At 46.4% G+C, this 72089-nt stretch overlaps 1 protein-coding gene across 1 annotated transcript; it reads right to left on the bottom strand.

Moving 5' to 3' along the window:
• Window positions 1-38749: 38749 nt before the first annotated feature.
• On the bottom strand, window positions 38750-55055 carry LOC136501410 (thioredoxin domain-containing protein 9 homolog). Its single transcript, XM_066496930.1, has 4 exons — window positions 54891-55055; window positions 54528-54800; window positions 39221-39379; window positions 38750-39137 (listed from the first exon to the last, which is right to left on the bottom strand). Exons 1-4 carry the CDS (start codon window positions 54909-54911, stop codon window positions 38955-38957), a joined length of 636 nt encoding a protein of 211 aa, XP_066353027.1. The 5' UTR covers window positions 54912-55055; the 3' UTR covers window positions 38750-38954.
• Window positions 55056-72089: the final 17034 nt, after the last annotated feature.

A 72089-nucleotide genomic window follows, 5' to 3' on the forward strand; every position in this document is an offset into this window, starting at 1 on the left:
CTCCATCGCGTGGAGGAACTAGGACCGGTGGCTTAGTTAAAAATTGTTTAACCATGTCAAGTGCCTCCTGAGCCTCGGCTGTCCACTCGAAGTGGTCAGTTTTCTTCAGAAGTCGATAAAGGGGGAGTCCTCATTCGCCGAGGCGTGAAATGAATCGGCTGAGGGCGGCAAGGCACCCTGTGATTCGCTGAACCCCCTTTATGTTTTGGATCGGGCCCATCCTTGTGATGGCCGATATCTTCTCTGGGTTGGCTTCGATGCCACGCTCGGAGACGATGAAGCCGAGCAGCATGCCCCTCGGGACTCCGAAAACACATTTTTCAGGATTGAGCTTGATGCCGTTCGCCCGGAGTTTCGCAAAGGTGCGTTCAAGGTCGGCGACAAGGTGGTCAGCCCGCTTGGATTTGACTACGATGTCGTCGACATAGGCCTCAACGGTTCGCCCGATGAGGTCTCCGAAGCAACTAAGCATACAGCGCTGGTAGGTCGCCCCAGCGTTCTTCAAACCAAATGGCATTGAAACGTAGCAAAATGATCCGAAGGGCGTGAGAAAAGATGTCGCGAGCTGGTCGGACTCTTTCATCGCGATCTGATGGTAGCCTGAGTATGCGTCAAGGAAACAGAGGGTTTCGCACCCCGAGGTGGAATCGACTATTTGGTCTATTCGGGGCAAAGGAAATGGATCCTTTGGACACGCTTTGTTGAGACCAGTATAATCAACACACATTCTCCATTTCCCACTCTTTTTTCGGACAAGAACAGGATTTGCTAACCACTCTGGGTGGTATACTTCCTTAATGAATCCTGCGGTCAGTAGTTTGGCTATCTCCTCGCCGATGGCCCTGCGTTTCTCCTCATCGAAGCGGCGCAGGCGTTGTTTCACCGGCTTGGAGCCCGGGAGGATCTAGAGGGTATGCTCGGCGACCTCCCTTGGGATGCCCAGCATATCCGAGGGTTTCCACGCAAAGATGTCCTTGTTGGCGCAGAGGAAGTCGACGAGCGTGCTTTCCTATGCGGAGGAGAGCGCGGTCCCGATTTAGACTTTTTTGCCCTCGGAACTACTGGGATCCAAGAGGACGTCCCTGGAACCCTCTGCTGATTCGAACGATCCGGACGACTTCTTTGCGTCGGGTGTCCCTTCAATGACCTCCTCCCTGAGGGTGGCGAGCTCTTCGGACGCGATGACCGCGGATGCATGTCCGCAGCATTCGACCTCGCACTCGTAAGCGCGCTAGAAGGAGGTGCCGATGGTGATGATCCCATGGGGACCTGGCATCTTCAGCTTCAGGTATGTGTAATTGGGCATGGCCATGAACTTCGCGTAACATGGTCGCCCCAGAATGGCGTGGAAAGTCCCCGGGAATCCCACCACATCGAAGGTGAGGGTCTCAGTCCAGTAATTGGATCGATCCCCAAAAGTGACGGGCAGGTCAATCTGCCCTAGTGGCATAGCTTGCCTTCCAGGCACGACGCCATGGAAAGGTGCTCGGACGGGACGGAGGTGCGTTCGGTCGACGCCCATCTCGTCGAGCGTCTTGGCGTACATGATGTTGAGGCCGCTGCCCCCATCCATCAGTACCTTGGTGAGCCGCTTTGGACCGACGATCGGGTCGACGACAAGCGGATACCTCCCCGGGTGTGGGATGGCATCTGGATGGTCGGACCGGTCGAAGGTTATGGCGGATTCCGACCACCGGAGATAAGCTGGCATAGCCGGTCCAGCGGTATAGACCTCTCGACGTGCGACCTTCTGGCGGCGCCTGGAGTCGTAGGCCGCTGATCCTCCGAAGATCATGAGGGCACCGGTCGGTGTTGGGAAGGCGTCGTCCTTCTCCTCCGTGTCGTCAATGGTGGGAACAGGCTCCTTCCCCTGCTCCTCCTTGTTCAGGCCCCCGGCCAAGTATTTGCGCATAAGGCCGCATTCCTTGTATAGGTGCTTGGCCGGGAAGGCGTGGTTTGGGCATGGCCCCTCGAGCATTTTCTCGAAGTGGTTCAGAGTGCCCTCCATGGGCTTCCGGCCACCTTTGCGGTCGGTTGCGGCCACGAGCGAGTTGTCGCGCCGTTGCTTCTTACTTTTCCCTTTGGCGGGACGGTTGGAGGCGCCTTCGCTGGCGCCCTCGTCCTGCCTTGTCTTTCCGTCGGAGCGATCAAAGATGGCTCCGACCGCCTCCTCTCCAGAGGCGTGACTGGTGGCGATGTCCAGAAGTTCCTTGGTAGTTCGTGGGCCCCTGCGTCCTAGCTTGTGGACCAGGGACTCGCAGGTCGTTCCAGACAGAAAGGCTCCTATCACGTCGGCGTCGGCGATGTTTGGGAGCTCGTTGCACTGTCGGGAGAAGCGCCGGATGTACCCGCGGAGGGTTTCATCGGCCTTCTGACGGCAGTTCTTGAGGTCCCATGGGTTTCCAGGGCGTTTGTACGTGCCCTGGAAATTACCCACGAAGATCTCAGTTAGATCCGCCCAACTCTGAATAGCATTGGACGGTAGGTGCTCCAGCCATGCTCGTGCCGAGTCGGCCAAGAACAGCGGGAGATTGCGAATAATAAAATTATCATCACTCGCACCACCGACCTGACATGCAAGCCGATAGTCTTCGAGCCAAAGCCCGGGATTTGTTTCGCCAGAATATTTAGGAATGTTCGTAGGCGGTCGATACCTTAGGGGGAACGCGGCGTTGAGGATGTGCCGGCCAAAGGCCTGAGGGCCGGGCAGAACGGGGCTCGGGCTTCGGTCTTCGTTGCTGTCGTAGCGCCCTCCACGTCGGGGATGATAGCCGCGGCGCGCTGCTTCTCCCTCGTCGCCGTGGGCACGTCTCCGGGCGTCGATGATGCTGCGTACGTCGCGGCCACGGCCGAGGCGTTGTTGTACAGGGACGACGGAGGGCTGCCCGCCGGCTGGCGGTGTTTGGTGTACGGATGCGTCCTTGGTGGGACGCACTGAGGGCGCGTGCTTGCTGGTGTCGGGTTCGCGTCGTCGAGACAACGAACTTTCCGCTTGCTGCGCTGCCGCACGCTCGAGCAACATGCAAATCTCCCGATAAGCGTGTCGATCCTCGGACGTCGCGGCCTCTGGAAGGCCATGCAGCAAAGCGGTCGCTGCGGCGATGTTCTGGCTGGCTCGGGCGAAGTGAGGAAAGGCCCCATCGTCGGTGAGGATCCTTTGATGTACGGTGCGGGCTGTGGCGTGCGCGCGCCCCCCGTCTTTGCGGCGTTCAATCTCGCGATTGATGTCCGCGTATTCCCGTACGAGCCCTTAGCTGCTCCATCCTCAGGTGAGATGGGGCTGTCCCCTCTTCCCCGGATCTGCCGTCAGGATTGTTTGTAGGGGTGGCCTCTTCCCTGGAGGCGCTTTCGACGTGACCCTCGGGGGTCTGCGTCATGTAGCACTCTCGGGAAGGATGGTGGCTCCCCCTACTGGAATCTGAGCTGGAGAGCGATATAGGCTTCTCGTTGAGGAGCTCGTAGAGGGTCTCCGTATCGCGCTCAATCACCCCCACGAACTCGATGTCCGTGGGTGATTGAACCACACGTAGCGCCCAAGGGCGGCCGGCGGTCGCCGCAGCATTGCGGAGACCGAATGGAAACGCTGTCGGGGCGCTCCATACGGACCTTTCCGGATACATGGTGGCGTCGTGGGAAGCCCCCTTGGGTGACGGGACTCCTCGGGAGTTGTCTGGTGGGCCCTCAAGCCTGAGACGGCTGAGGTTGATGGAAGGGGGAGAGGGGGCGGCTGAATGAGTCAGCGCCAGCTCTCCTCCTAGCGTGATGATGAAATCCAGGTCGCTGAAACGCACGTGTGCGCCCGGGGCCCAGGTGATTGCGTGGGTGGCCATCCGAGACCTGATTTGGAACGCGCAAAGCCCCTACCTGGCGCGCCAACTGTCGGTGTTTCGTACAAGCACCGGCAAGTAAATTTATAGTAATGCGCGTTAGGTTCGGATGGTGCGCTAAAGGACACAGGAATTATACTGGTTCGGGCGGAACGTCCCTACGTCCAGTTTGTTGCTGCTTGTGTTATTAGCACCGTAAAGGATCTGTAGTAAGGGATACAAACTGCCGAGAGAGGGACTGGTCCCAAGTCTCTGATCGAAGGATTGAAAGGTGGTCAAGAGCTTCGTAGCTGCTTGAATGTGTGTGAGTGCGTTCTATTGTTCGGTCCTATTTTTCCCGTCCGTTTGATGGAGGACATGCCTCCCCTTTTATAGATGAAGGGGCTGGCTTTACAAGGGTGAGAGCTTCAGTGTTTCGTACACTACCTAGTCTTGTGGCTCCTGTTTACCTGGTCAGGTCCCCCATTCTGATGAGTGCGCAGGAAGATAAGTGCTTACGATGTTGTCGATATCTCTATAGGATGTTAGATTAGTCACAGCATGCTGCCCCCAGGGTATGGGTTGTGGTACAGTGGTTTTGACTTAGGGGCCTCCCCCCAGCCTTGCTCCTCACGCCTTCTGGTTCCCATGATGAGAATTCGGGGTCGGGGTCCGGTGTAGCGCCGTGGCCAAGGCTCTCTGACTTGGAGGACCTGAGGGGTCAGGAAGAGGGGCCCCCGCTCCCTTCGGTCCATAGCGTGGTGACGGAGTATCCGTCGTTCGTGGAGATAGCAAATCCGTTCTTGGAGCGTAGCGGTTGTCGTATATCTTCGTTGGGTTCCGTGTCCCAGAGCTGAAGGCGGTGCCTACAACTCTACAGAGTGAGGTGCACGCACCTATAATACCTTTTGGGCTCTGCGGCGCCCGGAAGGGTCTAAGCATCAGTCCTGTCGTTCCCTGACAGTTCTCTTCCTGTCAGGGCACAGGGTATGGTCGTTGGAGTCATGGTTGACCCGAACGTCTTGTCTCGTCCTGTACCCATCGTTACCAAGGATAGATATCGATCAGGGCGAGGCTCGTTCTGGGCCGTCGGGTGAGGCGGAGGCCAATCCCTATCTCCTGGGCGAGACTAACCTTATCCCTCTGGGATCGGGCGAGGCAGAATCTATCCCTTAGCCTTCGGGCGAGACCGAGCCCGCCCTATAGGCGTCGGGCGAGACGGAGATTAGCCTTGAGCCTTTGGGGCGAGGCAGGGTTATCCCATAAAGGCGTCGGGTGAGGCTGACCCCACCCCTCCGGGATCGGGCGAGACAGAACTCATCCCTCAGCCCTCGAGCGAGACCGAGCCCGTCCTCAAGGCGTCGGGCGAGACGGAGTTTATCCCTCGGCCCTCGGGCGAGACCGAGCCCGTCCCAAAGGTGTCGGGCGAGGCGGAACCGAACTCCTGTCACTCGAACAAGGGATGACATGGCGCCCTTATGCGTCTAGAAGTTTTCTACATTCGGTGGTTATCGGTTCCACCCCCTAGGGTACCCTGGTATTAGGTCCCCGATAGTGTACATCCGGTGCTTCTCCCTACAGTGCAACGAGCTGCCTAACGTCGCTGATGTCAATGTTATAGGAGCTTTCTTGTCTGGGACCACTTGCGAGTCCCTAGTTCACAAGCTGGGACATAAGGGCCCACGAGCCATTAAGATGCTCCTAGACATTGCCACCAGCCATGCCTTGGGCAAGGAGGTGGTCGAAGTGATCTTTGACCGCCTCAAAGGCAAGGCAAAGCAGGATGAGGATGTCGGCGAAGGCACCTCCAACCGTCCCATCAAGAAGAACAAGTAGAGGCATGAGGGCTCACTCATGGCCACTGCTGACCACAAAGGGGGTCAGAAGCCCACTGAGGGTACCTCGATCCACTTTGAGGAGCTGCTCGAAGAGCCATGCCTGAACCATTCTTTCCCCATCGAGCACCTATACAAGGACTGCGACCTCTTGAAGCTTTTTTGGCTAGAGACCCCAACAAGGGGGAGCATAGGAAGAAGCCTAGCTAGATGAAGTGTGCAACATCACCCTCCTCTGCTCAGCCAAGTACCAGCAAGCACTGGATTGGTACCACAGTCATCGTGTGTAGGGTCAAGCCTTCAACATCGGGGACCTAGCCTCGTCTAGAGCAACAAGAACTGCCACAAGCTCTCTCCACTGTGGGAGGGACCATACATCGTCATGGAGGCGCTCTGATGAGGCGCCTACAAGCTCAAGGCCATCAATGGTGAAGTTTTTGTCAATGCCTAGAACATCGAGGAGCTACGTCGCTTTTACCCTTAATATACGCACATTTTGTCTTATTAGTTTTGCTATCAACTCCCTGATCTTTAGGTGACGCCCGACCCCAGCAACAGCAAAGGGTCAGGCCTCACTCGGGGGGCCAATAAGAGCATATCTATCCAGTAGATAGTCTCTATGTCCGACCCTTTCTCATGATTAAGGCCCAATAGCGAAGTTTGAGGAAACAAATGCTGAGTAAAACTAGTTGGACTACGAGAAACCTACACCTTAGTGGCTATGACGTCTTTGCTCACTAGTGTAATCATAGTTTTTTTTCTGCACCCCAGGCTTTTTGGCCTTAACCATGGAAAGAGTCAGTATGCGTTTAAGAGTCTATCCACCTAGCAAACATTCTCTGTGCCCGACCCTCTCTCACATTGAGGCCTAGAAGCTAGGGTTGTAGAAACGAACACTGAGTAAAACTAGTTGGACTGCAAGAAACCTATGCCTCGATGGCTATGGCATTTTTGCTCACCAGCGTGATCAGAGTTTGTTCACCCGCGCCCCGAGCTTTATGACCTTAATGATGGAAAGGGTTAGAATGCACTAACCTTTTTATATAAAAAGGGGAGAAGGGCTAAATAGCTATTTGGCTATAATGAAATTTAAGAGCTTGTCCATTTATTATAAGTTCGCCACCGGGCATATCCGCCTAACTAAATTCTTGCGCGGGATGTTCTCATCCTCTATCTCCGTAGGTAAGTGCTATCCAAGCAGGGCAATGCAAGTCGACCGGATGGCTTAGCCGCTGTTGAGGGACGGGTAGGGAGCAGCAGGATGCCCCACATGGGTTATGCTGACCCTGTTATGAACGATGGGACCGGATTCTGCTCAAACATGTCCGGTAAGAGCTCCCCAAACCAATCACTCGTGCCATCAAGGTAGGTCCTGCGCCAGCAGGTCACCCTTACTTTACGTGCATTAATTTTGTTATCGAGCCCCCGACCCTAGCAATGGCAAGGGGTCGAGTCTTGCTGGGGGGCTGGCAAGAGTGTCTATTTGGTAAACATTCTCGATGTCTGACCCCTTTCTCGCGCTAAAACCTAGAGGCAAGGTGTGCGCAAACAAACTCTGAGTAAAATTGGTCAAACGACTAGAAACCTATGCCCCAATGGCTATGGCATTTTTGCTCACCAGCGTGATCAGAGTTTTTGTCCCCGCACCCCAAGCTTTAGCCTCTGCCTTCCCTAGAAGGATTTGGAGGGACCCACCGGTGGAATCTCCATCGAGGAGAGGCTGACAGGTCGCCCAAGTCAGTGGGACTGCTCAGGCCATTGTCGAGAGATGGGTACAGAGTAGTAGGATGCCCCATGTAGGTTACACCGTCTCTATCATGAACCATGGATTTAGACCCCACACTGACATATCCGGTAAGAGCTCCTTGTACCCGTCACTCGAGCCATCAAGGTAACTTTGCCGACCCCCTTTTCTTTTTCCATTGCATGATCATTCATTCATCCATTCTCATGCATGCATGCATCCATTCATTCATTCATACATTCATCCCATACATCCGAGCATTGCATATGCAATTGCTGCATCACAACGCTTCGCGTCACGTCACAAAGCGGTAGTCATCTCATTCGACATGAGCAGCGACCGACTGAGGTTCGAAGGCTAGCCCACGAAGGGCTCGAGGCCGCCTCATGTCAACCAAAGCTAGGGGAGAAAAACATAGATGAGCCCGAGCAGCCTTGCTCGACCCCGCTAAAAAGCGAACAGCGACATCTTGACATTTATCGTTCGATCCTAACCTCGAGCCAAGCCCATAGAATCACCATCGAGGAGAGACTAGCAGGCCACCTGAGCTGCTCTCTAGAGTGACACAAGCATCTGTCAGGAGGTGGGTTAAGGAGCAGTGGAATGCCACATGAGGGCTATGCTGACCCCATCAATGAATGACGAACCTAGATTCCACTCGGACATGCCTGTTAGCGAGCTCATCAAGCACGACACTCGAGCTATCGAGGCAAGTGTCATTAGCTTAGCCCCTCTAGTTTCAAAAACCATGGATGGGGTGATGCATGAAACAAGGCCAACCCCCATTGAGCCCCATGGGGCTCGGGGGCTCGAGCCGCCCGACCTGAGCTCAGGAATCCACCTGATTGGGGTTTGAAGGTCGGCCCACGAAGGGCTCGAGGCCGCCTCGCATTGAACAGAGTCAGGGGAGAAAATGCAAATGAGCCCTAGTGGCCTTTGCCTAACCCACTCAGAAGTGGATAGGGTCATCTCGACCTTCTCGTTCGATCCTAACCACGAGACGAGCTCGTAGAATCTCCATCGAGGAGAGGTCAGTGGGCCACCTGAGTTGCTCTTTGGAGCAACATGGGTATCTGAGGAGAGGTGAGTTAAGGAGCAGTGGAATGCCACATGAGGGCTATGCCAATCCCATCATGAACGACGGACCTGGATTCCACTCGAACATGCCCGATAGCGAGCTCACTGAGCGCGTCACTTGAGCCATCGAGGCAAGTGATGTTAGCTCAACCCCTCTAGTTGTGAAAAACCACGGATGGGGCGATGATCACAAAGATGAGCCATCCCTCAACCGAACCTTGCTACGTGCGGAGGCTTGAGGAAAGTTGGACTCATAAGGAGACCAAACGTGCGGTCACAGAACGATGGCTCAGATCCTAGGGAGGGGGTACGCATGAAAACAAGAGATGCTTCCTCCTACTAGTTTTGCTGTCCTCTCCTTGATCTTTAGTGACACCCGACCCTAGCAATGGTAAGGGGTCGGGTCTCACTAGGGGGCTGATAAGGGTATACATACACCCTTTCTAAAATAGTCGCCGCACCCGACACCCTTCCTCACATTAAACCCTGTAGCAAGGTCTGTGGAAACGAATGACTGAGCAAGGCTGGTCAGACTATGAGAAATCTATGCCCCAGCGGCAATGGCACTCTTGCTTACCAGCATGATCAGAACTATGCCTTTGATCCTATCCGCCAGGTCCTGTGAAAGGGGAGCCACCGCCGCTTCCATCTCCTCTAGCTCATGGACTTCATAGCTAGGTGTGAAGCCAAGGCTCATCATCTCTAGGTGGATGCTTTCCCCATAGTGAGAATGAGCAATCATGAAGGATTGATTGACCTCAGCGCAAAGGGCATTACTCTCGAGCTGGCATACCCACGCTGTGATGTCGACGGCACAGGCCATGAATGAATTGGTCCCCTCCAGCCATACCACCTCAAGGTTGTCGTAGACCACTCTAAGGGCAACGCTCAGGATACCAAGCTTGTTGCTCTTAGCTTGAAGATTCCTCCTCACCTTGGTGAGGTCCATGGCCAGTCAGATAGAAATGCTTTCGGCCTCTAGCTTCTAGGTCATCGTGTTTCCAAGCTCATCTTGGAGGGAGCTGACCTTCTACTGTGCATCGTCGCACTCTTGGTTGGCCTGGTCATGCTCTCGGATGGCCTGGTCATGCTCCTCGTGAGCCACGCCATGCTCCAAGCACAACCTCTCTGTAGTTTGGAGCAGCTCATCCCGCTCCTTGTGTAGCCAGGCGATCGCTGTGGCATCCATGCTCACCCTCTTCTCTAGGGCCATGAGGTTCTCCTTGGCCCCCAGCTTTAGCTCCCTTTATTTCTCAACCTTGGGTAGAAGCTTGAGGATCTGCTAGTGGGTCTCGATGCCTTTCTAGAGTAGCTCATCCTTCTCCTTCCTAACCCGGGCGGCCTCCTCGTCGTCCCTCCACGACCTCACCGATAGGGCCTCGAACGCCTTCTCGACCTCATCAGCGTCCTAACAGGCCTTAGCCACCCACGACCAAAGACTATCTACTTCCTCGGTGAGGGGAGTCAGCTCGGCCACCCTCTGCTTGGCGGCAACAAGCCAAGCAGTCACCTCCCCACATAGCCATGCCTCCTCAATGAGGCGGTCCCTGGTTTCCTTCTGTTCATGAAGGAACTAAGACTTCCCCCGATAGTGAGCGATGAGGGACTGAGGGAGACGATGGTCAGGTTACAAAAAAATATAGAGAAAGAAAAGGGCGAGAGGCAGGATCAAGCAAATACCCGGCCGGAGGGAATGACAACTTTGTGCAAGGCACCCCTGGCATGGTCTAGGGCTTCCAGCATGGACATGATCCCCATGTCAAGGCTCTCCCACTCCATGCTCTCGGTGGCATCATCGAGGGTGAAGAGCGTCGATGCCGAATCCTATGGATTCATCCACCGGAGTAGGGGCTCGCCCCGTGCAGGCGAGTCGCTACCTACCAACGTCATCGCTAGGGATGACTCCTGCATCCGCCCGTCCCATCGAGGGCACAGGCGCCACCATGGGCGGCATCTGACTGGCCGATGATGTGGTCACACTGGTGCCATTCCTACCTGAAATGGGCGTGACACCAGCCAATGGTTGCCACCACAATTGGAGGGCGACGCTCTTCTTCGGCGCCCGCACCAAAGGATTGCGCTGCCTACCGACGCTGCAAGGGACAAAAAGCATAAGTCACAATGAAGTCTGACTAAAATAGGAAAGAAATAAAGGAACTGACAACTCACCTTAGTGCCGTTGGGTGGCAGATGCGTTTGGGGGGCGAACCCCCTGACCTTTGCTCTGCCTCGTCAGAATGAGGCCACTTGGAGCCCAACCCCTGCTCTTGGGTAGAGGGGCTCGCTCCCCTTGGCTCTTGGGGCATGATGGTAGAGCTACCTACCCCCATTGACTCCTGAGGGAGGCCGACGGCACATCCCGCCTCCGCTGGCTCCCCGGATGTACCCTCCCCTCCATAGAATGGGAAGGGTCCTAACTCCTATAAAGACGAACCAATACCTGTCAGCACATCCTTGTTGTCCAAGATGTCCCACTCGACATCATCGGCTACCTCATCGTCGTCACCATCGTCATCATCGTACTTACACTGCCTCTTCCTCTTCTTGTCCTCCTTTGCCTTCCTTAGCCGCTCGCCCTTAGCACAATTTGACGCGCTCATGGTTGAATCCCTCAGCAATAATGCTGGGTGATCCATGAAGATGAGGTTCCTCGGCTGGTCCCTCCCCTCTCAAAGTTAGTATCAAGAGGTCAGAAAATCTATTGAAGAGAAGGCATAAGAAGGGTAAACTTATAAAGACAACGTGGCCTGGTTCCGGCCGCATCGGAGGATGTCCTAGCACCGGGTAGACCAAATCAAGGGGGGCACTCGCGTCATCCCACAAGAGCTCCATTGCCTCCTTGATGTGTTGCGTGATCTTAGAGTTGGGGAACGCCCCCTCAGCGAGCGCCGTTCCATCGAACGATGCCTCGGGCGCCATTGCGTACAACGGGAGCTCATGCGTCATCAATGGCGCCACCCTCCTTGTGTTGTAGGCCCTAATGACGCTTGACCCCTTCAAGCTGTTCTCCTTGAGGATGTGGATGGCGGTGATGTGGTCCCAGATCTTCTTCTTGTCCTTCTTTGGGACGCCCACTTCCTCCATGACTCCAGGGCCTCTTCGATCAGGCACCCGGTGAACTCCGACAGAGGGGCGGTGATGACATTCTTGAGGTAGAACCACTATGAGTGCCACCCCTTGTTGGACATTGATAGCCGCTTCGATGGGTACTCGCCGTCTCGATTGTTCTGAAGCTAGATGCCAGTGCACCCCATCGACAAGTGCAGCTCCTGTCGGCCGCTCTTCTCCCTCTTCTTCTGGAGGGTGATGGCGAAGAAGTATCTCCAAAAATCAAAGTGGGGGCTGATCCCTAGGAACCCCTTGCACAGGGCGATGAACGCCGCCATGTGCTGGATCCCGTTGGGATTGAGATGCTGCACTTCGATTTTGTAATAGTGCAATAGCCCCTAAAGAAATCTATGGGCGGGGGTCGCAAACCCATGCTCGTGGAAGTGGGCGAATGACACCACATAGCCATCAGGTGGTGACGGCATGTCCTCCTCATCGGGCAGTAGCCACTCCTCGGCCGTGGTCCACATGCGGAGAAGACCGCGATGGACGAGGCCCTCCATGCACTAGAAGGTAATGTCAGAGCGGCACCATGGATCCATTGGAGGTGAGGGCGGGTGGATGCGAGCTCGACGACAGTAGGGCTGTAGAGACAAAAAACCTGAGCAATTAGTGGCGATGGTCATGGCTGTGGAGGCAAGGACGCAAGGTATGGAATCCAGGGGACGAACCCTTTGGTTTTATAGGGGAGATGGATGCGAAGCAACCATCACTGACCTAGATATCTGCGCCTACCATGATCTGCCACAATGTCCCGTCGTGGGACATGCGCACGCAATCTTTGTCCGTTCCCTTAGAAAACTCGCCAAACATTTTGCCTCTTCGAACAGGCCATGACTCGTCACGACTAAGAGGAAAACAGATCTAAAAGCACCCCTACGGCCTGACTGGGCCTAGGAGTTCACAGGTCGACCCATCGATGGGTTCAACAATCGCTCCAGACACCTTTACGGTGAGAGGTGGAAAGGGATGGGCCCGCTAGCGGCCAGTACCCGGGCGCACGAGCACCACGGGCATCTTGGCCCATGTTTGAGTCTTGGACGGTTACGATCCATGATTTCTTTTTTGAAGAAAGGTACTTAGCCCTCGGGACCGATCGAACGGACCTGAGAACTATATGGATTGACATCTAAGAATATGGAATTAGTCACCAAGCTAACCCAAGCTAGATCCCTATGAATGGGATGTCAGGGGCCCCACTTAGACTAGCCCATTAATAGCTCACCGGGTGCCATGATTCGTCCTTAGAGGAAAATCGTGGCATGGCTTGGCCCCTCCATTTTTATCGAAAAAAATTCTTGGGGAAAGACAATCGCAAAGATGAACCGATCATCGACCGAGCCCCTGCTATGGGAGGGGGCTCGATGAAAGGGAATCACCACACCCTGGTCATGCTGTGGGCAACAAAAGAAGGCCAAGGCCTTTAGAGTCCTCCTATTCAGAAAAGCCTTTGAAGGAGTATTCTACTCCGTAGGCTTAGGGGCTACTATCGGGGACCAATACTAGTGTATCCGAAGAGGAGGAGCTAATAACCTTCAACATTGATTCATCCGAATAGTCAAGAGCGTGACTACAACTCCAACCGACCCCTAGGTATGCGAGCTCCACCTCGCCCATCACCAAGGTCCTAGGCTCTGTCTCGCCTGACCTCTAAGGGCTGGCTCTACCTCATCCAGCCTCTAAGGGTGGGCTACATCTTGCTTGATCTCTAGGGATAGGCTTCGCCTCGCCCGACACCAAGGTCGTGGGCTCCACCTCGCCTAGGCTCTGAGGGCGGGCTAGGCCTCACCCGACCTCTAGGGAGGGTCTCCGCCTCGCCTGACACCGAGGCCACGGGCTCCACCTTGCTTGACATCTGAGGGTTGGCTTTGCCTCGCATGACCTCTGAGGGCTGGCTCTGCCTTGCCTAGCCTTTGAGGACAGGCTCTACCTCGCTCGACCTCTAGGGGCGGGTTAGTCTCGCTTGACCCTTGGGGGCGGGCTTCACCTCGACTAACCTTTGAGGGCAGCTCCACCTCGCTTGACACCAAGGTTGTGGGCTCCACCTCATCCGACCCTTGGGGACATGTTTTGCCTCACCCAACACTGAGGCCACGGGCTCTGCCTCATCAGACCTCTGAGGGTTGGCTCCATCTCGCCCAACCTCTAAAGGCTAGCTTCATCTCGCTCGACCTCTAGGGATAGGCTCCACCTCGCTTGACCCTTGGGTTTGCACTCTGCCTTGCCCAGCCTCTAGGGGGGACTCCGCCTCGATTGACCCTAAGGCTAGGGGATCCATCTCTCTCGACGGAGACCCATACCGCCGCCAACCACTCTAGGTCCAAGCGAATGGGCCTGGGTCAAAGCTCTGACACCAGGAAGGTGACCGAGATGCCCTGATATAGCCCATGGCCATGACGGGCCATACCTGGGGATTCACATCAGGAACAGTGTCGGGCGTACCAGTGCTATTCTGCCTAACCCTCGTATGAGTACTGATAGGTGCGTCAGTCCACCATGACATCCGCCAAGACAGAGTGGAGTGCCACGACCGGGAGACGACGCCTACACATGGCGCCAGTGATGAATAGGGCCATGATGTGGAGCTTTCCTTGTTGACGTCTATAGGGTCAGCAGGACCTACATGAAAAAGAAGGACTCAACGATCTTGTAGGACTTCTTCTCCTTCTCATTCTCCCCTTTTCCCTCCACTATAATCCATGCTTTCCCTTGGCCTATAAAAGGGAAAGTAGGGCGTCCCATAAGGGGCATCGCAACACATCGCATCAATTTAGACTCGAATCCATCGAACCCCGAACTGATCAGAACACACAAGCACATAGCCGGGAAGCGACCGAGCTCTCGGCATCCATTCGCTCCTCTCACTAGAGACTTGGGACCTATCCCTCTCTTGACCGTTTGTAACCCCTACTATGAACTTTCAGTGCTAGTAACACGAGCAGCAGCAATGAACTGGACGTAGAGACATTCTGCCCGAACCAGTATAAACCTCGTGTCCTCTTAGCACACCATCCGAGCCAGACGCGTAATATTAGAAATTTACTAGTCGGTGACAACTCGAAACACCGACATTATGTTTAAAGCAAACTCACAAAAGATAGAAAATCAGTTCGCAATCCTAGACATAATGGGCCATCCATAAGAGGAAAAAATGCTAAAGCTGATGTCTCCAGGGTTTGACAAGCCTTGTAGATACATTCTTTCTTTTCTTCACTTAGCTGCAACTGACCTCAAAACCAGAACCAATGCATTCCCCTGAATAAGACCTACAAAAATGTTTTAGGACTACATTTGTCAAAAACACTATCATTTCTTGTGAGCCATAAGGTCCAACAGAAGGCAGCCGCCCCTGCTAGTAGTAACAAGCTCGAATCTTTTCCACATTGCTTATACCAATTCCAAAAAAGGTTTGCTACAGTACATAGTGGGGTAATACCAAACATCATATGCAATGCATGCCAAAGAAATTTAGCATATTTACACTAAAAAACAGATGTTGAATAGTCTCAAAATTACTGCAGAAGCAGCAATATTTGCTTCCTTGCCAATTTCTTTTAGCTAGGTTGTCTTTAGTTAGTATTACATCCTTTTTGAGGAACCAAAGAAATATCTTAGTTTTAGGTGGCAGCTTTACATGCCAAATTTCCTGTGTTACCTTGATGTGATTAGTGATTAGGTATCTGCACATCGATCTAACGGTAAAATTACCACTTGTACTTAGGGTCCATGTGATAGTATCCTTCCCTGCTTGTAGGTTTACATTCGCAATAGTTGTAATCAGATTATTCCATTCCAACAATTTATTTCCTATTAGTGCCCTCCTAAAAGAGACATTAAGAGGAATAGTGTTGAATACTTCGGCTACCGTTGCATGTTTTTTGTGTACTATGTTGAACAAGTTTGGGAATCTGTAACTGAAGGGTTGGTTCCTTAACCAGGTATATTCCTAGAACCTATTTTGAGAGCCGTCCCTTAGGTTGAACTTCACCAAATTAAAAAATTGATCTTTCACTGCCATTAAGCCCATCCAAAAATGAGAATCACCGGCTTTCTTATTAACTTGGAAAAGTGTTTTATTTTTTAGGTACTTATTCCGTAATAACTCCTACCACATTCCATCTTCATTACAAAGTTTGTATAACCATTTACTTAGAAGGCACTTATTTTGTAAATCTAGATTTTGAATGCCCAACCCTCCTTGTTCCCTGGGTTGGCACGCTAAACCCTATTTTATAAGCCTGTAGTTTTTCTTGTGCTGATCATTTTGCCAGAAAAACCTTGATCTATAATATTCTATTTTCTTGAGAACCCCTCGAGGTACCTCGAAGAAAGAGAACATATACATCGGTAATCTGGACAACACTGAATTGATTAGCACGAGCCTGCCACCGATCGATAGAAACTTACTCTTTTGGCTACAAAGTTTTTTTTTCAATTCTTTCTTCAATAATCCTCCAGTCTTTGTTATTTAATTTTCTAAAATGCATAGGTATTCCCAGATATCGAAAGGGATATGATCCTACTTTACAGCCAAAGAGTTGTGAATATTGATATTCACATTCTTTTGCTTGCTCAAAGCAGAAGATCTCACTCTTATGGAAGTTTATTTTTAAACCCGGTAATTGTTCAAAAGTACAAAGGAGCAACTTCATATTTTTTGCTTGTTCAATATCATGGTCCATAAAAATAATTGTATCATCTGCATATTGCAAGATTGATAGACCATCTTCTAAGAGGTGAGGCACTATCCCTTTTATCTGATCATCCTCTTTGGCTCTCTCAATAATGATCGCTAACATGTTCGCGACTATATTAAATAGTATGGGGGATAATGGATCACCTTGTCTAAGCCCTTTCCTAGTTTGAAAGTATGGTCCTAGCTAGTCGTTAACTTTATACCAACATTCCCTCCTTGTACAAAAGCTCGTACCCAGTTGCACCAAATTGGGGAAAACCCTTTTATTCTAAGATCTTGTTGCAAAAAGTCCCATTTCACGTTATCATATGCCTTTTCCAAGTCAATTTTAAATAATACCCCATTAAATTTCTTTCTATGCAACTCATGGATCGTTTCATGCAGAACTATATCTCCCTCCATGATATTCCTGCCAGGGAGGAAAGCCGTTTGTGTAGGTCAAACCACTTTTTGTGCGACTTTCACAATTCTGTTGGTGGCTACCTTGGTGAAGATTTTGAAACTTACATTTAACAGACAGATTGGCCTATACTGTTGTATTTATTTTGCTTCACTAGATTTTGGGAGAAGAATAACTGTGCCGAAATTCAGACTATGTAGAGGTAAAATGCCCCTATGGAAGTCCTCAAACAGAGCCATCAAGTCTCTTTTAATTACATTCCCGAAGGCTTGATAAAACTCTGGCGGGAACCCATCAGGTATTGGGGCAGTATTGTTTTTCATTTGAAAAACCGCCTCTTTTACTTCTGTTTTGGAAAAGCTTTGTGTCAGTGTCTCAATTTCCAGTTCTTAAACTTGAGGAATATCTTCTCTTCGCGATTCGTCCATCGACAACGAAGAGATGTCCGGTGGACCAAAGAGGCTTTTATAGTATTTGGTGATATACTTTTTAGTTCCACGTCACCACACACTATCCCTTCCTCTTGTTCTAGCTGGAAAATACGAGTTTTCCTATGTTTCCCATTTGCCACTAAATGAAAATATTTTGTATTTGCATCCCCCTCTAGCAGGTTCTTTACTTTTGCTCATTGGTACCATTTAATCTCCTCCTCTCTGAGAAGATTGGCTAATCTCTCATTGAGGACATGTTTCAAATTCAGCTCATCCATTGTTAGTTAAACGTGTTCCGCTTTCTTATCAAGTTCATCTAACTGCTCAACAAATTTTTCTTCTCCTTTTTGCACGCTCAACTGACATTTTTGGCCCAACCCCTTAGATATTGGCGAAGTCGTCTTATTTTTGCTTGCCATATCTCTAATGGAGTATGACCTTCATTAAAATTTGACCAGATTTCACTCACCATCTCGTGGAACACATTCCTTAATAACCAGCCAAGCTCAAAGGGAATTGCAATTCCCAATCTGTGCTGACTAAATTCTATTAAGCTTCTCAAAAGATGGGATTTGTAGGTTATTAGCCCAAGTAAACTGTCTACCTGACAGATCCAATTCCCTAAGGTTGAATCCATCGATAATTGCATTAAAAAGAAAAGGCCATCTATTGTTGTATCTTGAGTTATTTTTTCTCAGATGGCCCTCTTATGATATTGAAATCACCACCTATAACAATAGGTAAGGTTTCTTTCGCACATAAGCGAGACAACTCCGATAAGAAAGCCTCTTTTAATTCTTGTTGTGCAGCACCGTAAACTGAAACTAATAACCATTTGAAATCTGTGTCTCTATTGCGGATCTTGAATTTATATAGAACTCCCCTTCCTCTATCTCACCAATGTCAAAAGTTTGTAGGTTAATGCCTAGAAGCATGCCACTAGATCGTGGTGTGAGCCAAGGCTCATCATCTCTAGGTGGATGCTTTCCCCATAGTGAGAATGAGCAATCATGAAGGATTGATTGACCTCAGCGCAAAGGGCATTACTCTCGAGCTGGCATACCCACGCTGTGATGTCGACGGCACAGGCCATGAATGAATTGGTCCCCTCCAGCCATACCACCTCAAGGTTGTCGTAGACCACTCTAAGGGCAACGCTCAGGATACCAAGCTTGTTGCTCTTAGCTTGAAGATTCCTCCTCACCTTGGTGAGGTCCATGGCCAGTCAGATAGAAATGCTTTCGGCCTCTAGCTTCTAGGTCATCGTGTTTCCAAGCTCATCTTGGAGGGAGCTGACCTTCTACTGTGCATCGTCGCACTCTTGGTTGGCCTGGTCATGCTCTCGGATGGCCTGGTCATGCTCCTCGTGAGCCACGCCATGCTCCAAGCACAACCTCTCTGTAGTTTGGAGCAGCTCATCCCGCTCCTTGTGTAGCCAGGCGATCGCTGTGGCATCCATGCTCACCCTCTTCTCTAGGGCCATGAGGTTCTCCTTGGCCCCCAGCTTTAGCTCCCTTTATTTCTCAACCTTGGGTAGAAGCTTGAGGATCTGCTAGTGGGTCTCGATGCCTTTCTAGAGTAGCTCATCCTTCTCCTTCCTAACCCGGGCGGCCTCCTCGTCGTCCCTCCACGACCTCACCGATAGGGCCTCGAACGCCTTCTCGACCTCATCAGCGTCCTAACAGGCCTTAGCCACCCACGACCAAAGACTATCTACTTCCTCGGTGAGGGGAGTCAGCTCGGCCACCCTCTGCTTGGCGGCAACAAGCCAAGCAGTCACCTCCCCACATAGCCATGCCTCCTCAATGAGGCGGTCCCTGGTTTCCTTCTGTTCATGAAGGAACTAAGACTTCCCCCGATAGTGAGCGATGAGGGACTGAGGGAGACGATGGTCAGGTTACAAAAAAATATAGAGAAAGAAAAGGGCGAGAGGCAGGATCAAGCAAATACCCGGCCGGAGGGAATGACAACTTTGTGCAAGGCACCCCTGGCATGGTCTAGGGCTTCCAGCATGGACATGATCCCCATGTCAAGGCTCTCCCACTCCATGCTCTCGGTGGCATCATCGAGGGTGAAGAGCGTCGATGCCGAATCCTATGGATTCATCCACCGGAGTAGGGGCTCGCCCCGTGCAGGCGAGTCGCTACCTACCAACGTCATCGCTAGGGATGACTCCTGCATCCGCCCGTCCCATCGAGGGCACAGGCGCCACCATGGGCGGCATCTGACTGGCCGATGATGTGGTCACACTGGTGCCATTCCTACCTGAAATGGGCGTGACACCAGCCAATGGTTGCCACCACAATTGGAGGGCGACGCTCTTCTTCGGCGCCCGCACCAAAGGATTGCGCTGCCTACCGACGCTGCAAGGGACAAAAAGCATAAGTCACAATGAAGTCTGACTAAAATAGGAAAGAAATAAAGGAACTGACAACTCACCTTAGTGCCGTTGGGTGGCAGATGCGTTTGGGGGGCGAACCCCCTGACCTTTGCTCTGCCTCGTCAGAATGAGGCCACTTGGAGCCCAACCCCTGCTCTTGGGTAGAGGGGCTCGCTCCCCTTGGCTCTTGGGGCATGATGGTAGAGCTACCTACCCCCATTGACTCCTGAGGGAGGCCGACGGCACATCCCGCCTCCGCTGGCTCCCCGGATGTACCCTCCCCTCCATAGAATGGGAAGGGTCCTAACTCCTATAAAGACGAACCAATACCTGTCAGCACATCCTTGTTGTCCAAGATGTCCCACTCGACATCATCGGCTACCTCATCGTCGTCACCATCGTCATCATCGTACTTACACTGCCTCTTCCTCTTCTTGTCCTCCTTTGCCTTCCTTAGCCGCTCGCCCTTAGCACAATTTGACGCGCTCATGGTTGAATCCCTCAGCAATAATGCTGGGTGATCCATGAAGATGAGGTTCCTCGGCTGGTCCCTCCCCTCTCAAAGTTAGTATCAAGAGGTCAGAAAATCTATTGAAGAGAAGGCATAAGAAGGGTAAACTTATAAAGACAACGTGGCCTGGTTCCGGCCGCATCGGAGGATGTCCTAGCACCGGGTAGACCAAATCAAGGGGGGCACTCGCGTCATCCCACAAGAGCTCCATTGCCTCCTTGATGTGTTGCGTGATCTTAGAGTTGGGGAACGCCCCCTCAGCGAGCGCCGTTCCATCGAACGATGCCTCGGGCGCCATTGCGTACAACGGGAGCTCATGCGTCATCAATGGCGCCACCCTCCTTGTGTTGTAGGCCCTAATGACGCTTGACCCCTTCAAGCTGTTCTCCTTGAGGATGTGGATGGCGGTGATGTGGTCCCAGATCTTCTTCTTGTCCTTCTTTGGGACGCCCACTTCCTCCATGACTCCAGGGCCTCTTCGATCAGGCACCCGGTGAACTCCGACAGAGGGGCGGTGATGACATTCTTGAGGTAGAACCACTATGAGTGCCACCCCTTGTTGGACATTGATAGCCGCTTCGATGGGTACTCGCCGTCTCGATTGTTCTGAAGCTAGATGCCAGTGCACCCCATCGACAAGTGCAGCTCCTGTCGGCCGCTCTTCTCCCTCTTCTTCTGGAGGGTGATGGCGAAGAAGTATCTCCAAAAATCAAAGTGGGGGCTGATCCCTAGGAACCCCTTGCACAGGGCGATGAACGCCGCCATGTGCTGGATCCCGTTGGGATTGAGATGCTGCACTTCGATTTTGTAATAGTGCAATAGCCCCTAAAGAAATCTATGGGCGGGGGTCGCAAACCCATGCTCGTGGAAGTGGGCGAATGACACCACATAGCCATCAGGTGGTGACGGCATGTCCTCCTCATCGGGCAGTAGCCACTCCTCGGCCGTGGTCCACATGCGGAGAAGACCGCGATGGACGAGGCCCTCCATGCACTAGAAGGTAATGTCAGAGCGGCACCATGGATCCATTGGAGGTGAGGGCGGGTGGATGCGAGCTCGACGACAGTAGGGCTGTAGAGACAAAAAACCTGAGCAATTAGTGGCGATGGTCATGGCTGTGGAGGCAAGGACGCAAGGTATGGAATCCAGGGGACGAACCCTTTGGTTTTATAGGGGAGATGGATGCGAAGCAACCATCACTGACCTAGATATCTGCGCCTACCATGATCTGCCACAATGTCCCGTCGTGGGACATGCGCACGCAATCTTTGTCCGTTCCCTTAGAAAACTCGCCAAACATTTTGCCTCTTCGAACAGGCCATGACTCGTCACGACTAAGAGGAAAACAGATCTAAAAGCACCCCTACGGCCTGACTGGGCCTAGGAGTTCACAGGTCGACCCATCGATGGGTTCAACAATCGCTCCAGACACCTTTACGGTGAGAGGTGGAAAGGGATGGGCCCGCTAGCGGCCAGTACCCGGGCGCACGAGCACCACGGGCATCTTGGCCCATGTTTGAGTCTTGGACGGTTACGATCCATGATTTCTTTTTTGAAGAAAGGTACTTAGCCCTCGGGACCGATCGAACGGACCTGAGAACTATATGGATTGACATCTAAGAATATGGAATTAGTCACCAAGCTAACCCAAGCTAGATCCCTATGAATGGGATGTCAGGGGCCCCACTTAGACTAGCCCATTAATAGCTCACCGGGTGCCATGATTCGTCCTTAGAGGAAAATCGTGGCATGGCTTGGCCCCTCCATTTTTATCGAAAAAAATTCTTGGGGAAAGACAATCGCAAAGATGAACCGATCATCGACCGAGCCCCTGCTATGGGAGGGGGCTCGATGAAAGGGAATCACCACACCCTGGTCATGCTGTGGGCAACAAAAGAAGGCCAAGGCCTTTAGAGTCCTCCTATTCAGAAAAGCCTTTGAAGGAGTATTCTACTCCGTAGGCTTAGGGGCTACTATCGGGGACCAATACTAGTGTATCCGAAGAGGAGGAGCTAATAACCTTCAACATTGATTCATCCGAATAGTCAAGAGCGTGACTACAACTCCAACCGACCCCTAGGTATGCGAGCTCCACCTCGCCCATCACCAAGGTCCTAGGCTCTGTCTCGCCTGACCTCTAAGGGCTGGCTCTACCTCATCCAGCCTCTAAGGGTGGGCTACATCTTGCTTGATCTCTAGGGATAGGCTTCGCCTCGCCCGACACCAAGGTCGTGGGCTCCACCTCGCCTAGGCTCTGAGGGCGGGCTAGGCCTCACCCGACCTCTAGGGAGGGTCTCCGCCTCGCCTGACACCGAGGCCACGGGCTCCACCTTGCTTGACATCTGAGGGTTGGCTTTGCCTCGCATGACCTCTGAGGGCTGGCTCTGCCTTGCCTAGCCTTTGAGGACAGGCTCTACCTCGCTCGACCTCTAGGGGCGGGTTAGTCTCGCTTGACCCTTGGGGGCGGGCTTCGCCTCGACTAACCTTTGAGGGCAGCTCCACCTCGCTTGACACCAAGGTTGTGGGCTCCACCTCATCCGACCCTTGGGGACATGTTTTGCCTCACCCAACACTGAGGCCACGGGCTCTGCCTCATCAGACCTCTGAGGGTTGGCTCCATCTCGCCCAACCTCTAAAGGCTAGCTTCATCTCGCTCGACCTCTAGGGATAGGCTCCACCTCGCTTGACCCTTGGGTTTGCACTCTGCCTTGCCCAGCCTCTAGGGGGGACTCCGCCTCGATTGACCCTAAGGCTAGGGGATCCATCTCTCTCGACGGAGACCCATACCGCCGCCAACCACTCTAGGTCCAAGCGAATGGGCCTGGGTCAAAGCTCTGACACCAGGAAGGTGACCGAGATGCCCTGATATAGCCCATGGCCATGACGGGCCATACCTGGGGATTCACATCAGGAACAGTGTCGGGCGTACCAGTGCTATTCTGCCTAACCCTCGTATGAGTACTGATAGGTGCGTCAGTCCACCATGACATCCGCCAAGACAGAGTGGAGTGCCACGACCGGGAGACGACGCCTACACATGGCGCCAGTGATGAATAGGGCCATGATGTGGAGCTTTCCTTGTTGACGTCTATAGGGTCAGCAGGACCTACATGAAAAAGAAGGACTCAACGATCTTGTAGGACTTCTTCTCCTTCTCATTCTCCCCTTTTCCCTCCACTATAATCCATGCTTTCCCTTGGCCTATAAAAGGGAAAGTAGGGCGTCCCATAAGGGGCATCGCAACACATCGCATCAATTTAGACTCGAATCCATCGAACCCCGAACTGATCAGAACACACAAGCACATAGCCGGGAAGCGACCGAGCTCTCGGCATCCATTCGCTCCTCTCACTAGAGACTTGGGACCTATCCCTCTCTTGACCGTTTGTAACCCCTACTATGAACTTTCAGTGCTAGTAACACGAGCAGCAGCAATGAACTGGACGTAGAGACATTCTGCCCGAACCAGTATAAACCTCGTGTCCTCTTAGCACACCATCCGAGCCAGACGCGTAATATTAGAAATTTACTAGTCGGTGACAACTCGAAACACCGACATTATGTTTAAAGCAAACTCACAAAAGATAGAAAATCAGTTCGCAATCCTAGACATAATGGGCCATCCATAAGAGGAAAAAATGCTAAAGCTGATGTCTCCAGGGTTTGACAAGCCTTGTAGATACATTCTTTCTTTTCTTCACTTAGCTGCAACTGACCTCAAAACCAGAACCAATGCATTCCCCTGAATAAGACCTACAAAAATGTTTTAGGACTACATTTGTCAAAAACACTATCATTTCTTGTGAGCCATAAGGTCCAACAGAAGGCAGCCGCCCCTGCTAGTAGTAACAAGCTCGAATCTTTTCCACATTGCTTATACCAATTCCAAAAAAGGTTTGCTACAGTACATAGTGGGGTAATACCAAACATCATATGCAATGCATGCCAAAGAAATTTAGCATATTTACACTAAAAAACAGATGTTGAATAGTCTCAAAATTACTGCAGAAGCAGCAATATTTGCTTCCTTGCCAATTTCTTTTAGCTAGGTTGTCTTTAGTTAGTATTACATCCTTTTTGAGGAACCAAAGAAATATCTTAGTTTTAGGTGGCAGCTTTACATGCCAAATTTCCTGTGTTACCTTGATGTGATTAGTGATTAGGTATCTGCACATCGATCTAACGGTAAAATTACCACTTGTACTTAGGGTCCATGTGATAGTATCCTTCCCTGCTTGTAGGTTTACATTCGCAATAGTTGTAATCAGATTATTCCATTCCAACAATTTATTTCCTATTAGTGCCCTCCTAAAAGAGACATTAAGAGGAATAGTGTTGAATACTTCGGCTACCGTTGCATGTTTTTTGTGTACTATGTTGAACAAGTTTGGGAATCTGTAACTGAAGGGTTGGTTCCTTAACCAGGTATATTCCTAGAACCTATTTTGAGAGCCGTCCCTTAGGTTGAACTTCACCAAATTAAAAAATTGATCTTTCACTGCCATTAAGCCCATCCAAAAATGAGAATCACCGGCTTTCTTATTAACTTGGAAAAGTGTTTTATTTTTTAGGTACTTATTCCGTAATAACTCCTACCACATTCCATCTTCATTACAAAGTTTGTATAACCATTTACTTAGAAGGCACTTATTTTGTAAATCTAGATTTTGAATGCCCAACCCTCCTTGTTCCCTGGGTTGGCACGCTAAACCCTATTTTATAAGCCTGTAGTTTTTCTTGTGCTGATCATTTTGCCAGAAAAACCTTGATCTATAATATTCTATTTTCTTGAGAACCCCTCGAGGTACCTCGAAGAAAGAGAACATATACATCGGTAATCTGGACAACACTGAATTGATTAGCACGAGCCTGCCACCGATCGATAGAAACTTACTCTTTTGGCTACAAAGTTTTTTTTTCAATTCTTTCTTCAATAATCCTCCAGTCTTTGTTATTTAATTTTCTAAAATGCATAGGTATTCCCAGATATCGAAAGGGATATGATCCTACTTTACAGCCAAAGAGTTGTGAATATTGATATTCACATTCTTTTGCTTGCTCAAAGCAGAAGATCTCACTCTTATGGAAGTTTATTTTTAAACCCGGTAATTGTTCAAAAGTACAAAGGAGCAACTTCATATTTTTTGCTTGTTCAATATCATGGTCCATAAAAATAATTGTATCATCTGCATATTGCAAGATTGATAGACCATCTTCTAAGAGGTGAGGCACTATCCCTTTTATCTGATCATCCTCTTTGGCTCTCTCAATAATGATCGCTAACATGTTCGCGACTATATTAAATAGTATGGGGGATAATGGATCACCTTGTCTAAGCCCTTTCCTAGTTTGAAAGTATGGTCCTAGCTAGTCGTTAACTTTTATACCAACATTCCCTCCTTGTACAAAAGCTCGTACCCAGTTGCACCAAATTGGGGAAAACCCTTTTATTCTAAGATCTTGTTGCAAAAAGTCCCATTTCACGTTATCATATGCCTTTTCCAAGTCAATTTTAAATAATACCCCATTAAATTTCTTTCTATGCAACTCATGGATCGTTTCATGCAGAACTATATCTCCCTCCATGATATTCCTGCCAGGGAGGAAAGCCGTTTGTGTAGGTCAAACCACTTTTTGTGCGACTTTCACAATTCTGTTGGTGGCTACCTTGGTGAAGATTTTGAAACTTACATTTAACAGACAGATTGGCCTATACTGTTGTATTTATTTTGCTTCACTAGATTTTGGGAGAAGAATAACTGTGCCGAAATTCAGACTATGTAGAGGTAAAATGCCCCTATGGAAGTCCTCAAACAGAGCCATCAAGTCTCTTTTAATTACATTCCCGAAGGCTTGATAAAACTCTGGCGGGAACCCATCAGGTATTGGGGCAGTATTGTTTTTCATTTGAAAAACCGCCTCTTTTACTTCTGTTTTGGAAAAGCTTTGTGTCAGTGTCTCAATTTCCAGTTCTTAAACTTGAGGAATATCTTCTCTTCGCGATTCGTCCATCGACAACGAAGAGATGTCCGGTGGACCAAAGAGGCTTTTATAGTATTTGGTGATATACTTTTTTAGTTCCACGTCACCACACACTATCCCTTCCTCTTGTTCTAGCTGGAAAATACGAGTTTTCCTATGTTTCCCATTTGCCACTAAATGAAAATATTTTGTATTTGCATCCCCCTCTAGCAGGTTCTTTACTTTTGCTCATTGGTACCATTTAATCTCCTCCTCTCTGAGAAGATTGGCTAATCTCTCATTGAGGACATGTTTCAAATTCAGCTCATCCATTGTTAGTTAAACGTGTTCCGCTTTCTTATCAAGTTCATCTAACTTGCTCAACAAATTTTTCTTCTCCTTTTTGCACGCTCAACTGACATTTTTGGCCCAACCCCTTAGATATTGGCGAAGTCGTCTTATTTTTGCTTGCCATATCTCTAATGGAGTATGACCTTCATTAAAATTTGACCAGATTTCACTCACCATCTCGTGGAACACATTCCTTAATAACCAGCCAAGCTCAAAGGGAATTGCAATTCCCAATCTGTGCTGACTAAAATTCTATTAAGCTTCTCAAAAGATGGGATTTGTAGGTTATTAGCCCAAGTAAACTGTCTACCTGACAGATCCAATTCCCTAAGGTTGAATCCATCGATAATTGCATTAAAAAGAAAAGGCCATCTATTGTTGTATCTTGAGTTATTTTTCTCAGATGGCCCTCTTATGATATTGAAATCACCACCTATAACAATAGGTAAGGTTTCTTTCGCACATAAGCGAGACAACTCCGATAAGAAAGCCTCTTTTAATTCTTGTTGTGCAGCACCGTAAACTGAAACTAATAACCATTTGAAATCTGTGTCTCTATTGCGGATCTTGAATTTTATATAGAACTCCCCTTCCTCTATCTCACCAATGTCAAAAGTTTGTAGGTTAATGCCTAGAAGCATGCCACTAGATCGTCCTTGAGGGGGTTTATAATGCCACAGAATCTCTTTCCCAGCACAGAGATTTTTAAGAAAAGTTTCTGAACATTCCCTCTTACTTGTTTCCGATAAGGCAATAAAATCTAGGCTTTTTTCAGTAGTTAAATCTGATAGAAACTTAAACTTCTTAGGATCACCCAAACCGTTACAATTCCAAAAAATACCTTTCATTTCGAAATTCGTTTAGATTTGTTGGATCTATCCTTTGTTTTTTTCTTCTTTCTTGAACTAGACCTGCTCTTCGTAGAGACACATGTAGATCATATTGATCACTGCCTTCTCCCTTGTAACACCCAAAAATTTTCATTCTTTTAAAATAAGTAAATTTGATTCAATTATGTTATTAAGTGTGCATTTAAATATAGGAAATTAATAATTTTTGGGAAATTAAAATCAAATATAAGGAATAGAAACATGTTGATGCATACATGCTGCTGCATATTTATTTTGTGATGATTTGTCTTGATTCAAAGTTCAAATGAATTCAAAATCTATTTGAAAGTGCTTTTGGGAAATCTATTTGGAAAAAGAAAAGGAAAATTTATTTTCTCCCCTCCCTTCTTCATTTTCGGCCCGTAGGCCTTTTCTCCCCGCTGGCCCAGCTCCCCTTTTCTCCTCCCTTGCGCACCGCGCCAGCCCAGCAAGGCGCCGGCCCACTCGGGCAGGCTGGCAACCGCCTCGGCCGCTCGGCCCAGCAAGCCCCACCAGCCCAACTCGGGCGCAACCGACGTGCCCTTCCCCACGCTCAGTCGCTGACCGCCTGGCCCCGCCCGTCAACGTGTTCCCCTTCCCCCCGCAACCGCAGCGCCCGGTCCAAGCGCAACCGCCGCCCACGTCCCGTGCCGTCGTGGGAGCATCCCCTGCGCCCCTGCCTCTACAAAAGGGAACTGAGACCCCCCCCCCCGTGCATTCCTCTGTTGCTCCCCGCTCTGTTTTCACACTCGCCGAGCACCACAGAAGCCGCAACTGCTGTGTCAAGGACGCCGTGGTCCACCGTCCGCCCCTCCGCGCGAACTGCCGTCCCCGAGCCACGTTCGTCCCCGATTGAAGTCACGGTGAGCTTCGCCTTGTTTCCCTATACCTCCCCATGCCGTTTATTTTGAGTTTCATGGCTTCTAGAGCCCTATTCGTGGGCACCTGTGAGCTCTTGCTCGCCAGCCATGGTGACCGTCGCCTCGGACCTCTCCTCTGGCTGCCTTCTCGGCATGGACGAGATCGCATGAACCTCGGCAACTCCCCGGTGCCCTCGATTCTTCGAACTGTGGCCCCTAGCCCCTGTACCAAGCTCACCGGCGTGCTCTCGCCGCCGTCCATGGCTGAGCCGCCGTGGCTGCTACTGTTCCGGCAACTCCTCTCTCTCTCCCCCAGATTTAATTCTAGCCGTCCATCTCTAGATCTGCGGCCATGATTAGAAGTTACCCCTTCACGGGTAACTTTGCTAAAGAGACCCCCTGGTTTTATCTATTTGAACCCGCAGTCCAAAGCACATTTCCAGAGTACGCTTTCCCCTTTTGAAAACGTAATTTAAACTGTTTTAGTCCAAAATACGTTTTCAGTATTTACAGAAATGCCACTTGATTTGTTTTGCTCATAAAAACTTTGTTTTAGCTCCGAATTGACCCGTTCAAATTGTGTTAGCTTCATAATTTCATAATCTACGTGTTAGTACCACTGTTAATCAAGTTTGCAACTTTTAAATTTTATGGTTAGGATTAATTAAATAAAGTGCTATAGGAAAACCCATTTAATTCATAACTTTCGTGTTTTAGCTCTGATTTTCATGAACTTCGCGTTGATGTGATCGTAGCGAGACGTAGATTCTTTTCATAAACATTTTATCTTGTTTTCTATACTATTGGTGTACTGTTCTAACTATAGAATTGTTTGCTTTGCATGAATGTTCCTAGAATGTTGTGTGTTGCCGTGTTGGTCGTGTTCAGACGATGAGGAGAACGTTGGAGACCAAGAGTTCTTCGACGACCAGCAGGACCAGCAAGAGTTTGTGAACCAAGGCAAGTATAGCATAGTCCTACCTTGATGTCCTATTCACTTTAATCATTTACTCATGTGCATGTGTCTAATTTTAATAACCATAAGGACATTCTAGTCATTTGATGACTTGTTCCGTTGACTCCTATGGGTTAATTGCATATGGGTAGATTGCTAGTGCTCTAACTGAACATGATCTATACGATGGTGAATGGTTCTATGGAACTAAAAGTATAACATGATTTATAACAACTGATCTATAGGGTGAAAGTGCAAATGACTTTTGATCATGTTGCTCCCAGCCCTCCATAAGGACTTATCTGTCGGCAAAAGCTAGGACTGACAGTGCAACCGTGAGAGTCATATGGCTCTGACTTTAGCTTAGTAATAGGACCTTTTTTAGCTTGTTAGAGGTTACCTTTATGGCACAAGAGGGGCTTGCCACGTTGGGTATAGGGCTGTCTCTGTTCCTATGTGTATAGCCACGATGGATATGTGCCATAGGAAAGAGGGTTCCTACATTTGCCTGCCGAAGAAACCTAGCGGCCCTAACTTGTTAGAGAAACCTGTGAAATGGCTTCATAGTGTACCCTGCCCGCTCACCTTGGTAGTGACATGGGAGTAATTAACCCGGACATATGGGCATCACGACTCGCGGTGAATGTGCACCACCTCTGCAGAGGGTTACAAACTGTCACGAGCGGCCCGGAAAACTCACAGAATAATTGGTTACTCATTGTGGTTCATTTATGATGGTATACGATGATAATATGATGCAAATGATTCTAATATCTGATTATATGGGTATAAATGGGAGCTTAAGCATAATTTGATAATAATTGGTAATAAAATCCTGACTTACTAAAAGTGCTATCTGCAGTAAACCAGTGTCGTCCTTTTTGAGCTACATAACCCCATGTTATCTTGTTAAGTACGGGAAGTACTTACGCTTGTTTATTTTCTTTATTTGGATAAAAATCCCGGATGGGTAACAGATGACAACGGGTATGAAGAATTTTATGAGGATTATTAGGTTTGTGGTCAACCAGTTAACCTTTCCCTATGATGGTGTTCCACGAGAGAGAGTTATCTTTTATTTTTCGCTGTGATGTATAAGACTAAGTTATGTTATTATCGTGATGTAAGATACACTGTGATGATACTCTTTTATAATTTGTCAGCTTGTATGTGTGATTAATTCCTGGGCACACATGAGTTAATGCATTCAATTTTATCCTTAAAATTGGGTGTGACATCCCTCCGACAGGCCCTCAACTATTTCCCCACACAAATGATTCAAAGCAATGAGGTCTATTTCCTCTTCCATAATCTCAACGTTATATAATATTTGTTATTATATATGAATTAGCATGCTTTATAGTTTGTCACTTGTGAGGTGTCAAGACCATTATTGTCTTTACTGCTGCAACTCCTATTACATATGCAGGCTGTTGTACAGTAACATTTATTTGGATTCCTGAACTTCAGAATTTAACTCTAAATGTGTTCTAACAATCTTCTCGAAATTTCACTATTATCATTGAAGTTTTCAAGTTCAACCATCTAGCAAGTTATGTACTATACAAGTACTCATATATATGAAGGTTGCACCTCAAATTAGTCAATGATGCAGGACCTAAAATTGTTGTTGCGTTCCAACCTATTACAAGCATACAGATATATTATAACGACTCTTTCCGGTGATGCTTTCCAACAACTCCTCAGCTCGCAGTCCAATTCCTTTCTGTCGCTTCCTGCTTGTGATCTTCCGGAGATCATGTCAAGGTCGTCGTCGTCGTCTGATTCATACTAACAAGTAACCCCTTTTTGTTAGTCCCGCTGACGCGTATCTTTTTGTGGTTACATCAGCCATTAGGTGTCCCAAACAAGGGACATAAACCCTAGTTTATTGGCCGGCCAAGTAGATTAACGTGACAAAAGTGCCGTCGTGTCGTGTTGCGTCATTTCATTGGATCTAAGCAATTGACCCCTCCTAAGTGCTTAGTACTAGTATATAGTGTAGGAGACGTCTCTTGTTGGACCGAGTCAATGTGTCATCACAGAAACAACATGAGTGACGTTACATGCCGTGTTTTCTTTTCCAGTGTCATGACTAGACCTGAGTCGCGCTAAAGAAAGTATATGAGAGGCTTGGAAAGCTCGTCCTAATTGGACTCAATAATTCATCGAAAAGTTCTGAATGCTCTCCCTGCTGATTCTTGGAGGAAGACTAGGAAGCCGGAGCGTTTCTATATACACCTCACACGCTAAGAATAGTTCTATATACTCACGATCGTGCGTCTGATGTAACCACCCGTGAAGGGACCGTGACGTCTAAGAGGAGATAAATTAGGTAACTTAAAATTCTAACTCTAAACTATGACCTCTCTTTTTCTAACTCTAGTAAAACCTATGCAATAGATAAGCTATCTAGATGTGCAACTAAGATTTTGCTAGGGTGTTGCTATCTCTACCGCAAACGTAGTAAAGTGATCAATGTAAATGCGGAAGCTAAAGAGTAAGGTAGAGATATGCAAACTCCCGTCGATGACTCCGGTATTTTTACTGAGGTATCGAGAAGCGCGCAAGCTTCCTCCTAGTCCTCGTTGGAGCCCCTCGCAAGAAATCCCTCACAAGGGCCAAGCTTCCGGTCGGGTACCTCTGTGGATAGTCTCGGGCCTTCCCCACGTGCAAGTGGGTCTCCGATGTGCCTCTCGGCAAGCCTCTCCTGGATGCTCCCCGCCGTCTTCACTATCAAGCTTCCGACCGAAACGCCGCGGGCCTTATTCCCTCCGGTACATGGTGGCGGCCACACCACAAACGCGGTTGGTGTGATCTCGTAAGACTTTAAGCCCCTCCGATGTACAACACTTGTGCTCGCAAGCACGGGGTGGCAAGAGGTATGCAAACCTCACTAAACACTAGGCATAAACCTAGAGCAAGCGCATAAGTGGTGGTCTAATCAACCTAAGCACTTCGCAAAGCACTTATGCTAATCACCTAATAAAACACTAAGCACTATGCATGTGGAGATCACTAAAATAGTGTATCAACACCCTTGGTATGTTTTCTCAGTTCCACACACCTTAAATGGGCAGTTGGGGGTGTATTTATAAGCCCCACTGAGAAAGTAGCCGTTGGGGTCGAATTCCCGTGAAACTGCTACTGACCGGATGCTGAATTGTCCTGACCGGACGCGTCCGGTCGTCCCGACCGTTGAGCCGGCAATATGCTGATCGGACGCTGGCCAGCGTCCAGTCGCAGATGTGCCACTCTGGAACCTTACTATAATCGATCGGACGCTGCTGTCCAGCGTCCGGTCGGTTGCCGCCAGCGTCCGGTCAGGGATCCAGACACCTGTCTGCCGAGCCACTTGCCCAGCGTCCGGTCGCAGCGTCCGGTTGCTTATCCAGCGTCCGATCCTGCATCCAGTCACCACAGTGAGCTCATTTCTTCACGATCTTTACGTACGGCTTGGTTCCAATTTTCGTGCTTGGACTTTGCTTAATATCTTGGGTCTTCTCTTGTGCTTCTAAGGTCTTTCTTAAAGTGTTGATCATCGGATCACCACGTCGCCTTCGTCCAAGTCACATCTTGCACCCTTTTGAACTATAAATTAAACACTTGCAAATTCATTAGTCTAATTTGGTTGTGTTGGTCATCAAACACCAAAATTCAAAGTAAATGGGCCAAGGGTCCATTTTCCTTATAATCTTCCCCTTTTTGGTGATTGATGCCAACACAACCAAAGCAAGCAAATAGTAAGAATTTGGAAGTTAAAAACTACCTACTTGCTAGGATGCAATGCAAAGGGCAAGGTTATATGATACTAATTGACAGATACCAATTAAAACTTTACTTAAAAGCTTGTCTTGCCCTTGCAAATGTCCCCATGTGATATTATGGATTAAAGCCGAGCTTTCTAAAAATTCTCCCATTACTTAGACTCCCATAATTCATTTTTCTCCCTTTCTCGGACCATTACTACTTGTAACTAAATGCTTGTCTTTGATCCTTCAAATTCTCCCTCTTTGGCATCAAACACCGAAAAGGAAGACATTATTAGTACAAGGGAGGGTCAAACTTCGTGAGCCTTTGTGTAGAGAGTGAAATGAATCACAAATTTTGACTCTCACATGATATAGACTAAGCTCCCCCTAAATATATGCATACATATGGTAGAAAGCAAATCATATGCATAATTAGCAATTTATTGTACAAGAGAGTTTAATCTATATAATGCATGGAGAAAGCATGTAAATATGAAATGAAAACAACAAGATGATGCCAATAGAAGAGTGATGCTTAACTCCGGGGACTCCAATTTCCTTACAATGAGACTACTACACATGTGATAGGTTTGAAAAATTAATACCATTTGAACAAGTGATAGTCTCAAAGCATCCAAGTTGTAGAATTACTCCCCTTAAATATGTGCACACAAGTGTTGAAAACGTGTACCATTTGTGCACATTAATTTAAGAATCAAAATACCACTTGAAAGATGATATTTGGGAGAGATTATCTATAATTTGGACTTTGGCACATATTTGATAAATAATTGTAAGGCAAGCTATGTGCCGTGCTTCTAAACAATTTTAAACCATGTAGGTTTGCAACAAGGGTTGATAATGAAATCGAGCAAGCCTACCATATGATATACCTATTGGATGCATGACAAAAGATTAAGCATGTAAATGCAATCATAGGCATGAAATATAACTAGATGCTTTAAGAGTATATCAATTGAAAACAAAACCAATTGAAATGAATACTAATTTGAAAGTAATGACATCTAGTTACCTAACATGGGAAGGGGAATTTGGGTCCATAGTATTCACTAACCTACTTGGCAATGACTTTGTCCATCATGATGCACCCCATGAAATGCACTCAAACTTTGCCAAGTCTCCAAATTCTCCGACGTCCGACGGACTTCTCACTTTTCTTTTGGGATCCAAACCTTCTGGGTGCTCTTCATGTTTGAAATGATTTCCTTTGGCACCCAAAAGCGTTTGACCCCATTGTTGGCTTGCTTGTTCACCTTGATGGCCACCACCTTGTCATTTTTCTTCTTCTTCAAGAGATAAGGTGTGGAGGCCTTCTTGTCCACCATGTTGGTGTAGGTGTTGGAGAACTTGCTTGTTTGCTTTTTCTCCTCCTTCTTTGCTCCTCCCCCATTCTTCACCTTGCACTCATAGGACTTGTGGCCTTCCTTGTGGCACACGTAGCAAACTATGGTTTGTCCTTCATCAAGCTTCTTCACTCCCTTGACGGTGTTATCTTGATGAAGTTGACCTTGCTTCGCCTTGCCTTTTACTTGAGTCAAGTCCTTCGTGAGGTGAGCTACTTCTTGCTTAAGTTCCTCATTTTCCTTTGCAACCTCTTATGTGCATGTATCTACAATAACTTTCTCAACACAAACTTGGTTGCACAAAGGTGAGTCAAAACATAAATCATTGCAAGAAGTAGAGGCATCCCTTTTAATGATAGAACTTTTCTTTTTAGGTGCCTTGGTGGGGGTATTTTTGACGGCTTCAAGATTAGCAACTTTATTAGTTAGCTCATCACAATGTTTGCACATGATTTCCAATTTAGCAAGCAAACTTTGATAATCATTTTGTGAGCTAGCTAACTTTTCTTTTAATTTTTCATTTTTCTTTTCAAGTTGCTTATCATTGATTGTGCATTCATTTGTTGTTGTACTAGCCTCAAGTTGCTCAATTTTAGTAGATAATTCAACGTTGAGATTTGCAAAGTTTTCATATTGTTCAAGCAAATTCTTGTATGCTTCTTGTGAACTACCTAGCTCTTCTTTTAAATTTTTGAGCTTCTTTTGTTGACTAGTGCAAACTTTACCATATTTACAATTTTGTTGCACAATTGTATTATAAGAAGGCAAATCATTATCACTATCGCTCTTACTAGAGGATGAGCTTTCATTATCTCGTGCCATAAGGCACACACGAGAAGAGCTTGATGATGAGTGCTTGCGCCCTTGCCTCTTGTGATGATCTTCTTCACTTGAAGAATCATCCCATGACCTTATTGATGTGAGAGCTTTGTTCTTGCACGCCTTCTTCTTTACCTTGGGTGTGGGCTTGTTTGGACAAACTTCCACAAAGTGCTCCAACTCGCCGCATCCATAGCGTCCTCTCTTTCTTTGGTCGTTTCTTTGATTAGTGAAAACGAGGTCTTGAATTTGGATGGGCACACCCTTGACATTGAGCCTTACGATCATCTTCTCCACCTTTTTGATAAGTTTGATTGATTCTTCATCAAGGTCGGAGGTGGAGGAGGAAGATTGATCATCATCACTTGATTCTTGTTCATCATCATCCTCATCTTGTTCTTCTTCACTTGAGGAGCTTGAGCTTGAGCTTGACTCAACTTTCTTGCCCTTCATCTTTTTCTTCTCACTACAAGCGAGAGCTTTGCCTTTGCTTGATAAAGATGCTTCTTCTTGACCCATCTTACGTGACATTTCAAATGCCACTAGCTTGCCAATGACAATGCCCGGGGTCATGGTGCTCAAGTTCTCCATGTTGTGAAGAATGGTGATGATGCTTGCATATTTCTTTTGTGGTAGAACGGAGATAATCTTCCTCACGATGTCCGCATCATCTAGCTTTAATAATCCTATTGAATGGAGCTCATTGATAATTAGATTCAATCGAGAATACATATCACGAACAAGCTCATCATCATTCATAGCAAAGGAATCATAATTTTGCTTAGCTAGACAATGTTTTTGCTCACGGACATTACTTGTGCCGTCATGGAGCTCTTGGAGTTTTAACCAAATTTCATGTGCCGTATTTAAGGTGAACACTTGGTTAAACACATCCATGCTAAATGATTCAAACAAGCAATTCTTAGCTCTAGCATTAAAATGCATTTCTTTTTTGTCAATCTTTGTGGGCTTTTTGAGATTCTTAATGGGTTTCATCCTGTCACGAGTGACTCTCCATACACCTAAATCAACTGCCTCAAGGTGGCAAGCCATTCTAGCCTTATAGTAGAGGAAGTTAGTGCCATCAAATTGAGGAGGCCTAGCGGTATCCATCACAACCACTCTACAATAGCGTCGGCTCAACGACGGTTAAGTCAAAGGTCTAAATATGAGCCAACCGGCTCTGATACCAATTGAAGGGACCGTGACGCCTAAGAGGGTGGTGAATTAGGCAACTTAAAATTCTAACTCTAAACTATGGCCTCTCTTTTTCTAACCCTAGCAAAACCTATGCAATAGATAAGCTATCTAGATGTGCAACTAAGATTTTGCTAGTGTGTTGCTATCTCTACCGCAAACGTAGTAAAGTGATCAATGTAAATACGGAAGCTAAAGAGTAAGGTAGAGATATGCAAACTCCCATCGACGACTCCGGTATTTTTACCGAGGTATCAAAAAGCGCGCAAGCTTCCCCCTAGTCCTCGTTGGAGCCCCTCGTAAGGAATCCCTCACAAGGGCCAAGCTCCCGGTCGGGTACCTCCGTGGATAGCCTTGGGCCTTCCCCACGCGCAAGTGGGTCTCCGATGTGCCTCTCGGCAAGCCTCTCCTGGATGCTCCCTGTCGTCTTCACTATCAAGCTTCCGACCGAAACGCCGCAGGCCTTGTTCCCTCCGGTACACGGTGGCGGCCACACCACAAACGCGGTTGGTGTGATCTCGTAAGACTTTAAGCCCCTCCGATGTACAACACTTGTGCTCGCAAGCACGGGGTGGCAAGAGGTATGCAAACCTCACTAAACACTAGGCATAAACCTAGAGCAAGCGCATAAGTGGTGGTCTAATCAACCTAAGCACTTCGCAAAGCACTTATGCTAATCACCTAATAAAACACTAAGCACTATGCATGTGGAGATCACTAAAATAGTGTATCAACACCCTTGGTATGTTTTCTCAGTTCCACACACCTTAAATGGCCGGTTGGGGGTGTATTTATAAGCCCCACTGAGAAAGTAGCCGTTGGGGTCGAATTCCCATAAAACTGCTACTGCCCGGACGCTGAATCGTCCTGACCAGATGCGTCCGGTCGTCCCGACCGTTGAGCCGGCAATATGCTGATCGGACACTGGCTAGCGTCCGGTCGCCTGCCACCGGACGCGTCCGGTCACAGATGTGCCGCTCAGGAACCTTACTGTAATCGATCAGACGCTGCTGTCCTGCGTCCGGTCGGTTACCGCCAGCGTCCGGTCAGGGATCCGGTCGCAGCGTCCGGTTGCTTATCCAGCGTCCGGTCCTGCATCCAGTCACCACAGTGAGCTCATTTCTTCGCGATCTTGCGTACGGCTTGGTTCCAATCTTCATGCTTGGGCTTTGCTTGATATCTTGGGTCTTCTCTTGTGCTTCTAAGGTCTTTCTTAAAGTGTTGATCATCGGATCACCACGTCACCTTCGTCCAAGTCACATCTTGCACCCTTTTGAACTATAAAATAAACACTTGCAAATTCATTAGTCTAATTTGGTTGTGTTGGTCATCAAACACTAAAATCCAAAGTAAATGGGCAAATGGTCCATTTTCCTTACAACCCGCCTTACCAGAATTTGTCTACTCATTTTGTATTTTATTAGGGCCAAAGGAGCCTTACCAAACATTCCGTGGGTGAGCTGTTTTTCAGTAAAAATACGGAGGAGACGAAGCCGAGGAGCCCATCAAGAAAGGCACCGACAAAACACCCCCTTAGTAGGACCAAGCCACCAAGGCCGTGGTATTATGCTATTTTTACCTGTAGTTTTGTAAATATTCACATCTTGTGGTGTCCAATTTAAGCGAAACAAGATCCAATTGTTAGCTCTAACTCCACGGTCCACTGCAGGTACCGGACATTGAAAAGAATTGAAACGTACTACGTAGTAGTACAAAAAGTCCAAACATGCCAATACAAACAGTTGTAGCACACACAATCAATAGTCCCAGAAACGCATTCATACTGGCATACCTACCGACCGATCTGAAGCTGCAATTCAATTGGGATTCAATCCAGTGCAATCCCAATCCCTAAATTTGACGGCATTCAAGCTGCCGTCAGGGCTGTACCAGTACCAGCAGGCACAACCTGCGCAGAACAGACAGCGGATCCGCCACCTTTACCGTTCTCCTTTTGAGGCTCGTTTAGTTTCAAAAAGTTTTCCAAAAAAGTGCTACAGTAGTCATCACATCGAATCTTATGATACGTACATAGAGCATTAAATATAGACGAAAAAAAACTAATTGCACAGTTTGGTTGAAAATCGCGAGACGAACGTTTTGAGCCTAATTAATCCATGATTGAATACTAATTGCCAAATAAAAACAAAAGTGTTACGATAGCCAAATTCTCAAATTTCACCCAACTAAACAAGGCCTAAATTCCTAAATTCCACCCAACTAAACGAGGTCTGATCTCATCTCGATCTCAGTGCCCAGGTCCCAGCCAGGATGCTCAGTGATGAGCACGTGGGGAAACGAGTGAGCAGAGCAGCAGCTGAAAAGGTGACACTCTGACACGGTACAGAATCTATTCATGGATGAGCAACAGCATCAGCAGCCGCAGCTGCGGCCATGTTGCACAGAGACGCAGCAGGGGATGACGACGACGAGGCAATCTGCCGCACGGAGCACATGGTCCTAGATTGAGTGAGATCGCTCATTCATGGCGCATCATCATGCGCAGCAGAGACAGGAGTAGCTCACGATAGCAAAATCCTCGGCCTGCTCTTTTATTTTCGCCCCCTCTCATCAATCAGGGCTTGTCCTCGCGGTTCAGGGCAAACAAATCACTCGAGCAAACCAATCAGATGTGATCCACAAGGCAGCACTATACAACCCAACAGCTCAAACCACAACCTGTTTTGCTTCAAGATCTTAAGATATATAATGTCAATCCCAGCTCAAATTTCAAAACTGGACTAACACCACCTTGTACTGCTAAGGATAACACAACAGGTTGCCTGTTGGCATAACAGCCAGCACATGTCGTGTACCCATTTAGATATAACAGAGGAGCTATTCAGAGTCAGATGAGTTGCCGGTGTCTGATTGCCGAACGCTTCGTTTGGTGGCGGCAGCCTGCTTTGCTGCGTATGCAGGCCCTTCTCCATCGAGGAAGATAACTTGGGATTTCGCGAGGCGTTCTTCCAGATCCTCGGTGCTGAAGTCGTCTTTGCCGCCAAGCTCATCAAAGCCAACCTTGCAATTACCAGAACAAAATATATGACTATTGTTAAATTAAATACAAAGCTAAGGAATCACTAACAAGAGTGTTCACTTACCACATAATCCTCAACCTTCGCATTCTTAACTATAGCAAGAGTGGGAAGGACAACTATCCTGAGCTTTTCTGTCAAGAAGGGAGCCTTCTCCGCATGAACTTTCACAAACCGTGTTTCAACATGCTGTTTTGCAAGAATCGACAAGTGTTTATCCACAACCTGCAGGTCAAGAGAGCAACATGACAAAATGATAATGAAGAGCACAAGATGGCAAGATTGAACACAATGCAACTGATACCATCAGTTCTAGTGACCAACACAATGAACGGATCATAACTGTAATAATAGGAAGAGGAAGAACATCAGCTTTGAGATTATACGAAAAGAAGAATTGAAAATTCAAAGACGAATGTAGTCGAATCTTGCAAGGCATCCCAACCATTGCAGTTTGCACCATTTGTTGTGAGACAGCCCAAACATTGCAGTCTGCCCCATTTGTTGTGAGGTTATGGGCTTAAGGTGTTGTAGAGCAGCTGCTACGCTCGATAAGCCTCGCCACCCTGGTGGTAGGATTATAGAACTGAGAGAGAGGTTAAGATATCAACTTTTGCTTCCTTAATCATGAATGTTGACTCCCATATAAATTCAAAGATGAATGTATTCGAATCTTGCAAGGCATCCCAACCATTGCAATCTGCACCATTTGTTGCGAGACAGACCAAACATTGCAGTCTGCCCATTTGTTGAGGTTATGGGCTTAAGGTGTTGTAGAGCAGCTGCTATGCTCGATAAGCCTCACCTCCCTGGTGCTAGGATTATAGAACTGAGAGAGGTTAAGATATCAACTTTTGCTTTCTTATTCATGAATACCCAACTTGTTTGGGACTTAAAGGCTTTGTTGTTGTTGTATTCATGAATATCCACTCCCATATATAGAGGACAATGGAAGTATGGAACAAGTTAATCTTGATCCTAAGTTCCTAACAAACCAATCTTAATACAAACAAGCCCTGAACTAACACCTAACAAACCTAATAGGAAGCACTAATCCTCTTATCATGCTGTGCTGACCATCTTGCGTCAGTTGTAGGCCTGGGCACCACGTAACACCACTCCATAAGACAGATCGAAACTATGGTGGATGAAAAGATTGGAAGTGTAACATTAATTGACCACAACCCTAGAAAACCTTTCTAGATACTGTCCTAGAAAGGAATGATGTGGAAGAACCACATGAGATCATTTGGTTGCTTCCACAACTTGCAATGCACTGTTGCAAACAAGCACAAGCAATTGGTTACACAACAGATGCATACTGCAAGGTCAATTGGAAGTGGTCATGGAAGATGGGATGCACTACGAGCACATGACTGGACTATATAGAGGCTATATGCAAGGAATACAAAGATGACTGGTAGGAATTCCAAGATGTTTTAATTCATGCAAATCAAACATTTTCCCCCTCATTCTGAAATCAGGGGTCACAAGTGCAACCAAACCTTAGGAGTCAAACAGAGGCTAGATCGCCTCCTTCAATCACCGAAAGGCTCTATGTCCGTGCAATGAACTAATGGAACACATCTACTGATTGCTACCAGCAAAGCTTAGATAAGCTACAGCTAACACATTATTCCAACATGCACTCCAACACATTATCATAAATCTCACCTCCTTCGATCACTGAAATGTTCTATGTCCGCGCAATGAACTAATTAGCACATCTACTGATTGCTACCAGCAAAGCTTAGATAGATACAGCTAACACATTATTCCAACATGCACTGCAACTCATTATCATAAATCTCAGAAGCCTAGAACCTTAACTAAGGCGTTGCAGGTTCATTTGTCTGAACTATTGGTGTTTTTAAGGGGCTAACAATGAACATTTCCTGTGCCAACAATTGGAATTGTCTAGAGCTGTCTCTACCAAAAAGGGATGAACTAGGGGAGGCCAAAAGAATCGGCATTGAGAAAAACTGGCCTGGTAAACCAAACAAAGCACAGAATTAACTTTCCATAGACTAGAAGCTAGCTCTTTTTTATTGATAGGGTGCCCTTAGGCTTTGATTCATGTTTTAAATTCTGAAAGATGAATGGTTTTATCCTGATTTATGCATTTCAGAATAATTCAGGTTTGTCATCTTCCTGATCATTTTTGTCATTCAAAGATATGGTAACCAAAGTACCGAACAACGTTCTTAGAAAAAACATGCATTATCCTTCAGTAGAGCAAAGCAAGGACACAGGGCCCGAAGCACTTCCTAACCACGGATAGATACCATGTTACCATTCATTTGTCATTATTGAATCTATCTCCGAGGAAGAGTGTCTGTTAAAGTTAACAAAAGATTTCAGAGGTATATTACCTCTACAAGAGCTTCTACACAAATAGAAACAAATTTGACTACCTCAACACTCTGTGAAGGAAAAGGTTCATGAAGCTTATGATGCTTGGAACGAACTCACACTCGTATTTGCTCATTTTCCACATGAATTCCTAAGTTGTTCTTCAGCTAAGCAGTGATGATGTCCATGTAGGTCACCAATTGTATCCCAAAGAAGATACTTGGCTTGAAGTCCCTAGATGAACTTTTCCTAGGCCAAAGGGAATTCAAGGTGCCACCTTAAGTGTTTGGGTGCTCAGGGTCACCAACTATCAGTTGGCAAATTGAGCCCTCAATGCCACTCTTAAAAAAAAAAAAAACTAGACCGGGGGGTTAAGACTGCCCCCGCAGCATTACAAATAAGAAGGACCTTCTCACCCGGCCGAGAAAACCCCCGAACCCCCGCCCCCACCCTTACACGGTGGCTTTCCATCGCCCAAGTGAGAATTGGGACGGTGCCCCCATAGTGCTTTGGTTATGGGGACGGACGAGGGGATTTTTTTAATCTCAGCCTGAAATTCGCTCCCACGGGGAGTCGAACCCAGGACTTGAGGAGTGCCGCTGGGTCACCTAACCGTTTGAGCTAGGCGCCCTTTGGCCCCTCAATGCCACTCTTAGTAATTGAGGTGTAGTATTATTGGCTACAATGTTTTCAAGGCGTCGCTTAATCGACGCTTAGGCGTCGCTTAAGCGCCAAGGCGCTGCACGCACGACGCCACAGCAGACGACTCGCCTTAGATTCCACACCAGTGAGCAGGAGAGCGGGAGGGAGAGAGCGGGCGCACGGGAGATTCCACACCCGTCGGGAGAGCGGGAGGGGAACAAGAAGCCGCTGCTCGCCCGCGCCGACGGGAGAAGTTGCCGACCGACCGACCGCCGTCGAGCCGTGCGGCCGCCTGTGCGGGCCGCGGCAAGGAGCGGCCGCCTGCGGGCCGCGGCCGTCTTTCCCCAATCAGCGCTGCCCTGCAGCATCCCGCCTCCTCTGTTCCTCTTCCACCATCGAGAGAGAGATAGAGAGAGAGAGAGAGGTGGGTGGAGGCGGAGGTAACGGGAGGGAAGAGACAGAGAGATGGGCGGAGGCGGAAGTCAAAGAGAGTTGTGGCGGTGGCGCAGTGCAGGAGAGAGATGAAGACACGCTAGGGCTACGAGGGTGAGGGGCATATGGGCTGCTTGGTGCACATGGGCTGGGCCAGACCACTTCTTACTCCTCCTTTCTTTTTCTTTTTTCCTTTCCTTTTTCTTTATTATAATTTATATACTGCTCTGAGTTTGCTAAAAAAAATCTATATACTGCTTTGAGCTGCTGTTTTAAAATTTCCTTTAGTTGGTAAGGCGTCGCCTCGCCTTACGCTGTAACACCTTAGGTGTTTGGCTTCCACATTATTGCATTTCATTTCATAAACATATGCATCATCTATGTCATCATGCCATTGTCACTGAAACATACATATGCAACATTCGCAAATTCTGATTGTTTCATACTTGTTTTGCTTGAGAATGGTAGTAGTGCAACATGTGAATGCAATATGAGTTTCTCATACCTTGAAACATGGCAACATGGTAGGAATGTGGCAAGTTAAGCTTGCAACAAAAGTAATGAAACATGTGAAACATGGAATTGCAACAATTGAGTGAATGGATTGTTTTATGCTTCATCACATGTGATCATTAGAAATTGGTATAACAATTGTGTAAAGTGGTTAATCATGGTCTAATACACCTTAACTACACTTAGGGTAATTGTTTGGACATTGTTCATGTGGACCAAAATGACCAAATTGCCCTTTAGGAGAGGTTTGACTTGAATTGACCCTTAGAGTGCCACTGTATGACTGAGTCAAAAGACCAACTCAGAGACTTTGCATGGCTATGCACTCTTTACCAAAGTTGTAGCTAATTTATCAAGGAACAAAAGTTGTTTTATGATCAACTCATGAAAATGTGTGGAACATCCTCAAACATGGCCCACAAGTCATTATTGATGGTGGATTCAACACTGAAAAATATTCTAAGTCCTAACTGTATTTTCAGTTTGATTGAGCCACCTTTGGCTTGATACAACTCAGGATACAGGGTGAATTAGCTGTAGATTTCTAAATCAAAGTTGTAGCCCTACCATAGCTCTGCAACTTTTGTATACATTACTTTCACTAAATCGTCACGGTTTAAGAGATCCATCACGGTTAAGTTCGCCTGTCAGTCATCGTCGTTGATCTCTGAATCAGAAATTTCAGAAGACGGTCAGAGTTCGCCGTGGCCGACCGGCGCAGGAGCTGCTCGCCGCGTGGCGCGCATGCTCTGCCGACGCCTCCACGTCGCGCGTCCGAGCTCCAGAAGAAGGCCAGCGCCTGCCCGACGCACTCGCCAGCTCCATTTGCCTCTTTTTCGCCTCCACCGCGCGCAGCGCCGAGCCGCTGCAGCTCCGCCATTGCCGGCCGAGCTTCGCCATCGCCTAGCTCACGCGCCTTTGCAAAAACGCGTTGCCCAGTTCGCCCAGAGCCTCGCCGTGATCTCATCTACCACCTCCATCTCTCAGTCGGTTCGTTTGAGTCTTGGTAAGCGCGAATTCGTCATTTCTTCCACCGCCGCCATGGCGGGACCTCGCCGGAGTTGGCGCTCCACGCGGCCAACTGTCATCGCGCCCCTTGCCATCCCTTCTCTCCCTTGTGCTAGCTGCTGCGTGTGCTACTAGTGCTCGGAGAGCAGGCCACTAGGGCCGTAGCGCCGTCGACTCGCCGGAGCCGGCCAAGCCGTGGCCGTGCGCCGCCATGGCCGTCGCCATTGCCTTTAGCCGCGACTATCGCTTCAATAGATGGTTCCAATAGATGCACACGGGTGAGGTGAACGACGTAGCACCGCTGGCCTCGCCGGAGGAGTCACCGGCGACGAGCTTCGCCGCCGCCCTTTTCTTCCTCCCCTGTTCTCTCGCTGACCCGCGGGACCCCGTTGTCAGTCGCTGAAGCAGGCGAGAGCCGGCGTGGGCCGCGCCGTTTCTGGGCCACGCTAGCGCCTGCGTACGCGCGCACGTTGTGGGCCGCCGTTCTTTCGGGCCGGCCCAGTAGCTGAGATAGGTTTTTTTATTTGTGTTTTGTTTTATTCTTTTCAGTGATTTGGGTATATATTCAAAAATATGTATCTCCTAGTTGGTAGATTCAAATGATGTGGTTCCAATTTTGCTGAGTTCATGATAATGTCTAGTTTATATTAAAAATATGATTTATGCCATGTTCTGTTATGAAAATGGGAGTTTCTATTTATCTCTTTTAATCATGGAGGAAATAGGGATAATTATATCTTTTTCTATGTAGCTCCAAATGCATGAAATTTTTATGGTGTACTGCTCATATCATGAATAGCTTGTAGTTAAATTTTCATATATTTGGACACTGTATGTAGGAGATAGAAAATTATCTTGTTTGCATGGATGGATCTTGTGTGAATTTTCATAATTTTTCTGTAGATCCAGTAAAGGTAAAATTTGGTGAGTGTTATTCTTATGCTAGAATGATGCTAGGAAAAATGAGAAATTTGTTGCTTGACACTTTTCAATAGGATATCCTAATTATGCTAAAAATAGACATGCCACCTGTTATTTTGGATACATCAAGTTCTGCTTGCCCAATGGCTTTGAAATTTTTATGGTAGTCTATGTGAAGCATGAGATAGCTACTGTGAATTTTGTAGATTTTTCTGAACAGTTTTACTATATATTGCTTTAATCACCTAATTAACTAAATAAATTAGAAAAGGGTATTAAATAATTTATTTAGAAGTTGGCACCATACTTTCTGATGTTCCTCTGGTATGTGCAACAAGTTGGTAAACTTGGTTTGGTCCAATTATGCTTTTGCATCATCATTATATAATTAAGTTAGTAACCCTGTCATTTCTGGACAGATTCTAGGTTTACTGGAATTCGATTTGGTTAACGTAAAAATCATGCTTTGAGATTTACAAATGATTTGTAGAGAATTTCATAAGCTTTCCAGAATGTCCTCTTGCAAGTCATTTGAATTTATAGAACTCTGGTTATGATTGAATTAAGGAACTACTCGTGTGCTTATGAAACTTTAACTGTTGTTTTAAGTATGCCTTTACTATTTCTAAGTTTGTGGTAATGTTCCTAGGTGTTAGGCCTTTAACTGAAGATGAGCATCTTTATCTTAGGTTATGCAAGTTAGGTAAGTTGATCTCGTTCTTCAAGTTAAGTTAGATATACGTTTTAAAGTGATTTGAATAGAGTTACTCTTAATCGGTAAACGAGTGTCCAGTAATGTTTTCGTTAAACACTTACTGTGATTCATTCATCATGATCATCATGTCATTCCTTATGCATCCATGATATTTATCTTGTGTATCGGCATGCAATAGGTGTACCGGAAAGAGTGACCCTGCTGAAATTCGAGGAACCGAGCAAGCAGCAGCAGCCGACACCGGAGGTTCAGGAGGTGCAGCCTTCAGGAGAAGTGCCAGACGAGGTTGCCGTTGAGTGCCCGGATCACCGTCCGTGCAACTTTGTGAAAGGCAAGCCCCGGAGCATATTAAGCCTCCTAATTTTCGAAATGCAGTTACAGTATTATTGTTACATATATATATTGTTGCATTAAGTTTAGGTGTTGGATACAAACACTTGCTGCATTTGTTATCCAATCCTTGTCCAGATATTGTTACCCTGAATCCTATGTAGCTCAGGCTCGTGTAGTGCTTAACCCTACTTTAACACGATAGAAGTCAGGTGATTTCCTGTCACCTGCGAGATATAGGAAGATACATATGGCATGGTTGGCTATATTTGCTATCGTGGAAAAGAACCAGTCTTAATTTGAAATGAAGACCGGACGGAGGCTTGCCGGTTTGCAGTGACTCCGTCTGTGTCGATTAAGGACTGAATCTTGGAGCCTATCATGTTCATGTTGAACACATGCCTCTCTCTTAGTTGGCCGTGTCTGAAGACCGACCGCGAAGCCGAGTAGCTCACCTCAGGTCGGGAGTCGATAAGTATAAAGTGCGCCTCGGAAGGGAGCCGTAGGCGTGAGTCAAAGGGCAGGTGATTTAAAAGTCCTGATCGTTCTGGCAGAAGGGTAATCCCTGAGAGTGCTGGCGCTGATCGAACCCGCGAATTTGGTTCCTGAGTTGTTCCAAAGGTGACCCACGGCTACCCTTGCTAAGTATGCCAGGATGAGAGTTAGGAGTACCCCCTCAGCTGAGTTGTAATTCGATTCGAGTCGCCGTCTCTCTCGGTTAGTGAGAACTTGACGAGCTTATCTCCAAAGTAGATACACTAAATAACCTAATGGTTCGGAAATGGTGATATGATGATGACAGTCTTATTATACCTGCTATGGTTAATATTGTTTGCTCCTAATAAGTGAGTGCTCTAGTATAGGTACTAATCTAGTGGACAGGTAAATGATAATAAGCTTGATGCTAAGTTTTAAATTGGTTACTATATTCATAAGCTCTTTTATGCAACTGTGTCCAGCTAGCCCACCTCTTAAGCCTTGCATGACCCTTGGTGTCTTTTATTTCTGATTTTGACGGGTAAGTCTAGCTGAGTACCTTCTCGTACTCAGGGTTTATCTCCCACCTATTGCAGATGACCAGTTCTACTTTGGTTGCTGCAAGTATTGCCTTCTCCCAGCTGGGGATGAAGACTAGACCGTTGGGCGCGGTCTCTACTAGTTCTCGTACCTAACAATGCTTTTGTGGGACATGACTCAGATCTGGCAATGTATTTGAAACTATGAAGTTATGTATTAAACTATGTTGCTTCCGCACACTCGAACTTGGGTTATAATATTTTATTTGAACTCTGATGGATGTAATTCGAATGCTACTTGTGAAATGTTGTAACGAATGATGTGTTGTGTTGAATCACTACGGTCTTGGTTTGTATGTCGAGAGTTGGTTGAAATCCTTCGTGATTTCCGGACTACCGGGATTATGGGAGCTTAAGTACAGGAATTTGATCGCTTCGGTGATTGTTTTTGTACTTACGTTATTATGATTTGGTCGGTTCTGTTACATACGCCTTACTCGCTTAAGCGTAAGGCGGTAGTCACTCGCCACGCCTCGCCTTACTGCCTTGAAAACCATGATTGGCTATGGATCAGATCAAAAGGGTTACATATGAAAATGTGAGAATGGATTGAGTTTGAGCACTTAAGAATGTGAAGTTTGTACTCTCATGACACCAAGAGTGAAAATTGAGGCGAATGAACACAATTGAAATTTGTATGGGGGAAGAAGCGGTTGTAGGACAAGCTTCGTGTAGTGGGAGGCTGAAATATAAGGAGCGGAAGCACAAGCACCCTATTCAACCCTCATACTCTCATAGAGTCCACCTCATTTCTCTGTCTTCTTACTCATTTTTCCAGTGATGATGTCCCTACACCATCCTCATCCATTATGCCCATTCCCGATCAACATGTGTCCATCACACCTACTGTGTTGTCTCCACATGAGACTCCTGCTCCTGCTCCTGCACCCCCACCCCCACCTCCGCCGCCTAAACCTCGGGGTCGCACTACTACTAGGCCTGCTGACAAGTATGGTTTTCCATGCATGAATGTTGTTGCTGAGCCATCCACGTATCACAAAACTTCTATCATTCCTGAAAGGCAGCTTTCGATGTCTGAGGAGCTTGCTGCCCTTGATCGGACATGCACTTGGGATCTTGTTCTATTACCATCACATGCCATGCCTATAACATCTAAATGAGTATTCAAAAGACCAGGTCTGATGGTTCTATTGAGCGATATAAAGCTAGGCTTGTTGCTATAGGTTTTCAACAGACTCATGCTTGTGATTATAATGAGACATTTGCATCGGTTGCTTATATGACTACCGTCCATACTCTGATTGCAAAGGCTGCTACTTCAACATGGGATATGTCTGTCGTTGCTTTATATGATGATTTGAATGAAGAGGTAGCCACCCCTAGGTGTTGATGCTCCCTTGGGATATTTCTGTCGTCTTCACCGTGCTTTAAATAGTCTTAAATAGGCTCCTCGTCCTTAGTTTCTGTGACACGGGCTGCTGGTTTTTCACCTAGTGCTAATGATCCCGCTCTATTTATTCACCTTTCTCCACGTGATGGACTTTGCTTCTTTTATATGTTGATTACGAGTGATGATGTGGAAAACATTTCTCATGTGAAGCAGCAGCTTGGTGAGCAATTTCAGATTTATGATGATTTGGGTCCTCTCAGTAATTTCTTAGGGATTGAGCTTTCCCATTCTGCATAGGAATATTATCTCTCTCAGTCCAAATACATAAAGGACCCTATTGCTCGTTCAGGCATTACTAATAATCGCGTGGCTGCTCTACTTGCAGCTTTGTGCTACTGATGGTATACCTCTTGAGGATCCTTCTCGATATACGCATATTGCGGGCAGCCATGTTTATCTCATTGTTACTAGACCTGATATTGCTCACGCAGTTCATATTTTATAAATCATTTTGTGAGTGCTCCTATTTATATTCATTTTGGTCATTTGCTTTGTGTGCTGAGATACTTGGGAACATCATCTCAATGCTTGTTCTATGCTTGTGATAGTCTGCTTCAACTTCATGCTTATTCAGACTCCACTTGGGCAAGTGCTCCTACGGATCACTGCTCTTTCACATGCTATTGCATTCTTCTTGGTTCTTCTCCTCTTGCATGGAAGTCCAAGAGAAGCATTTGTATCTCACTCCAATACAGAGGCCGAACTTCGTGTACTTGCGACTACCACTATAGAGATTTATGGCTTTGATGGTTGCTTGCTGATTTTGGTATTTCATGTAATGTTCCCACACCTCTTCTACGTGATAATACTGGATCCATAAAGATTAAAAAAAAGGGCAGACCCAGTGCCGGAGGCTCCCACATGAGTGGGGTTTGGGGAAGGGAAAAACCGAGGCAAGCCTGCCCCCCGCAAAATCTACGGAGAGGCTGCTTCGAACCCGTGACCTGGTGACTCAGTGAGACAGCTCTCACCACTGCACCAGGCCACCACTGGATCCATAAAGATTGCTAATGAAAAAATGAAACATCGGTGTTGCCTTCTTTACTCGTTCCCACTATCATATGTGTCCTCAGAGTTGCGAGTGGCAGACTTTCACTAAAGCACAAACACAAGAGCAGCATTGGCTTCATTTGCTCAACTCAATGCTTCAAATCCTCTGCTTCCACCTTGATTTTGAAGGGGGTGTTAAGTATATATCAAGGACCATATGGCACACATGAGGCTCCCTATATAATGTCATCTCCACTAATGCAGTGAAATCTTCAAGGTTAATAACAGTTGAGACAGCATGGGGAAAGGAAGCATGGGCATGGAAATTGTCCACCTAATCATGCCATTTGTGGCCACTGGCCTCCTTTTCCGCCATAAACAGCCAGGGATCGGCTCCAAACAGGGCCCAAAGCTTTTGCAATTTGACGAACAGTATTGCAAAATTTATGTCAATTACTGTTGTATTTCATCTGTACATAAAGTATTTACTGCATCCCTACAGTGTGTCTACTGATATCAAGGATTAGCAGGCTGCTTCACAGGATCCCAAGTGGAAAGACGCCAAGGATCTTTGCGCACTAGCAAAGAACAAGAAATCAAAATCTAATTACCTTTAACACGCAAGATATATGGTGCAAACGGGTGCTTACTGTGAATCTAACTCAAGAAGACAGGATCCGTTGCAAATCTAACAGGAAAGACAGCAATATGGTGCAAATGGGTATTTAATTTGAACCTAACCAAAAAAAAGCAAGGTTGGCTGCAAAAGGTTTTAATATAATCAGTACCAAAGATGGGCACGATGAGGAGTTGAGAACACTGATTTCTTTTATCTCACCTTTGAATGGCCTCTTCGTCACTTGCAACAACAACAACATAGCCTTTCAGTCCCAAGCAAATTGGGATAGGCTAGAGTTGAAACCCACCAAGAGCCCCAAGTCACGGTTCAGGCACTTCAATAGCTGCTTTCCAAGTACTCATATTCAAACATAAATCTCTAGGTATATCCCAAGCTTTCAAATATCTTTTTATTGCCTCCCCGGTGTCAATTTCGGTCTTCCTCTACCTCTCCTCATATTATTAGCTTGGCTTAGGACTCCAAAATGCACTGGTGCCTCTGGAGGTCTCCTTTGGACATGGCCAAACCACCTCAACCGATGTTGGACAAGCTTTTCTTCAATTGGTGCTACCTCTAGGCGATCACGTATATCATCGTTCCAAACTCGCTCCATTCTTGTGTGACCGCAAATCCATCGCAACATACACATTTCTGCAACACTCAGTTGTTGAACATGTCGAATCTTTGTAGGCCAACATTCTGCTCCATACAACATAGCCGGTCTAATCGCCGTTCTATAGAACTTGCCTTTTAGCTTTTGTGGTACCCTCTTGTCACAGAGAATGCCAGAAGCTTGTCGTCACTTGATCCACCCTACTTTTATTCTATGGCTAACGTCCGCATCAATATCTCCATCCCTCTGTAGCATCGATCCCAGATACCGAAAGGTATCCTTCTTAGGCACTACTTGACCTTCCAAACTCACATCTCCCTCCTCCTGTACAACTCCGCCAAAGTCGCATCTCATGTATTCGGTTTTCGTTCTGCTCAATCTAAAACCTTTAGACTCAAGGGTTTGCAGCCATAACTCTAGTTTCCTATTTACTCCAGCCTGGCTTTCGTCTACTAACACTACATCATCAGCGAACAACATACACCAAGGGATATCCTCTTGTATGTTCCTGGTAACCTCATCCATTACCAAGGCAAAGGGATACGTGCTTAAGGCTGATCCTTGATGAAGTCCAATTTTAATCGGAAAGTAATCTGTGTTACCATCGTTTGTTCGAACACTAGTCACAACATTGTTGTACATGTCCTTGATGAGGGTCACGTACTTTGATGGGACTTTATGTTTGTCCAAAGACCACCACATAACATTTCTTAGTATCTTGTCATAAGGCTTCTCCAAGTCAATGAAAACCAAGTGGAGGTCATTCTTCTGCTCTCTAAACAGCTCCATAACCTGTCTTATTAAGAAGATTGCTTCTGTGGTTGACCTTCCGGGCATGAAACCAAATTGGTTTGTTGATATCTACGTCGTTCCTCGTAGGTGCTGCTCGATGACTCTCTCCCATAACTTCATAGTGTGGCTCATCAACTTAACACCGATAATTCGTACAACTTTGGATATCTCCTTTGTTCTTGTAGATTAGTACCAATATGCTTCTTCTCCACTCCTCAGGCATCTTGTTCGATCGAAAGATATTGTTGAGTATCTTGGTTAGCCATACTATAGCTATATCCCCGAGACATCTCCACACCTTGATTGGGATACCATCAGGGCCTATCGCTTTGCCCCCTTTTCATCCTTTTCAAGGCTTCTCTGACCTACGATTCTTGAATCCTCCGCACAAAGCGCCTGTTAGTGTCATCAAACGAGTCATCTAGCTGAACGGTGGTGTTCTCATTCTCACCATTGAACAATTTATCAAAATACTCTTGCCATCTATGCCTGATCTCATCCTCCTTCACCAAGAGCTGCTCCCTCTCATCCTTTATGCACTTGACTTGGTTGAAGTCCCTTATCTTCCTATCGCTAGCCCTAGCCATCCTATAAATGTCCTTCTCTCCTTCCTTTGTACTCAAACGTCTGTAAAGGTCCTCTTCATCACTTGAATGCAAAGAATATTTTCTTCCACGGTGGGAAGAGATTTTTCTTGATATCCCATCGAGATATGGAAATAAAGGAATAATTATGAAGGTTGCAAAATCAGAAGGTCAATCTATGGCCGAAACCAGTCTCCGAGAGCATGGTGCAACGGATCCAAGAGTATGATCTGTAATTCTGTAGTACAAGTTACTGTAAATACTAATAATAGTAGACATTACTATTTCAAAAGGAAATATTTGCAGAATATTTTGGTTTTAGTCCTTGAATGGCTTCCGCTGCCTCATGCCTCACTAACTGCTTCAACAGCTAACAAAAAATAGAAATTTGGTCCCAAACTTGGTTAAGTTCATTATGTCACCATCCACCACTTGAGGTTTAAGTTCAAACAAGGACCAATAGCTAGTATAGTTGCAACGTTTATTGAAAAGGGAAAATTTCCAAGTCACATCCCCTGAATTTCAACATTTATCTACTTTACACCGTTAACTACAATAATTCTACATTTCAATCCCTAACTCTCAAAACTATATTCTTATACCCCCCCCCCCCCCCCCCCCACCCCTCCCAAACCCTAAAACAACCACATTTTTTGCTGATTTGATGACGGTTTTTAACATGCAAATAGAACAATACGACTGATTTGGCAACAAATAAAACCACAAAACACATGATACTGCATCAGTAGGAGCAACACTAAGGGCTTGTTTGGATGCACTCGTATTCACATCAATACATGTGTGTTGGGGTGGAAATTAGTTAATTTTCGACCCCAATACATGTGGATTGAGATAGTTACAAGTGCATCCAAAGAAGGCCTAAGTGTGCGTCCTAGTGGTTTCCTACGAAGTAAAGTAAAATGTTTTGATAGTTGAGGCTTGTCAATGAGACTGTTTCATAGTTCATGGTGTAAATTAAAAGTTCATGGGATGTAAAATGGACTTTTCCTTAAAAAAAATTTAAATACACAAGCAGAATTGGGTATCTTTGTTTTCAAGGAGAATTTGGGATCGACTTATGGCCTCATCTACCACAGCCTCATACTCTACTGCTAGGTAAACCTCCCCCCCCCCCCCCCCCCCCCCCCCCCCCGCCCTTTCCCCCCTTGTAAGAGTTAACCACCTGAAAATCTAAACATGTAGCTCTAGTATGCTCATCTATGTTTGTTTTGGCCCCTTTGCCCCCAAAAAACACACAAATAAGATGTGGGCAAACCTTTCGATTATGCTACCTTGGAAGTATCAACCAATAAGAACATAGGCAAGGTCCATATATTCACTCAGATGAGTTAGTAAGGGGAACAATTGTCAATGGCTGGGAAATCAGCACTCCATGTGCTGGTGGAACATCAGCAGATCAGCCACAAACAGCATTGCAGTGGTACCCTAGTCTTTTGGGAATGTTACTTAAGTGGTCCATACTGCCATGGTGGACAATGAGCAGTGTTTTAAAGGCGTCGCCTAGGCGTCCAGGCATACCCAGCTCGCCTTGGGAAACAGTGTGCCTCGTCGCCTAGGCATCCAGGCGACCCAGCACTCGCCTGGACGCCTAGTCGCCTTGAAAACATTGAGAATGAGGCAGGAGATCAAATGAAATTTATCTAGAACAACAATGTAGCCCATATTGTTAAATCTTCACAGCTTAGTTTTCTGGTATTTCACTGAACGTGTGCATTCGAGTAACATAATGGGACTTTTAACAAATAATCCAACATATGTGTACAACAAAGCCTCCAATGCGTCAATAAATGAAGTTGATCAACACAATGGGATGTACGAACCTCTCCCAGACAAGATCAGGGTCATTCATGTAAGTAAACGTGGAAATAGGAAAGCAATACCCAAATACTCTGTAACAAGTATGGTGTGGTGCTCTAGGGTATCCCATGTATGATTGTACTAAAATAAAATAACTATTGCACTATTTCTAAGTTGACAGCGCCCACCCCCCTCCCCACCCAACCAAAAACAAAGAAAAAGCTGAGTCTCTGGCTCTGCCACTGAACTGATTGAAAACATAATGGCGAAATGTATATGAACTGCAAAGAATGTGCCTACGTTCCATTTCACTCTAGGGGCAGAGCAATCTAAGCGGACTGTTAACATATTTCGGATACAACAGAAATTTCAGCAGTCCAGCGCATGCGAGCCAAGGGAACGATACTAGGACCAGTATGAAAAGAATCTTATCTTGATCAAAAAGGGTACGAACAGCAAAATAAAACACCATTCCTAATAAAAGCCAATTTACCACGAGATCTGCATCTAACTGCGCCAATCATACCACAACAGTGAGAATGGGAGAGCAGCAGCACCTTGCAGGGCCAGTTGTCGCGGTAGAAGTGGCAGACGAGCCGCTCGCTGGCCTTGGCGGCGGAGAAGAACTCCTTCTCGGGGACCTCGGTGTACTCCCCGTGCCCCAGCGCGCGCCACTTGGCGCGGCGCTCGGCGGCGTGGCGCATCTGCTGGATCCGGCGCTCGCGGAGCGCCTCGATGTCGTCCGGATCGAGGCGGTCGAGCGCGGAGATCTGCTCATCGAGCTTGTCCTCCACCGCCTTCGCGGCCGACAGCACTTGCTTCTCCAAAATCTGCAGCCACCAAAAGCAGCACGCCTCCCGCGCTCAGAGAGAGAAAGGACAGAGAGGGGGCGGGTTGAGGAGAGGTGGGCGGATTGCTACCTGGCTGACGACTTCGTCCATGGCCGCGGCGGCGACGGGTAGAGGGAGGGAAGGAGAGGAGGGGTGCCAGCGGCAGGCTGAGATCGGGATGGGGAGCGGAGGCCGGAGAGTGGAGAGGAGCGGCGAAGGGCGGAGGCGGTTGCTTTGTCTGGGCGATGGGGCCTACGATTTTTTTTTCCTTGAAATTTTATCAAACCCAAATTATTCCTTGGTCCTCAAATACAGGATATGGATTTATCTGATATAATAAATACAAAATTATAAAGTATTCTGAATTAATCAAACTCATCTTTGTGTGCCTATCATAAAATTTCTCTTTAAACTAGGTAGCGTGTCCGTGTGTTGCTACGGGGCAACTAAATCTTTTGTACTAAAAACATACGAATCGTATGATAAGATAACAATACTGTTAAATTAAATACCGACGTCAAAGTAATATTTAATTCAAAAAGCAAAGTTCATGAAATTATCACAGTCATGGAGAGCGTGACTTCGTAGGCTCACAACTCTACTGTATAGACTGTTTCGTGATATGGCTAATATAATATTTTATATCGACAAAAGAATTATACGATATCAATTTCTTTCATGCGCCAATAAATCTCTTACAACTAAAAAGAACAAAGTGTGAACATCGTTTTGGTACGACAATTGCATTGGTTCGTCTGTCTGCCACCCCCATACGATCGAACCCATCTCCCAAGCTGTCCAACGGGCGAGCGAGAAAAGGAAAGGCGCGATAGAAAAAGAAACTGTCATCCCTACGATCCCCGTCTGCTTTGAAGAAAACAAATCGATCATCTGAGGCCACATGCATGAAAGGAAACAATAATTATGCATGAAACAATAATCATACATGGAAGGAAATATCAGTGGTGCCAAATAAAAGATGTGCATGTTATACATGGTAAGACTGATGAACCTTCTACAATTTCCTAAATGAATATTTCCACCATTAGTATATAGGTTTATTCCCCTGCGTTTTTTCGTGCTTCTATTAGCATATAATATGAAAGTATTATTGTGTTCATCACCACCTCCCATTAACATATACTTCCTCTATCCCAAAATATAAGTCGTTATGAGATACGTGCAGATCAAACTTTCTCAACTTTGACTAGGTTTGTAAAAAATACATACAACATTTATATCTCCAAATAAGTTTATTATAAAAATATATTCAATGTTCTATATAATGATACTAATTATATATTATAAATATTAATATTCTTTTATATATAATTGATCGAAGTTAAAAAAAAGTTAACTTCTCGGGAAGCGAGAATGCATTCTATTTTAGGACAGAGGGAGTATATAAAAGCAGTATTGAAAATATTTTAACAATCAAGTTCGTCTCTGTCTGATTAGTAAGCTTAGACATCATAATGGCATCAAAAATTTTGACTCTCATGAACACCCTCATGGATCAGTGCAAAGCATCCCAATTCTACAGCATACACAAATGACAACCTTAAAGTTATGATATTTTTAAAGAGTGAACAATAAAGAATATCTTAGACGTTATGGTATTATAGTATATACGTGCAGACACATAGGCATGGTGGTGTAAGTGAGCAGCTAGCAGGAGTTGAGAGTCAGAAGTGTTTGGATCCAAGGACTAAACTTTAGTCCCTGTCATATTGAATTTTTAGATATCAATTAGGAGGACTAAACATGAGCTAATTATAAAACTAATTACATAAGTTATGGCTAATTCGCTTGCCAGCGCCGTGTACAGGATGGTATGGAGATGTGATGGAACTTATTCGTGGATTTGTTGGCGCATGAAAGAAATGGATATCGGAAATCTCTTCCTACCGGTATAAAAAATGATCTTAGCCGTATCACGAAAAGATCTACACAGTAGAGTTTGTGAGCCGCGGCACCACACTCTCTGTGACTGTGTAAATTTCATAAATTTAGCTTTTTGGATTAAATGTCATTTTAACGTCGGTCATATACTTTTATTGTATTGTTATCTTATCGTGCAATCCGTGTATTTTTAGTACAAAAGTTTAGCTATCCCGTAGCAATGCACAGGCATGAACCTATTTGCATATATACTCAAACCTGTGTGTACATGATTATATGAAGATACAGCGAAACTTATTCATGGATTTATTGGCGCATGAAAGAAATGGATATCGTAGAATTCTTTTTGCCGATATAAAATATTATCTTAGTCGTATTATGAAAAAGTCTATACAATAGAGTTTGTGAGCCTACGATGTCTCGCTCTCCGTAACTGTGTTAATTTCACGAACTTTGCTTTTTGAATTAAATGTCACTTTGACGTCGGTATTTAATTTAACAGTATTGTTATCTTATCGTGCGATCCATATGTTTTTAGTACAAAAGATTTAGTTGTCCCATAACAACGCATAGGCACGCTACCTAGTTCATGAATAAGTTCCGCTGCATCTCCATATAATCATGTACACACACGTTCGAGTATATATGTAAATAGGTTCGTACTCGTACGTTGCTATGGAACAACTAAACTTTTGTACTAAAAACACACGGATCACATGATAAGATAATAATGCTGTAAAAGTATATGACCGACGTTAAAGTGACATTTAATCCAAAAAGATAAGTTCATGAAATTTACACAGTCACAGAGAGCGTGGCATCGTGGCTCACAAACTCTACTGTGTAGATCTTTCCGTGATGCGGCTAAGATTATTTTTTATACCGATAAAAAGATATTTCCGATATCTATTTCTTTCGTGTGCCAACAAATCCACGAATAAGTTCCACCACGTCTCCATACCATCCTGTACACGGCGCTAGCAAGCGAATTAGCCACAACTTATATAATTAGTTTTATAATTAGCTTATGTTTAGTCCTCCTAATTGATATCTAAAAATTCAATGTGACAGGGACTAAAGTTTAGTCCTGGGATCCAAACACCCCTGACTCTCGACTTCTGCTAGTTGCTCACTTGCATCACCATGCCTATGTGTCTGCACGTATATACTCTAATGCCAGAACGTCTAAGATGGTCTTTATTGTCCACCCTTTGAAAATATCATAACTTTAAGGTTGTCATTTGTATATGTTGTAGGATTGAGATGCTTTGCACTGATCCATGAGGGTATCCATAAGAGTCGAAATTTTTGATGCCATTATGATGTCTAAGCTTATCAATCAGATAGAGACGAACTTAATTATTAAAATATTTTCAACACCGCTTTCACATACCCCCTCTGTCCCAAAATAGAATTCATTCTCACTTCCTGAGAAATTTACTTTTTTAACTTCGACTAATTATATATAAAAGAATATTAATATTTATAATACATAATTAGTATCATTACATAGAACCTTGAATATATTTTCATAATAAACTTATTTAGAGATATAAATGTTGTACGTATTTTTTACAAACCTAGTTAAAGTTAAGAAAGTTTGACCTGCACGCATCCCATAACGACTTATATTTTGGGGTAGAGGAAGTATATGCTAATGGGAGTTGTCAACTAGAAGTGGTGATGAACACAATAATACTTTTATATTATATGCTAATGGGAGCACGAAGAAACACAGGGAGATGGACCTATATACTAATAGTGGGAATATTCATTTAGGAAATTGCAGAAGGTTCACCAGTCTTACCATGTATAATCTGCACATCTTGTATTTGGCACCACTGATGTTTTCTTCCATGCATGATTATTGTTTCATGCATTATTATTGTTTCCTTCCATGCATGTGGTCACATGTGATCGATTTGTTTCCTTCAAAATAGGCGGGGGTCGCAGGAATGGTAGTTTTTTTTCTATCGCACGGGAGGAGCGACCCCAAAAAAAGTCACACAAAAAATTGTCTTACTTTTGTTCTTTTTAGTTGTAGGAGATAAACTGACGTTTGTTTGTCCTTCCTATATACACCAAAATTTAGCTTTTTTAACTCAAGGGGCTTGTCACCACATCCTCAATTTCTTGAGGCACACCGTCCAAGTGGTATTATGTCCACTAGGAAACTTACCGTGTGTTTTTAGGGGTCCATCTGGGTTGGGTCGGAGCGAACCCACTTTTTTGCTGGTGTCTAGATGGAGGATTGAGTGGAGAAGTGGAATGGGTCGAATCTAGAGTGGAATACTCCACTCAGATGTGGGTTAGCCCCACTCGCCCAAAACAAGCGGACCGCGCCGACCCACATCTCGCACATGCGGAGGGCGAAGGCTCGGCGCGAGTGGGCGGCCTTGTTGGCAGCGCTGCGAGCACAGCTAGGCGCGAGCACGATAGTTTGTTGCGAGTGTGAGCGCCAGCGCTAGGGCTAGCGAGGTCCTGCCTATGCGGGGTCTAGCGGCTATACAGACTAGGGCCGGTCTAGCACGAGGCGAGGTGACCTATGCGACTAGAGAGCGGCGCGCGTGAGTCAAGGCCATGGTGACTGGGTGCGGATGGAGTTGCGGAGCAGCAGCGCGACGCGAGGTGACAATGGCTACGTGTATGGGATGGTGAAGACCGAGCCAAGAAAGATGGGGGAGTAGAAGGTGGTAGAGGCTAACGCATGAGCTCATTCGTCTGGTATCTCAACCCATGTTGTGATCTCTAGAACCAAACAGAAAATATGGGACAACCCTATCCCTCTAACCAAACAAGAAATGGGTCCAACCCTACCCAAAAAATAATAGATAGAGCCAACCCATTCCACACCGTTCCCAAACCAAACACATGCTTACACCACAAACACAACCACATTATGGCCTACTTTATCATATACTCTTATAAAGCTAAACCTCACTAGAGATTTCTTTCAACATGCAAGCTATCCACATCAACAATCCACTAGAACTTGCAATTATGGCCAACTAGCACATGTAATTATGATTGTTATCTCTTCATCCATTAACATGCATTTAGCTATCCACATCAATGTGTCAAACCATTCACCAAAATTAATTTAAGATAGTTCCATTCATATAACTATAAATATAAATAGTCTAATTTCTTTTTAAATTATCTAGAATCCTCGCAGCAACGCGTGGGGTATTCTCCTAGTTCCAATTATGCTTACCCACATTTATTTTTACATGATTCAAACTAGACATTTAACAAGTGCTTTAGCTCGGTAATGATTCCTTCGACTGCTGACAACCGGTATTCATCTTCCATCAGTGCCATCTTGGCTAGGGTCGCGCCAGTTTCTAACATATACGTGAGATCCCTAATCGGACTACCTCCTGTAAGCCAGCAAGACATGCCAAGAGCTCAGCATGGAAAAGCATCAAGTATGAAATCTTCCCACCCAGCTCCTTCCCTTACTACCTGGCCTTGATCAATCTCTAATTACAAAGCCCCATCCTCTATCTTTCCTATTAATGTCGAATGAACCATCTTCGCCTGCTATCGGTTTTTGCCATTTGCATCTATGACAATTATATGACAATAGCCCTTTCTCCGGCTTCTTTAGTACGCATTAAGTTTGCAAGGCTGCAAGGTAAGCAATTTCTGCTGCTCCCCGGTATCTCCCTTCCTCCCTTCTCTTATTTATCTTCCCCCACCATAGTCATAACAACATAATAATAGTGAGTTGTTCCTGCTTGGATCCTTCAAGCTTAGTTACTAAGCTCGTAGGTACTCGAATGGGTTTCTTCTTTGAGCCCATCATGGATGTACCAATGAACTTAGTCTTCACACCATTGGCACCCTTAGTAAACAAATAATAAGAATTAAACTTAATTGAGGATACATTAGAGTTCTTGTTCTTGTTCTTGCATTGTTTCTTTTGATGACCAACTTACTTGAAACTATAGTAATATCGACCATTGTTTTTCACAAAACTAGTCTTGTGAGGAGTAAAGGACGCCTTGTCCTTCTTGGGGGTATAGCCCAATCCCTCTTTTATTGAGAGATGTTTTTTGGCTACCCAAGCACATAAGCAAGCGGTCCTCACCACTATAGGCATTGCCTAAGGCGCGAGTGAGCTCATTGACCTCCTTTTTCAAGGTCTCATTCACAACCATTAATGAATGATGAGATTCTAACATAGGGGTATGTTAAGCCTCGGGATCAAAGGTTCCTGATCGAGAGACCCCCCAATCGACCCTTCTAGGATCACCCGGAGGCTTAGGAGCTATACCCATTGGGTACGCTCGCATGTACCCTCCAGCTAAGGTATTGGTCTAAGCCCGAGCATGCCTCTCGCCTCTGCTTAGGACTCGGGGGCTCGCCCTAGCCTTAGGCTCTCGATCGATGGGAGTCTAGACCTGATTCCTTGGCTCCCACCTGGCCTTTAGCGCTAGCCAAGGTCTGGGACTAAGACAGGCGCCCTGAGTCACCAAGGCTTGGGGGCTCCCTAGCACCGCCCCGTAGGTGTGGCCCTGTCAACCACTCCTCCGACAGGGTCACACATGGGGTGTGATGTAAGAAGACAAACTACTTCCTTGGCTTCAGGGGCTTAGGGGCTTTTGGGCCCGCATGTTAGTCCCTCATGTCGGCTACCTTCACCACCAAGAAGCCTCTAGAAGGTGCACCTGGTGGAGGCCAGTCCAAGTCGATAGAGCCTGACACTCAGCGTGTTAGAACAGAGCAGACGGACAACGCCCAGAGCTTCTTCGGCTCCATGACATCACCATGATCCACACGGCACCACTGCAAGACCCTCCTAGAATCCATCGCATGTAGACCATAGGCTAAACTCTTCTAAACCACCATATACTCGACCTACCTTGATATATAAGGGGAGGTCAGATCCTAGAGGGGGAAGGTTGATGCCAAATGATCCTAGAGAGATCTTTCGAGTCCTTACCCAGAGCAGAGCAATCTAGAGAGGGGCACTGAGAGCTCCTCCCCTGCTTCCACCGTCTTCCTCCTCTCTGATGAGGGGGAAGGCCTCACCGGTGGTGAGGTTTCTAGGATCAGCACCGAGTGCTCCTCTACCAAATCTCTCTCTTATAATCTATTGTAACCCTCTAGATTTTTGGTGCTCTTGACTATAAGGATCATCAGCTACTGGATGTTGGGCCCTAATAGACCAAACTAGGATAAACTGTTGTGTCCCCTCTATGATTCTTGTGATCTTGAGTCTAGCTAAGCCACCAAAGATAGGCACTCTAACATTCGATGAACAACAATGCTTATCATAGTTTCAACCCCACGATAGCTGGCGCAGGTAGGGGAGTGCGTCAAGTGTGATTCCTGCTCTATGGTGGTCGGAGTCACTTGCCTCATCATCAGAGCAAGTGGCATCGCCCCAAACGATGGCATTCACTTCCCTAGCAAGTTCTCCATCATGGCCAGTGCCTTCACTCCGGGCCTAGTCCTCAACTTTGGGAGCCCGACCTACGTCACCGACTACCACGATGAGCTCCACCCGCTCATGGATGCTATGCCGGTAGGCAACGAACCCCGGCACCACCCTCCTTATCGGGCCCTCCAAGATTGCATCCCAGAGCATGCCCTTGCTAGATCTAGCATGGATCTGTTAGGGACCAAGGGTGGTGTAGGCCCCGCCTAGCACCCAGGCTAGAATTATAACAACCCAGTTTTCCAATAACCCAAAAATCTGAACTTAAATTTTTTTCTAACGAAACCCATGCATGGTGAGTGTGCATACTAGGAAACCACCCATGTAATTGCACAAGTAGAACCCAAGTTAGCATGGTTGGGCATTGTTGCATTTTAATTCCACATATGAGTTGCTTCTTCATGATTTTATGTGATGCGATAAAATCAATTAAACCTCTCAACAAATTATTGTGTGAGTGTTGCCAACCCTTAGCTTGGACCCTAAAGCCGTAGATAACCTCTAGTAGACCCCACTAGGAAGTATATATGCTGGCAACACATATATACATACATAGGTACCCTAGGTGTAGTGGAAAAATAGAAATAGAAAATAGAAAAGGAATTAGAAAAGGAGAAGAAAAAGAAAACGGAAAGAAGCCCAACAGCAGCAGCCCACGCCAAGGCCCAGGCACCACTGCTGGCCTGCTCTTGCGCAGCACTGTGCCGGCCTGCTTTGCCTACTGTGGCCCAGCACCGTGCCTCGCTTCCCTACCGCTAGCCACTGGGCCTTGCTTGTCATCCCCTTCACTCTCCCCCTCCTCTGCTTTTCCCGCTGCTGAGCAGAGCACCTCACCGGTACGGGCATTCAAGGTTGCGCCCACATATCATAGCCACTCGCCCTTGAGCCGTTGGGCGTCGACACATGGATGGATGCCACGTCCATGATCTATAGCATATGCACCCTCTCCTAGCCACATTGCTCCACTATTGATGCTCGTCGCCATGGTGCCACACCATGATGTCGCCCCATCCACCTTTTTGATCGGACGCCGTTCGAAATTGGGACCACCCAACCACCCATGATCCCACACCAAGAACCAAACCCTAGCCTAGATGCCATATCCACCCTCCATGTACCCTCTTCCCCTCCATCCACTATCCACCATCGCCATGGCGAGCTCGGGCTATAAAAGCTCTGAGCTAGTGCCTTAGCCTTTCCCTATCCACCCTACTGCCACTGGTGGCTTCACCAACTGCACTCCAAGACTGAGAGAAGGGAAGGAGAAGGGAGGAGGAGAGGAGAAGGCGGACGACCACACTGCTGGCACTAAGGAGCCACCGTCGGTGGAGAAGATGATGCCTCGATCGTCTTCCTCACCATAGCAGTTTGGCATGGCACTACTTCACCTTATCATGGCCACTACTCGTCTCTACACCGCTAGCCTACTGCCTCGAGCCCCACATGGAGCCCCACTGGTCCCTCTGCTCATCGTCCTACACCGTCACCATGTCTGCCGTCGTGTTCTCCCCCTTGGGAGGGCCAAAGGCCACCCTTTTTGCCATTGTAGAGCACCACATGGACGCACACATGCACACGATCCAAGGCCTAGCCTTGTTGAGCCACTAGCGCTCGAGAACATCGACATCCTAGACACGCACCAAGCACGCTCGCCATGGCTAGAGCATGGCCAAGGCAGAGCAGTTCTACCATCACTAAGCTGGTAGAGGTAGGAAGTGTAACATCCTAGTGTTAAGTATTGCATTTGGCATTTTCATTTCATGAGCACAAGCATTATCCAAGCATTCATGAGTATGAGCATATGAAGTTTCATTTCATTTACCTTCTCTTTATCACATGTGATGTTGCTCATATACTTAATTATGCTTGTGATCATATGTGACCAATGCATGAGATGGTTGTAAGGTCACCAAAATACCTTAGACACATCTAGAATGATATTTGGAACAATGTTTATATTCATGACTTAAGCCAATTTTGCAAGTGTTGGTTTACGTTGTAATGCTATTTTCATGATGCTAGTTTGACCAAAGTTGAATAGTAGCTTAAGATATTTGCATGGCTGTGTGACCTAAATAAAAGTTATAGTTCACATCATGGGTAACAAACTTTATTTAAGGGTCATGAACTAATTCAATGTCTAATATGGTCAAATAGAGCTCACAAGTTCCAACAAAATGTTGTTTTGTGACTTAAAATTTTTCTGTGTAGAATGCTGATTTTAGTTTCAAAGTAGCTCACTTTAGAGCTGTGTAGTTTGAAAACCATTGTGAATTAGACAAAACTCTTTTAATCAATCTTGTAGCTTCCACGTAGCTCTACAATGTTTATTATGGAAATTTTTGCTAAAGCGCCACGGATTAGGAGTAGTAATCGCTTGAAAATGCTCCATCAGTCATCCTGATGGCCTATTCAGAGCATCACCGCACCGACCATCGTGGCTGACCATGCGCAGGCCACGGCCGCCACCTAGTGGCCATCCACCGGCGATGGCCCCACTGGTCTAGATGGAGTAGGCATAAGTGGACATCGAGACACGTGGCTCTCACTCGTGCTTACTCTCTGCCTTGCCTCTCTCTCTCTCGCTCTTGCGCTCACCGAAGTGGAACTGCAATGCCACCATCGTCGTCGCTGACCTCCATCGAGCTCACATGCCACCACCACCGCACTAATAGCTTGCACACACCGCTTGGCCATGAGCCACTCCACCACCCCGAACCACCTATGCCACCATCCGAGCTCAGGTGAGGCCGTATTTCGTGTCGCCATCGCCGCCATAGCTGTGGTGCGTCGCCAAGCTCCAAGCTCACCTGTGGCCAACCCTATCCACCGTAGCTCCTACCTTTTTCTTCGTCGGTCCATCATCGCCCTAGGTCATAGGTGCTCACGCAGTATCCTAGTTCCCCGCTGCCGCCGCCATCATGCCAGAACATCACCATGCCATCGATGTGCTTGCGCCACCGCGCTGCCATGCACATAGTCAAGCCTCACCGCTGATTCACAGTGTCTTGATCCATGCCATAGAGCTTCGCTAGGGTTCATGGATGTTGTAGCAAAGCTAGCCTAGCCATGCCGTCATCGAAGATGGCCGGAGCACCACCGCGCACCGCCGCCGAGCCGCCATGCTCGCCGACGAGGTAGCTCTGGTGATCCTCCGAGCAAACCTAGAGTACCAGTAGATGTGCGTGATGATGGGGAACATAATGGCGGTGACCTCATCGCTGGTGACCTCGTCGTTAGTGACTTCTCACCAGTCAAAGCACCGCCTCTGTTCTATTTCATTGTCTTGTGGGGCCAGGTTGACTATGGGACCCACGCGACAATCACAACGGGGTGTATAGACCGGGTGCACCTAGAATTTGGGGTTTAGTTGTTTTTGTTCTATTTCATGAAGAGTAATATTTGATAAAAAAAATCTACTGCTTAGGGTATTTTTTGGGAGAATTAAATTGAGCACGATAAGTGCTTTTAAAGTAGTTTATATCTTGTAAAATGCATAACTTGAGCTAGGAAAGTGATAAAATTGTGATTCCAATTTTGCTGGTCTTGTGTTGACATGCTCTATCTAGAAAAAATACTAAACATATAGTAGACAAACTTGTAATATGGTCTTCCTATTTAATCTTAATTAATTGCTAGATTCTAGTGAAATTAATTAGGGTAAAAATACATAACATATGATCATACAAATTTTTACATAGTATTATCATGCTAGAAGGAAAGTAAGAAAAATATTAAATCTATTGCTTGACACTTTTCACTATGCTAAACTATTTTTGCTAAACTAAGTATATGTAGCTTGTTATTTTTGTAGAGGTGGCTATACTTATCCAAATGGCATGAAAATTCTACAGTAGACTATTAGGGTCATTTGTAGGCTACTGTAATTTTCTTCGAATTTAGTGAGCAATGGAAATATTTATCCTTTAAGTCACCTTATTATATAAGGAAATTAATAAATGAATATAAATAAATTAGTTATGTTTAACCATGATGTTTTCTATGGTGCTTGTGATGCATATGATCTGTCGATGTTATTAGTTAGGCTTAGAAGTAATTGGTTGTATGCAACTAGTTAATTATTGCTTTATAATTCAACTAGATGGCTGCATGTATAGTTTCTGTTGTGGTGGTAAATTCATGATGATAATAATCTTTTCTGTGAAACTTGTTAATAACAAAGTTGTATATAACTTACTTATCTACCTTATGTTAAAGTTTCATAGTCATAGGCCTTATGGTTTGAGAATTATAGCTGTTTGAAGTCTACTATCAAAAATACTTGTTCTCTAGACAGATCTAAAAGATAGAATTGTTTGGTCTAGATAACTACTGAATCACCTTAAGATGATTAAAAAAAAGTTGTAGGCAATTTCATAAGATCTCCAGAAAGTCCACAACCATATTATTTAGATGTATATAACTGTAGTTATGGTGAAAACAATTGGCTACTATCTTGTAGTCCAGAAAATTGCTTAGATGAGAATTTGTTTAATTACTAGAGAAGAGATATACATCTACTTAGTAAAAGAAATTTTTTCTTGTTATCACCTTAATGCAATGCTATTGAGAACACTTATGAGGATGCATTTCATCACACCATATCATATCATGCATGTCAGTATATATGCATTCGTGATATCTTATTTCATGCTCATGCATATAGGATCGTCCGAAGGGATAACTTTGTTGGAGTTCGAAGAAGAGCCAGAGGAACAATAGGAGGCACCTCATGCCATAGCTCTAGAAGGAGAGGAGCAAACTCTTAAAGACTTACCCAAGTTCCTAGATCACAGGCCAACTTCTTTTATCAAAGGCAAGCACCGGAGCATTTTAAGCCTCTCATGTTTTACAAAATATCACTTGAGTCCTTTTTATGTTTGATCCATTAGGTTATAAGAGTTGATTGGAAACACTTGATGCATAGAACTACCTTGTATATATATATACCTTTAACCCTATGTAGGTCCAAGATCAAATATCTGCTTAGCCATACTTAAACCAGTAGAAGTAGGGTGATTTTTCTGTCACCTGCGAGATATAGGTGGATACCGAAGCATAGTTTGCTATATTTGCTATTATGGAACAAAACCATGGGGTAATGTAACTGGAGGCTAGGTGGAGTCTATATGTAGGTTGACTCATGTGATTCCATCTGTGTCGGTTAAGACCATACCATTATTGGCACTTCTATTGAGATTGAACGCATGCCTCTCATTTAGCTGGCTAGATAACTCGTTCTGATCGTGAAGCCGAGTAGCTCAACTCAGGCGGGGCCATGTTTGGCAAAAGTGTGCACTCTAGATGGTAGCAAGGATGTGTGGGGAGCCAAACATGAGCCTAAGGGCAGGCCAGGCCTGAACGTCCTAGCAGCTGGTTGTCCCTAATTGTGCGGTACTGGTCAAACCCGTGAAATGTGGACCTGAGTTGTACCAAAATGACTGTTGATCTGGTCTGCCTGGTTTTATGTTAGGAATACATTCCTAGCTAGTTGAAATTGATTCGAATCACTGTCTCTCCTAGACAGTGAGAAACTTGGCTAGCTCCAACATCGTAGTAAGTGTATTATGGAATGATGGTTATGAAGAACATGGAATTACTACACCGACTATGGTTATTATTGTTATGCTAATAAATGATATACCACGTGTTTGGCATAGGTAAGTTGCTGATCTAGAGATGAATAGCTATAATTAACTTGATGACCGAATTATAACTGTGTACTTGAATTGGTAAGTTTTTTATGCAAAATGTTGTCAAGCTAGCACCACTTATACAGCCTTGCATAATCCTTGGAGTCACTTTATTTTTGGTTTATGATGGGTAAGTCTAGTTGAGTACCTTCTCGTACTCAGGATTTATTTCCCACTTGTTGAAGATGGTACAATCAATCATGGCTACTGTAAGAACTGCTTCTGTCCTGCCGTGGATGAAGAGTAGGGCCCTAGGTAAGGCGTTTCTCATTAATCCCTCTCTTATACTTTTGTGGAATTATGATCATGAGCTGGCATCGTATTTGAACAATGATGGAGATGTTGGTTTCAAACTCTATTTGCTTCCGCTACTATTTTATCTGAACTTGGTTTGTAATAACTTTTAATCATACTCCGATGTGTGGAACTGTATTTGTGAACTTTATGTAATGTGTGACATGTATGTTGAATCATGTACGATCTTGGTTGTATGTTGGTTGAATCGAGACCCTTTGTGGTACTCGATGGACTACCAGGTTTATATAGGCTCAAGTATGATAGTATGACCGCTTATGGGCTGCTATTGTACTTGTGCTCTTATAAATTTAATGGTTCTACTATAGGAAGCCCACCACATCAAGCCTTAGCTCACCAAGGAACTCATCACACACTATATGGGAGGAGAAGAGGAGCCCTAGGGACCACTAGTGGCCTTACGACACTGGTGCGACCACGAGCTTGTTCCATCATTATGCCGTGGCCATTCCAACCGACTTTGACTGCCTCACAAGATGAGACCAGGCCATTGAGTTTCGCCTTAACCCCGCATGCCTCGCCATGTAGATGGATGAGCACAAAGCTCATGCCTTGCCCTAGTTCGTTGTGGCCACGAGCTTGCTGGAGCTCTACCGCATGCCTTGCTATGGTGCGGACTCCACCGTGGCTTGTGGTCCCCGCCGACCAGTTTTGTGGCCTTCTCGTGAACCTAATCAAAGGAAAAGGGCCACTTTTAGCCCCTACTGCAGCCATAGCTACCCTACCGCCATCCGCCACCATCATCGTGTCACCACTGCCGTGGTCCGCCTCGGTCAAGCCCCCACCGTTCCAATTGGAGCCGCTGACACATCATCGGAATGTGGAGGAGCCAATGAAGCTTGCTGGAGCCATCCCGACACAACGTAGGACCCCACCATCATAACCATGCCACCGCCATGTCGGTCGTCATCGACAAACCATGAAGATGTAGCCCTTGCCCTAGCTGCCCTTGCTGGAGAGCCAAGGTCACTCGAGAGAGCCATGACAGTCTCACTAAGTGCGCCTCATGAGCTCACCGCACCACTGCCACACCACCAAGCTTGCCCTGCCACCGAGCACAATTGGCAACCCTTGCCGGTCGCTAAGGAGCCACCTTTAGTACCCCACTGTACCCGCACTAGCATCTAGGAGCCTGGGAGGCCATAACATCACCGCCGACCAGCCACCAACCACCTCTGGGTGACCTTGTCGCTGGCGTACGTGAGCAGAGGAGGCCGAGTGCCCTGCGGTGCCTCTCCCTACACCTGGTGCACCATGAGCCAAGAAAAGGTGAGAGGAGGTGGACGCGGTCCACCATGGACCTAGTGTGTGGTCCATGGACCCACACCAGGTGGACCACCATGAACCACGCCCTTAGGCGCAGGCCCGATAGCAGCCCGCCAGCTCCATGTGGATGGCCTGGCCAAGTGACACATGTCTGGGCTAGCCCAGCTATGGGGGATATACCCCTCAGTACCCACAAGACAAGACATGGACCGTGCCCCAAAGGTGGCCCAGCCCACAAGATCAAGGTGTGCACCGCAAGACTACATGAAGATGTGATTTATTGTATAATACCAAATAGGATATTTTCCTTATAACTCTACCCCTCTAGAGTATATACAGAGAGGCAGGGGTCCCCTAGATGATATATCGAATCTGATACACAATCAATACAAAATAACAGAGCACAGGATGTAGGGTTTTACGTCAAACTGATGGCCTAAACCTGTATAAATCTTGTGTCTTGTGTCTTTGTTACCATCTGGTTCATATCATGTACACCTCCACCGATTCATCTACTACCGTGGGTATACCCCTCGGTAGACTATAGACCAGATTTCGTCGACACTGGCCCAACCCGACCCATATTCGGCCCATGACCCAGCCCACTAAGCCTAGGCAAGGCCCAGTCAATGCTGACCATTGACCTGGCCCCACCTATCAGCAACTAGATCTGCCTCACCCAATCAGAAGCCGCCACATGTCAGCACCATGATTTTCCATTTCTTTTCTTTTTTTTAAAAAATGATTTAAACTTAGAAAATTCATACGACCTCAGAAAAATATGAAACTAGTGCCTAAATTTTTCTAAAAATGAGTTCTACATCATAGGCTTGCGTTTGAGTGCATTTAGATCTTTTGAATTTCTATTTCTTCTTTGTGATCATCTATAGGAGTCACTTATCGTGGCTATATGTCTTGTTTGATAGACCTGGAGGAGCCATAGACTGAGGAGCATGACCCCAACTACACTGAGGAGATTGGAGATGACTTGTTAGGTGCCATGTCCCACCCAACCTCGTAGAATCCTATTAGACATACTACCATATTGATGCTAGTGCTTTACTTTTATACAAATGAGTTGTGATAGGTTGCATGGTAGATTTGCTTGTGAGCCATTACCTTGTTGCAACCTATACCCCTACAGACCCACTATTAGGTTAGATGCTCGCTTACTTACTTGCTACTACTTCTAATTCACATTATGTCTGTGATGTGATGCTTGGTGGAGGATTGTATGTGAGTGGTTAAGGCACTAGGTGTCGGTAATGTGGTAACAACCGATGAGATCTTGGCGTGCATTTTGGGTGTGTGGTGAGGGTTGAGTTGATCAGATAGGATCTTACGACAAGTCGTTGAACGAGTTTTACTAGGGGGTGCAACCTAGGCATCCCCTATGAGTGGTAACTATGGCGGGTGCATGTGAGATGAGGAGATCCCGAGGTGGAGTGTCTTTATGGGATGAAGCCCCAAGATGGAGGTGCCATCGAGGTATGGGGTGTTGGTTATCCCCTTAGAGAAGATATCTTGTCTAGTCCCCCTAAGGACTAGTATGTCAAGAGAACCGGATCATAGGACCCTACGTACACACCACTCGCTCCTGAATGGGTAGGGGACGGTTACCCAACTAGCTAGGAAGGTGCCACTACTGCTAGGTTGGAAGTGGATAGTGTAGGGAGGTACGTGCATATGGCCCACACCCTCCTAAGACATCATAGTGACCTTTGGGGCCCTAGTACTATGTCTCACAGTCTTAGCGTGCCGGTGGACTCCGAGGTGGCCGAGGGATGAGTGGTAGGGTGGCATGATACTGGTTGAGAGGCAGTCGGTATCAACCTAGGTGAGGCACCACCAATGATGGTGATCTTATGGTTCTAGGTGTACATGCTCTGCAGAGTTGATCGATCTATATGTATAGCCGCATCCTCGAATATGGACATTCATATGACCTACGCTTCCTTTGATTAGTGAGTGGAGTCCTTTCTTCTCTCCCCCTGGGTTCTTGTGTTGGTTTCTGGCCTTAGCTGATGAGGCAAGGTTTGAGCAGGAGTCATCCTTGTTGCCTAGAGAGTGTGAGAGTGGTGAGATGTATGTGATGGGATGGTAGAACGTGTGGATGAGATGAGTTAAAACTTGATGAATTGTTATTAAAACTTGGCATACTCGCATAGGAAACTATATCCACAAATAGGGCTTTTGCTCTACCCTTGCATTCCACTACCACAAAGCAAACACAAAGCATAGGGTGGAAGCCAGTGGCTAGTACAAATCATACTAATAATTGTTTGATAGGTTCTGAGCCTGAGTACGACTACCAAGGAGATGGTTGGGAGGATTAGAGGTCTTGTTCCTGCGCTCAAGTTGGTTGAGAAGATGGTGTCAATGCCCGCTACCTTTCTACTTGAAGCTGTTCTAGATGTTGTATGCTCTGAGTGATTCTGCCAAGTGGTGATGTAATAATGAGTAAACCCTGCTATTTGTAGTCTCTTTAAGATAGGTATTCGATGTATGACTATGATATCGACTGTTATTTGATAATGTGATGGGATGATCACCTAGAACTATCATGTTATACTTCAAATCTGTGGATTTCCCTTTGAAGAAATTGGGATCATTTTAGTTTGGTATCAAAGCCATACTTGACCCTAGGACGAGACCCTTAGGAATGGA

Source organism: Miscanthus floridulus, chromosome 13 (genome assembly GCF_019320115.1).
Source record: "Miscanthus floridulus cultivar M001 chromosome 13, ASM1932011v1, whole genome shotgun sequence".
Lineage (NCBI taxonomy): Eukaryota > Viridiplantae > Streptophyta > Magnoliopsida > Poales > Poaceae > Miscanthus > Miscanthus floridulus.

Excerpts from the sequence above, each read along its gene's own strand:
- LOC136501410 (XM_066496930.1), bottom strand. The coding sequence starts at position 54,911 with ATGGACGAAGTCGTCAGCCAG. Across the intron at positions 39,380-54,527 it reads GCGACAACTGGCCCTGCAAG|GTTGTGGATAAACACTTGTC; the intron begins GTGCTGCTGCTC and ends CTTGACCTGCAG. Across the intron at positions 39,138-39,220 it reads CGAAGGTTGAGGATTATGTG|GTTGGCTTTGATGAGCTTGG; the intron begins GTAAGTGAACAC and ends GGTAATTGCAAG.